A 72,089-nucleotide genomic window follows, 5' to 3' on the forward strand; every position below is an offset into this window, starting at 1 on the left:
CGGAGAACAGGGGGTTACCATGGAAGACAATGAAGAAGATGATTTTTTTTTCGAAACGAGGCTCCACCCCAATTCCATTTCAAGCAACGGAATTACAAAGTTCAGTACCAAGAGACCAGGATCACGGGGGAAGATCGGGGGAGGGGGGGCCTAAGCTTCCTAACCTGACTTTCAAGCTTGAAAGTTCAGCTGACAGGACTCGAATCCTTGGCTTCCTAGGAAAAGGAACGTCCAACATAAGGATAGAGCGTTATTACAGACCGGTACTTGTTAAAAGAAGCCACAAAGAGAGACCACCCTAGCATCCCAAAAGAAACAGCAGTTCCTAGAGATCAGTTTCACGCCTCGTCCTCATCTTCTGTTGCGGGAGTCGGTGGCGCCGGTAGCATTCTCGGCGTTGTGGCAGCCTGCTGCGCCAGGGCACGGTGAGCATAGGCGAGCAAGCTCTTGGCTCATTCCAAAATCCCCACTTGGAAGTCCTCCTTTGTCAGATCTGCCCAATATGTCATAAACGCACAAGCATGTGTCAGTATTTCGGCTGGATGCCGGATGATCTTCACATCAAAGATGGCCTTGTTCCTGCCTTTCCAAATTGCCCAGCACACGGCTGCAAAGCCGAAGTGGTGAATTGGTTTCCCATTGGGCAACCAGCGTTCAATCCAAAGTTTGAACTGTGTACAAGAGTTAGGAACATTGTTAGCTCCCAGACAAGATCCAACCATGCCCCAAATGCATCTTGCAACAGGGCATTGGAAGAATAAATGTTTGCTAGTTTCTAATTGGCCACAGAAGATACTAGAGGGGTTACCCAGCCAGTTCCTCCTAATCAGGTTGTCTTTGGTTAGAACAACATCTTTCTCCAGAAGCCAAGTGAAAATTTTGATTTTGTAAGGGATTTTAGCTTTCCAAATGTGATTAAAATGACCTCTGGGCTGGCCGACTGTGAGATGATCATAGGTGCTTTTAGTGGTGAAAATCTTGTTTCACCCCCACTTCCAGCTGACTTTGTCATTAGCATCTTCAAAATTAAAGGAGAAGGTTGCATCAAGGATGCCAAACCATTCCTCAAAGAAAGATGGTGGAAGCCACCTATCAAAAGGCAAACGTCCATTTGCACACAGAACATTGTAAACAGAGATGTTTTTATTTAGGCACCAATCGAACAGCACAGGATGGAGCATGCAAAGAGGTTTATCTTTTAACCAAATATCCTCCCAGAAACGAGTATTCTTGCCATTTTTGACTTGTAGCACTCTCCCCCCAGATAGACCTGTCTGACTTTCAGCAGGTCTGTCCAAATGGGTGAGTCATCGATTTTGTGAGTGACCACACTCAGTGGGCTATCTTTTACATATTTCTTCTGTACAAGATCTTGCCAGAGACCGTCCTCCGTTTCTAATTTCCACCACCATTTACATAAAAGGCTAATGTTCATTTTTGAAATGTCTTTAACTCCAAGGCCACCTTTGTTTTTGCTCTTGCAGATAGTCTCCCATCTTACAAGATGATATTTCTTTTTAGTCCCACCCCCTTGCCAGAAATAGGTCCTCCTTTGCCTATCCAAGGTGTCAACCATAGTTTTTGGAAGCAAATAAAGGGACATATGATACATGAACGCATTTGAAAGGCTGGAGTTGATTAGGGTGGTTCTTCCAGCAATAGAAAGGGAGTTTCCCTTCCAGATTTTCAGTTTCTTTTCATTTTTTTCCATCACAGGCATCCAATCCTTGACATGGAGCCTCCCAGGGCTCACCGGGACACCCAGGTATTTGATGGGGAAGCAGCCGATCTGACAATTGAATAATTCAGCAAACTGAGGACACTTATCCGCGTCACCATTAATAACAATGACTTCACTTTTGGCAAAGTTAATTTTGAGTCCTGACATCAATTCGTAGAGGTACAATAAGAGCTTCATGTTCCTTGCAACCTCAAAGTCATCTTTAAGGCAAATGATGGTGTCATCAGCATATTGAAGGATAGCCACCCCTCTGGGAATCAGGTTATCAGCAAGCCCAGTGATTAGATTACTGTGTTGGGCTTTCCTCACCATCCTGGAGAGATAGTCAGCCACAAAGTTGAAAAGTATGGGGGAAAGATGGTCCCCCTGTCTTACTCCTTTGTGACTAACAAAATAGGGCCCCATAACATTGTTAATTTTGACACAGACAGTACCACCCATCACCACTTGTTTTATCCAACCACACCATTTTGGGCTGAAATTCCTCATATCCAAAGAATTAAAAAGGAAGTCCCAGCAGACCTTGTCATAAGCTTTCTCAAAGTCTAATTTCAGTACCACCCCAGTCATTTTCCTTCTTTTAGTCTCATGAAGAATCTCATGAAGAGCCATCACACCAGACATGATATTTCTTTTTTTCATGAAAGCTGATTGTGAGGACAGGATAAGCTTTTCAGCAACAGGCTCCAACCTAATGGTCAGAACTTTTGTGATCCATTTATAGATGCAATTTAGGAGGCAAATCGGCCTATATTGCTGAATTTTTTCAGCATCAGTCACATTTGGCAAGAGAGTGATAATTCCATAGTTTAACCTACTCACGTTTAGTTCCCCTTCCCAGAACTCTTGAAATAACTCCAGGATATCCTTTCTTACAATTTCCCAGCACCCTTGAAAAAATTCAATTGGAATGCTGTCAGGCCCAGCAGCCTTATTTTTCTCCATTTGGAAGAGTGCATATTTGATTTCTTCCTCAGAGAAAGATTTGGTGAGGAGAATATTATCATCCTCATATACCAGTTCATTTCCCCCCCACAAATCAGAATCAAGCTGAAACTGGTTGCAAATTGCTGGCCCAATTAGTTCTTTGTAATACTCTGTAGCATGAGAGATAAGGTTTGGAGTTCCTTCAATAATTTCAACATCTTTTCTGAAGGAAATGATATTGTTTTTCCTTTTCCTTCCATTTGCAACTCTATGAAAATACTCTGTGTTATTGTCACCCTCATGAAGCCAAGTCTCATGAGATCTTTTAAGCCAGTACAACTCCTCATCTTCCAGAAGCTTAAGGATTTTGCTTTGGATTTCCACCTTCCTGTTTAGCATACTGAGAGGTAAAAGGGACTCTTCCTCCATTTGTTCAATGCACAGAAGTTCCTCCTGCAGCTCAGCCCTCATTCTTCTATTCTCACCTTGGATATTAAACCCCCAACCTTTAAAATATTGCTTGAACCTTTTCAGTTTACTTTGAATTCTAACCATTGCAGATTCTGCATGACAGTGGCAGAATCCTTCTATGCAGATGCAAAACTTTATTTTGAGCATGTTGATAAGGTGTCAACACCAAAGACGATGTCAATGCTAGAACCAGATTCCCCAAGCAAAGAGCGTGGGGAGTCTTCATCGAAAAAGAAAGTATATCAATATACTACAAGAAATTATTTAATCTATGACGAAACAAATTCATCACAAATTGCTGAAAAAATGTCACAAAACAGCATCTATGACTGATTTTGTGATGATTTCGAATAACGTCTTGGATTGAGCGTCACAAATTAAATCGAGTGACGTTTTTTCCGTAATCGTCACAGATTGGCACAATCTATGTTGTTTCTAAACCGTCACAAAATGACCCGAAGTCTACTTTGCCCAGCCCAAGTCCAATATCTATGACAAAAATAAACGTCACAGATATTGTCACGGATAATGCCACATGTTCACCTATCAATGACTATGGACATTGATGTGGCATCCTACATGGCGGCTGACGTGGCATCCGATGTGGCGACTGACATGGCAGCTGATTTGGCATTTGACATGGATAATTTAGGTTTGATATATTTTATTTATTCGATACGTGTAAAGAATTCAAATCGATTTATTTAAAATGCAGATGGACCGGCAATGGATGTACAATGCTGATCGACGTTCGAAAGAATTCATTGATGGCCTGCATTATTTTTTGTCTGTGGTTGAGGCAGACAAGCAGAATGGTTTTATGTGCTGCCCGTGTGTTCATTGCAACAATAACAAGGATTACTCATCTTCAAGAATCCTACACAGCCACATTTTCGCAAATGGTTTCATGAAGAAGTATGTTTGTTGGACGAAGCACGGAGAACAGGGGGTTACCATGGAAGACAATGAAGAAGATGATTTTTTTTTCGAAACGAGGCTCCACCCCAATTCCATTTCAAGCAACGGAATTACAAAGTTCAGTACCAAGAGACCAGGATCACGGGGGAAGATCGGGGGAGGGGGGGCCTAAGCTTCCTAACCTGACTTTCAAGCTTGAAAGTTCAGCTGACAGGACTCGAATCCTAGGCTTCCTAGGAAAAGGAACGTCCAACATAAGGATAGAGAGTTATTACAGACCGGTACTTGTTAAAAGAAGCCACAAAGAGAGACCACCCTAGCATCCCAAAAGAAACAGCAGTTCCTAGAGATCAGTTTCACGCCTCGTCCTCATCTTCTGTTGCGGGAGTCGGTGGCGCCGGTAGCATTCTCGGCGTTGTGGCAGCCTGCTGCGCCAGGGCACGGTGAGCATAGGTGAGCAAGCTCTTGGCTCCTTCCAAAATCCCCACTTGGAAGTCCTCCTTTGTCAGATCTGCCCAATATGTCATAAACGCACAAGCATGTGTCAGTATTTCGGCTGGATGCCGGATGATCTTCACATCAAAGATGGCCTTGTTCCTGCCTTTCCAAATTGCCCAGCACACGGCTGCAAAGCCGAAGTGGTGAATTGGTTTCCCATTGGGCAACCAGCGTTCAATCCAAAGTTTGAACTGTGTACAAGAGTTAGGAACATTGTTAGCTCCCAGACAAGATCCAACCATGCCCCAAATGCATCTTGCAACAGGGCATTGGAAGAATAAATGTTTGCTAGTTTCTAATTGGCCACAGAAGATACTAGAGGGGTTACCCAGCCAGTTCCTCCTAATCAGGTTGTCTTTGGTTAGAACAACATCTTTCTCCAGAAGCCAAGTGAAAATTTTGATTTTGTAAGGGATTTTAGCTTTCCAAATGTGATTAAAATGACCTCTGGGCATGGCCGACTGTGAGATGATCATAGGTGCTTTTAGTGGTGAAAATCTTGTTTCACCCCCACTTCCAGCTGACTTTGTCATTAGCATCTTCAAAATTAAAGGAGAAGGTTGCATCAAGGATGCCAAACCATTCCTCAAAGAAAGATGGTGGAAGCCACCTATCAAAAGGCAAACGTCCATTTGCACACAGAACATTGTAAACAGAGATGTTTTTATTTAGGCACCAATCGAACAGCACAGGATGGAGCATGCAAAGAGGTTTATCTTTTAACCAAATATCATCCCAGAAACGAGTATTCTTGCCATTTTTGACTTGTAGCACTCTCCCCCCAGATAGACCTGTCTGACTTTCAGCAGGTCTGTCCAAATGGGTGAGTCATCGATTTTGTGAGTGACCACACTCAGTGGGCTATCTTTTACATATTTCTTCTGTACAAGATCTTGCCAGAGACCGTCCTCCGTTTCTAATTTCCACCACCATTTACATAAAAGGCTAATGTTCATTTTTGAAATGTCTTTAACTCGAAGGCCACCTTTGTTTTTGCTCTTGCAGATAGTCTCCCATCTTACAAGATGATATTTCTTTTTAGTCCCACCCCCTTGCCAGAAATAGGTCCTCCTTTGCCTATCCAAGGTGTCAACCATAGTTTTTGGAAGCAAATAAAGGGACATATGATACATGAACACATTTGAAAGGCTGGAGTTGATTAGGGTGGTTCTTCCAGCAATAGAAAGGGAGTTTCCCTTCCAGATTTTCAGTTTCTTTTCATTTTTTTCCATCAGAGGCATCCAATCCTTGACATGGAGCCTCCCAGGGCTCACCGGGACACCCAGGTATTTGATGGGGAAGCAGCCGATCTGACAATTGAATAATTCAGCAAACTGAGGACACTTATCCGCGTCACCATTAATAACAATGACTTCACTTTTGGCAAAGTTAATTTTGAGTCCTGACATCAATTCGTAGAGGTACAATAAGAGCTTCATGTTCCTTGCAACCTCAAAGTCATCTTTAAGGCAAATGATGGTGTCATCAGCATATTGAAGGATAGCCACCCCTCTGGGAATCAGGTTATCAGCAAGCCCAGTGATTAGATTACTGTGTTGGGCTTTCCTCACCATCCTGGAGAGATAGTCAGCCACAAAGTTGAAAAGTATGGGGGAAAGATGGTCCCCCTGTCTTACTCCTTTGTGACTAACAAAATAGGGCCCCATAACATTGTTAATTTTGACACAGACAGTACCACCCATCACCACTTGTTTTATCCAACCACACCATTTTGGGCTGAAATTCCTCATATCCAAAGAATTAAAAAGGAAGTCCCAGCAGACCTTGTCATAAGCTTTCTCAAAGTCTAATTTCAGTACCACCCCAGTCATTTTCCTTCTTTTAGTCTCATGAAGAATCTCATGAAGAGCCATCACACCAGACATGATATTTCTTTTTTTCATGAAAGCTGATTGTGAGGACAGGATAAGCTTTTCAGCAACAGGCTCCAACCTAATGGTCAGAACTTTTGTGATCCATTTATAGATGCAATTTAGGAGGCAAATCGGCCTATATTGCTGAATTTTTTCAGCATCAGTCACATTTGGCAAGAGAGTGATAATTCCTATAGTTTAACCTACTCACGTTTAGTTCCCCTTCCCAGAACTCTTGAAATAACTCCAGGATATCCTTTCTTACAATTTCCCAGCACCCTTGAAAAAATTCAATTGGAATGCTGTCAGGCCCAGCAGCCTTATTTTTCTCCATTTGGAAGAGTGCATATTTGATTTCTTCCTCAGAGAAAGATTTGGTGAGGAGAATATTATCATCCTCATATACCAGTTCATTTCCCCCCCACAAATCAGAATCAAGCTGAAACTGGTTGCCAATTGCTGGCCCAATTAGTTCTTTGTAATACTCTGTAGCATGAGAGATAAGGTTTGGAGTTCCTTCAATAATTTCAACATCTTTTCTGAAGGAAATGATATTGTTTTTCCTTTTCCTTCCATTTGCAACTCTATGAAAATACTCTGTGTTATTGTCACCCTCATGAAGCCAAGTCTCATGAGATCTTTTAAGCCAGTACAACTCCTCATCTTCCAGAAGCTTAAGGATTTTGCTTTGGATTTCCACCTTCATGTTTAGCATACTGAGAGGTAAAAGGGACTCTTCCTCCATTTGTTCAATGCACAGAAGTTCCTCCTGCAGCTCAGCCGTCATTCTTCTATTCTCACCTTGGATATTAAACCCCCAACCTTTAAAATATTGCTTGAACCTTTTCAGTTTACTTTGAATTCTAACCATTGCAGATTCTGCATGACAGGGTAACTCCCATAGGTTTTTAACCTTTTCCATGAAATTAGGCTGTTTCAGCCAAGATGTTTCAAATCTGAAAGGTATTTTCCTCTGAGGGGGGTTTGAAACAGGAGATACGATTAAAGGGTTATGGTCAGAAATTTCCCTTGGTAATTTTTGGATGAAGATTGTAGGGAAGAGTGATTCCCAGTCTTTATTCACAAGACACCTATCAAGCCTTTCCAATGTGGGAGGATTCTGGTTGTTAGACCAGGTGTATTTTCCCTCCCACCATTTGCATATCCACCAGCTCATGGCAGTCAATCACAGAATTGAAGAGAGAGGCATGTCTTTTAATTACCCCTTTATTTTTTTCAGAGGAGAATCTAGTAAGATTAAAATCCCCCCCCCCCCCCAAAATCACTAGGTCTGAGTTATTGCTGCAGAAATTGGCCAATTCTGCCAGGAAGCCCCTCTTATGTTCATCCTGAGCAGGCCCATAGACATTAACAAAGTTCCATTTCCTCTTCATTACTTTATCCCAGAGGTTTAGTTGTATAAGGAACTGCCCCTACTGGAAGGAGCCAACATCAAAATATTCTAGGTTAATGCCACTCAAGATTCCCCCAGATCTCCCTCTAGAGGGGATCCATTTCCACAAAAAAGATTGAGAGGGATCTATTTGTCTTAGAAGATCATCTTTGATTTCTTTTTGCATTGTTTCCTGAATGCCAATAAAGTGGAATCTATGTGCAAGAATGAGGTTCCTGAGGAAGGAGGCGACACCATTTTTTTTAATGCCCCTACAATTCCAAATAAGCCCCTTCATGATTTTTTCTTGGCATTATTCTTTCTTTTGAGGGGTTCATTGGGAGCCTCAGAGTTTCCCTGAGTTTTCCCACCCCTCATCTTACAGAGAGTTTCTCTGTTTTGCTTATCTTTTTTCTTTTTGTTGGAGCTGGACAACATGATTTTTCCTGGAAGGTTTTCTGTTCCTCTTGGGGGAAACCAGAACATATTCATCAAGATCTGAGGTAATATCTTGGCAATCAGTACAGTTAGAGGCATTGTCAATGTTGAGAGGGTCAGAAGAAGCAACTTCTTGATTAAATACAGAATTTTGAGAAACATTTTTTTGATGTAACAAGAGTCTAGCATTTTCCATTTCAGCAAGCAAGTCTATAGTGGAGAAATCGTTTTCAGTTACTTTAACACCCATCAGATTAGATAAATTCATGATAATATCATTATCTAGCATAGAAAAGGAATTATGATTTGTAATGTTACCTTCAGCATTTCTTTTGCATCCAACTGTAGGAGCTGCCACATTGGCTTCAGCTTTGTTCATTAGCCTTTCACTCCACCTTCTTTCATCCCTTTATTTCCTAAGGCTCTCACAAGGATTCTTCACCTCAAAGACACTCTTGATGATCAAATCTGGCTTATCAACGTTGATGTCTTTTGTAGCATTGTCATCTTCATCAGTTATATCAGTGATCAGCACAGTAGATTTGAGATTTTTTTTGATGAATCCCACATTGGGTTGTCCTAGACTTACTACATCAGCCATTTCACACCTATTTAACATCACATTGTCAGCTTTCTTTGAGGATTCAGCACCATCATCCCACACTTTGTTCACAAGAGTGGGGAAATCATCACTGCTATCACTTGGTTCATAAGTAGCAGCTGGTATGACTTCATCAGAAAATTCAGGTTCAGAATTTGCTGCTGTTTTCTTAACCTCAGTATTGATCCTTTTCCTGGAGTATGAAATTTTGGGTGGGGCAGAGTTGAGGATTCTTTTTTCTGTATCTCCACCTATCACCATTTTCTGAAGATGATCAGTCCCATGACCTGGATTAGTGTTTTCAGGGGCAGAGGAGGTAGTTTTGGAAGCCCCCTGTCCAACATTGCCATGTTCCATTCTTGGTTTCTTGGAATTTGGCTGGTGATCCAAGTCATTGATTTTTACTCTACTAGATTGTCCTGGCTCAGAGTAAGATGTGTCACCCTCAAGCTCGAACTGGAAATCATACAGATATATGCCATGAGTACTTTTTGCAGTTTTTGGGACTGCCAACACATCTCTACAGGCAATTCTCACTCTCACATGATCAGGGTTGTATCTTGCTTTTTCATCAATTGTCATGACCTTTCCTACCAAACCACCAACCCTGACAATAGTCCTGATATTCCTTTGATCAATAGGGATCCCTCTGATTTTGAACCAGGCAAGTTGGAGTTGTCCTTTGGCACCCAAGGAGGAGGACCAGGGTTCTATTTTCATCTGTGCATTACCATCAAGCACCCCAAGAATGAACTGGCTATAATCTAGCACCATCTTAGCATTAGGGAATCTCATTGTGAATTTAGATTCAGTCACTTGCTTGGCACTCCATTTCCACACATCAGCACCTACAATTCGCCTAAACTCACCTTCAATCTGCTTAGCTGACATGACACCATTAATCACCGTAACAATCGCAGTGCTTGCCTTCTCACGCTTCAGCTTCTGATCAACATGTTCATCAATGTAGAAAAAACTTTGGTTGGGAACTTGAGCAGCGCACAATTCTGGCCCCGGATTCCACAATGGTTCACGGTGGCAGTCATAGGATTCATGATTGTTGAAACCACACAGTTCACAGGCATTCCTCCTTTTGCATTCTTCAGAGGTGTGATTTCTCAGCCCACAGAACTTGCACTCAGGTTTCAGCTGAGGTTGATCAGGAACCCCACTCTTCTTCTGCAACTTGGAACGCAAGTCTGACTCCTCTTCCGGCTCTTTGCCCTTCTCCTTTCTAGCAAGATCATCCGCCTCCTTCTGGCTTGGATCACGATTGTCATTCGCCTTGCGATCCCAGTTGGAGGAGGAATCCTCTCTCCCCCAGGACTCGTTACCCCTAAACTGGGTATCATATCTCCTTTCTTCGCCGACAAATGGTTCTCCCCCATGATCAGATTCTCAACCACCATGAGAGGGATCAAACTCACCGTCGCTTCGCTGATCCAGGCCGCGCCTGCCGGTGCGCTGCCACACGTTTTGCCTTCCCCTGCGGCCAGCTCCACGGCCAGCATGCCCCGCCCCGAAGCCCTCGCGCCTGAAATTCCCGCGATTTGCCGCAGGGATCACTATCTTCACGACTTGTGCAAAAGATCTGGGCGTCAGATTGGGGCGGAAGTATCCAACGAATTGGTCGATGCAGCTCTGGAAAGAAGATGGCGGCGAGGTATGGGGATGGATTCGCTGTGTCGAATCCTCCAACCCTAAAATGGGGAGGCACGGTTGATTCCCTTCACCGCCCCCCGCAGTCACCTCTTCTTCTTCCACCTCAGGATCGTTCACACGTGTCTTCTCATTCGGGTGAACGCCCAGGATCCCATCGGCGAGACCACACCGAGGTGGTGACCGCACCGGCGGTGGGTTGGACGGAATCCGCCCATATCCCAATCTATGTGGGTCGATACGAGGCCTACCTCCATCGGCCGCCATTGGAGGCCCAGTGCGAGGAGACACCGGCTTCGCACGGACTGGGAGCCCATTACCTGCTGCGACCGAGCCATCATCTAGATGGGCCAGTTCCTGCTCCCCCGCCGAACGCCATCGAAAGCGGATCGGAATCTCCTTGATATCAACCGAGGCCTTGTTGATTCTCGCGAATGGAAATCGCGGCTCGGACCATGCTCTCCGGAAGGCCCTCGATGATGTATCAATGGGGAGGCTCACGGAATCGCCTAGAGCGCGACCCGGAGGAAGGGGATGATGTGACGTCATCCTTCTCCTTCGTTGTCATGAAGAAGAAGAAGATTTTGACGACCACTTTCCCGGGAATGCTGGAATCGGTGCATTCGATGATGATATTCCCATGGAAGAGCCCAAAGTAGATGTAGCAGAAAATGATCCCAAGCGACGATCTGGGGCAGGCATTCCACAATGTGCAGGCAGACTGTGAGAGTGAAACGGAGAGGTTGAAGTTCCAGAAGTTGTTAGAGGACCACCATAAGTTGTTGTACCCAGATTGTCAAAATGGATTTAAGAAACTTGGCACCACCTTAGAGTTGCTGCAATGGAAGGCGACAAATGGTGTATCCGACAAGGGATTTGGTGAATTACTCAAACTTGTTAAAAAATGCTTCCTAAGGACAATGAATTGCCTGCCACAACGTATGAAGCTAAACAACTTGTTTGCCCTTTGGGACTAGAAGTGCAAAAGATACATGCATGCCCCAACGACTGCATCCTCTACCGAGGCGAGTACGAGAATTTGGATGCATGTCCCGTATGCAGTGCATTGCATTACAAGATTAGGAAAGATGATCCTGGAGATGTCGAGGGGGAGCCTCCCCGGAAGAGAGTTCCTGCGAAGGTCATGTGGTATTCTCCTATAATACCACGTTTGAAGCGTCTGTTTAGAAATAAAGATAATGCTAAGTTGATGCGATGGCACAAAGAGGAACGCAAGAAAGACTTGATGTTGAGACACCCCGCTGATGGGTCGCAGTGGAGAAAAATAGATAGAACGTACCCTGAATTTGATTTGGATGCGAGAAACATAAGGTTCGGTTTGAGTACGGATGGCATGAATCCTTTAGGTGAGATGAGCAGTGGTTATAGCACTTGTCCTGTGACTCTTTGTCTGTACAATCTTCCACCATGGCTCTACATGAAACGAAAGTTCATCATGATGCCAGTGCTTATCCCGGGTCCAAAGCAGCCCGGAAATAACATTGATGTGTACCTAAGACCATTGGTCGAAGAACTCTTATTGCTCTGGGGCGATGAAGGTGTACGGATGTGGGATGAATACAAACAGGAAAACTTCAACCTACGAGCATTGCTGTTCATAACGATCAATGACTGGCCTGCTCTTAATAACTTGTCAGGACATTCGAACAAGAGATACAAAGCATGCACACATTGTTTAGATGATACCGATAATATATGGTTGACTCACTGTAAGAAGTTTGTATACATGGGTCATCGTTGGTTTCTTCCCATCAGGCATGCGGTACGAAAGAAGGGCAAGCATTTCAAAGGCCAAGCGGACCACCGAACAAAACCGATGCACCGTAGTGGTAAAGACAGTCTTCAACATGGTAAAAGATCTAGAAGTTATTTTTGGAAAGGGATCTGGTAGCCAACCTGTTCCGAACAAAAACGGAATGGCGCCCATGTGGAAGAAGAAATCTGTATTTTGGGAGTTACCATATTGGGAAGTCTTAGATGTTCGTCATGCAATTGATGTGATGCACCTCACGAAGAATTTTTGCGTCAACCTGATAGCATTCTTGGGAGTGTACGAAAAGACAAAAGATACAGTAGAAGCACGTCAAGAATTGCAACGTATGGAAGAACGAGATGCCTTACATCCCCCGAAGTAGTGTCTGTGCTTCCAACGCAAATGTATAAGCTGCACCAGCACTACATGCGTGCGATGGCCGATTGCATCTTCATGCAGGGCGCAAAGATTAAAGATGACGATTTCTTACTGGGGGGAGGCCATTATATGGATAAACTGGGAAGGAATTTACCAACTATTCCATCAGGAGGCCCTCGACATCTCTATGGTCGGCTTGTGGGTTCTGTAAGTATTTTAGTCTCCTTACGTATTGTTTTGCATGATCTCAACATACTGATCTCTTGATTTATTCGGTATCATGTAGAATGGAGATACATACTTGCAGAAGAAAGGGATACTCTCACCTCGGCTTCATCGACCCAATTACTTGTAATTGGAGGCTTCTACGCGACAATACCGATGAGATATTCCAAAACTTGTTCAAGTACATAAGCGTTCATCACAACAAGCAAATGATATTGTTTCCTTACAACTTTGCGTGAATGATTCCTTCCGTCTAACTCTTTCTATTCTATAATCGAATTGTTTAAACGTTAACTACCAAGAACTGCCTCCGTATAATCTTGCAGTGAACACTGGGTCCTAATTGTCATAATTCCCGAGAAGAGCCTACTCGTGGTTATGGACTCATTGAGGAGACCTCCAGAACAATACGAAAATCTTCTTAGCATGATGAAAAAGTAATTCTACCACTACTCCGTCGGTGATCGATAATTTGAATCACTTTGTTACTTGACTATAATTGTTCTAATCATGCACAGGGTTTGGAAAGATTTCGCTAAAAATCATCCAGGCAAATTTGACAAGGAATTGAAGATCAAGACAGATTTTCCGGTACGCACTTGGATGATTCGTTGCATGATTCATTAGTTTTATTATATATTCATGTAAATACCTGATAATTTCTTCTCTCTTAAAGTGTATGAGGCAGAAACCAGGCACTGTATTGTGCGCATATTATGTATGCGAGAACATCCATGGTCTGGTTGGTCCTCCAAAGGGCTGGACAGATTGGGAGGAGGAAGTAAGTAAAAAACTTGTTAATATTTGAACTCGTATTTTAATTAGTCAAAATTAATTATCCCCTTTTTCCATAGGTCGGGGAAGATGTGCGATAAACTCATACCGGAGGAAAAGATTATGGCGATTCAAGAACAATTCTCCGGATTTATTGTTGAGCAAGTTCTCGATCCAAAAGGCGAATTCTATTATGATGGAATATCTAATATTGACAATCAAAGCAAATATGACAATATACGCGTATATATGTAATTAAGAACGAATATAACTATGTAAATATATATGTGTGTCTATGTATTAAATTTCTATTTATGAGTATTTATGTATGTATTAAATTTCCAAAAGGAGAATTCTACTATGTAATTAAGAACGAATATACCTATGCAAATATGATGGAGTATGTATGTATTATACATATAAGCACTCCAATAATATATATGTGTATATATATATATTTATATAATATTGGTCCTAGACATTTTCATATGTAAAGGAATTCACATGTATAGATATGTGTATACATATATATATAAGTGAATTAATTTATATATGAAAACTATCTAGGACAAATATTATATAAGTAACTATATATATATATGTATATATTAGTGGAGATCATACACACTGAATTCCAATACATAAGTTTAATTGAAATGCAAAAGTATAATTGAACTAGAAAAAGAATTGAGAAAAGAAAAACATGAAAAAAAAGACCTTTTGTCCCGGTTGGTAACACCAACCGGGACAAAAGGGTGCGCCAGCCACGTGGGCGCTGGCTGCATCTTTTGTCCCGGTTGGTGTTACCAACCGGCCCTTTTGTCCCGGACTGGCGTTCCCGGTTGGGAAACCGGGACAACAACGGTTTCCCAACCGAGACAAATCAACGTTTTTGTAGTAGTGCCATAGTAAAGGTACTAAATTTCCAACACCTCTACCTCCTCTGGTGCAATACAAAATAGAACTAGCAAAAATTGAGCAGCTCAATAAAAATAAGACAGCTGCACAAGTTACATTGCTAAATAGAGATGATGAGACCTTGCCTATTTCCTTATATGATTACAAAGTTCTTTATATGATGCAACACATGGGCTATGATACTTCTACTTACCCTTCTTTATGCGGGGGCCGGGGGCAGCTTGCACCATTTGAAAAGGTGATGTCCCAAGCTCAACTCGATGCCCTACATGAAGACCAAACATTAAAAGAAGAAAAATATGGGCTAGGGAATGAAGTTCATATGACTTCTGCTGAGCCTATCAATGTTGTAGCAGCGTCTCCCCAAATGGAAGACGAAAATCAACCAACTACTGATGAATTGGAGGAAATCAATATCGGGACATCCGATGACCCTCGTCCGATCTTCATCAGCAAAAATTTATATAAGGAAAGTAAGAATATCATAAGTTTCTTTCTGAAAACAAAGATGTATTTGCTTGGTTTTATGAGGAAATGCCAGGTTTAGATCCGATGGTCGTAGTGCATAAGCTGGCCGTGCAAAAGGAGGTGCGCCCAGTAAAGCAGGGACAAAGAAGGTATCGACCAGAAGTCCTTCCACAAATTGAAGCTGAGGTTGATAATTAAGCTCATAGCTGCAGGGTTTATTAGGGAAGTGGAAATACCCCAAATGGGTGTCTAGCATTGTACCTGTTGAGAAGAAAAATGGGCAAATTCGTATATGTGTAGATTTCAGAGACTTGAATAAAGCAGGTCCAAAAGATGATTTTCCCATTCCAATCTTTGAGATTCTTATAGATGCTACTATGGGATATGAAATATTTTCTTTCATGGATGGTTTTTCCGGTTACAATCAAATAAAGATGGCTCCAGAAGATCAAGAACTAACCGCTTTCCGAACACCTAAAGGCATATACTGCTATAAGGTAATGCCTTTTGGATTAAAAAATGCAGGTGCTACGTACCAACAGTGCAATAACCGTTGTCCTCGACAGATTATTATATGAAATCGTTGAGTGCTATATAGACGATATTGTCGTTAAATCCAAGCGTGAAAAGGATCATCTAAAACACTTGGCTATGGTGTTCGAACGCCTTAGAAAACATAAATTGAAAACATAAATGAAGTGCGCTTTTGGAGTTTCCTCAGGAAAATTTCTTGGTTTCATAGTTACAAAAAAGGGCATTGAAATTGACCCAACCAAAATAAAGGCCATTACCAAAATGGAACAACCGATGAACCTTCATGAGCTAAAGAGCCTCCAAGGCCACTTAGCATATATTAGAAGGTTTATTTCGAACCTGTCCGGGAGATGTAAACCTTTTTCCCGGCTAATGAAGAAAGGAGTCCCATTTCAGTGGGACCAAGCATGCTAAAACGCGTTTGAAGATATTAAAAAGTGTCTTACAAATCCCCCCATCTTGTGTGCGCCGGTTAAAGGGCGACCACTGATCCTTTATACGGCCGCTATGCCTACCTCTCTAGGTGCACTCTTGGCACAAAATAATGATGCTAGACAAGAGGCGTCTTTATATTACCTAAGTCGTACCCTGCTGGGGCCGGAGTGCAATTATTTAAAATAGAAAAAATATGCCTGGCGCTTGTATTTGCAGCTCAAAAGCTCCGCCATTATATGTTAGAACACACAGTACATCTCATATCAAGGGTTGATCCGCTCCGATATATTCTAGGTAAAATGACGCTGTCAGCAGGTTAGCAAAATGGGCAATGTTCCTCTCACAATTTGATATTGTGTTTGTACCCCAAAAGGCAGTAAAGGGTCAAGCGCTAGCTAATTTTTTAGCAGCACATCCATTCCTGATGACTTTCCCATTGACGATCACCGCTACAGTGGTCCAATCTAAATGGCAAATGTATTTTGACGGTGCTCACCGAAAATCAGGAGCTGGAGCTGGAGTCATCTTTGTCACACTTGATGAAGCAATCATCCCATATTCTTTCACACTTACGTCGGCAATTTCAAATAATGCCGCCGAATATGAGGCACTAATCATCGGGCTTGAAATAGCCCACAATATGGAGTTAAATACGCTCACCATATATGGAGATTCCCAGTTAATAATTAACCAATTATTGGGAATATATGCAGTAAAGAAAGAAGGACTCGTGCCGTATTTTCAAAGAGAAAAAGAACTTATGGCTATGTTTGATGATCTAAAAGTTCAGCATGTTGTACGAAATCAAAATGAAAAGGCAGATGCATTGGCGAGTTTAGCTGCCAGCATGGCATTGGATCCATGCCAAACAATGGATGTTCACATAGAGGAAAGGAGGGTTCTCCCAATACTCGCTGAAGAAGAAGATACCTTGGTCGCCTCATCAATGACCATAGATACGTGTGAAATTGAAGATACCTTGGTCGCCTCATCAATGTTCCCATGGAGAACATCTTTCCTTGATTATCTACTCCATGGATACTTGCACTTGGATTCCGCAGAAAGGTCAAGAATCCGAAAAAGGTCAATTAACTATACATGCATAAACGACCTGCTTTACAGGCGCTCATGCGATGGTATTCTGCTCCGTTGCCTTGCAGGGAGCGAAACTATAGAAGCTTTAAATGAAGTCCATGCTGGAGTATGTGGGGCCCACCAGTCTGGGCCTAAATTATATTACCAGCTAAAACATTTAGGCTATTACTGGCCTACAATGTTTGATGATTCTATGAAATTCGCAAAAAGATGCCATCAGTGTCAAATAAACGGCAACTTCATACATCAGCCGCATAAGCCATTACACCCAACAAGTATGTCTTGGCCTTTTGAAATGTGGGGTATGGATGTAGTAGGGCCAATTAACCCCCGTCATTTATTCTTGCCGCGACTGACTACTTTTCTAAGTGGGCAGAAGCCATACCACTAAAAGAAGTTAAGGTGGAAAATGTAGAGAATTTTATAAGGACTAACCTCATATACCGCTTTGGTGTCCCGGCTCGGATGATATCTGATAACGGACCCTCTTTCAGAAACAAACAAATAGAAAAGATGTGTGCCAAATTCAAGGTTAGACGCCACTTCTCAACGGGCTACAACCCAGCGGCCAACGGTCAAGCAGAGGCATTTAATAAAGTGCTCTGTAAATTGCTTAAAAAGGTGGTCTCACAAAACAAACGACATTGGCATGAAAAACTACTTGAGTCACTGTGGGCATACAGGACCACGACTCGTACACCAACTGGAATGACTCCTTATTCTCTGGTATATGGAGGTGAGGCGGTTCTGCCATTAGAGGTGCAAATTGCCTCATTAAGAGTCGCTATTCAAGAAAAACTTACTGAAGATGAAGCGGCAAAACTGCATTTAAGGGAACTAGATAATCTCGAAGAGAAGCGGCTTCACGCGCTGCAAAACTTAGAGGCATATCAAACCAGAATGTCTCGGGCTTTTGACAAGCGCTTGAAAAGAAGATCGTTCAAACAGGGGGGATTTAGTTCTTGCAGTCATTCGTCCTATGAATATTGCACATCGTATGCAAAGAAAATTTGAGCCTAAATGGGAAGGCCCATACGTTGTAAAAGATGTTTATCCTAGTGGTGCATATAGGATTATCTCCCCTGACAGTGAATATTGTCCGCCGCCAGTAAATGGAAAGTTTCTGAAACGCTACTATGCCTAAGTAAAAAAAAAAACCCCAAGCTCCATCGCTTCATGAGTTTAAACTGCAAGCGAAATATTAAATAAAGAAAATAAATATGCTCCATCGCTTCATGAGCCTAAACTGTAAGCACTATAAAAAAAATGAGCTCCACTGCTACATGAGCATAAACTGCAAGAGAAATATTAAATGAACAAATAGAAAGGAAATTAAATATGCTCTATCGCTTCACCAGCCTAAACTATAGGCAATATAAAAGAAAAGACGTGCTCCATCGCTTCACGAGCCTAAACTGTAAGCAATATAAAAAGAAAAGCTCCATCGCTTCACGAGCCTAAACTGTAAGCAATATAAAAGAAAAGACGTGCTCCATCATTTCACGAGCCTAAATTGTAAGCAATATAAAAAGAAAAGCTCCATCGCTTCACGAGCTTAAACTGCAAGCGAAATATGAAATGAATAATCAATAAAAGAAATAAACATACTCCATCGCTTCACTGAGCTTAAACCGTAAATGAAATAATCAATAAATAAACAAACTCCATCGCATCATGGGTATAAAATGTAAGCAATGAGAAAGAGATGATACAGTAAAAAAATTCATGACTGTTCCATGGCTGCGTTAATCTAAATAATGGCCAAGGTAAAAAAAATCATGGTTTCACGCCTTAATAAATGGAGCGTACACGGTACAATTGTATGCCCATTATGCACACATAATTATATGCTCCAATAAACTTCCTTGGAATAATATATGGAAATAAACGAAATTAGCGTTTCAGCTAATGATAACCTATACGGAATGCAACAGTGTCAAGACAAATCAAAATTACAAAGTATTGACTATCCTACATCATACTAAAAAAAAGAAAAAAATGTACGTTCCAAATCTTGGCACACAGAGTATAAGTTATGTTTTACCAAATGAAATCACTACCAGGCTATATGAGTATAGAGTACTAGCCTTACGTAAAAAAACAAAAAAAATATTCGGAATATGGAAGCGTAAACTGCCTCATGAAATAAATATGCCAATTGAAATACTCCAGGCTATAAGAGTATAAACTGACAGCACATCACAAAAGAAATAAACACAAAAAATACTCCGAGCTATAAGAGTATAAACTGATAGCGCATCACAAAAGAAATTATCACAAAAAATACTCCGAGCTATAAGAGTATAAACTGATAGCACATCTCAAAAGAAATTATCAAAATTAAATTACTCCAAGCTATAAGAGTCTAAACTAATAGCGCATCACAAATTAAGCTTTAAGAATATAAACTAGTAACCTCCTACGAAAGATGTATTGAAATTAAATACGACGGTCGACAAGATCAAAGGAACTAAAATTTACCATGTTCATATAAAAAAATGATAATAATAAATCATGGTTACAATGGTCAGTCCAAAATCAAAAGAAAAGACATATTTTCGAGATCCGGATCCGTTAACATGTAATTTCCGCATCCGGACCTCGAGGGGGAATCTGTTGACACGGATTTTGACCTTCCTCTAAATACGTGAAATGGTATACAGGGAAGATGGCTAGCGGACAGCATACGGCCCATCGACAAACCATTTTATCCATGCCAATATATGCATGTGGACCAAAGAATTCTATAGCTAGTTATCAAATTATTGGCTAATTAAGGAATTTAGCATATACACACTATGCTTGTTGATCAAGTGAGAATAAAAGTAAAAACATAAATATAAATATAAATAAATGAGAGAAAGTGACATAAACTCAGACCTGTGTACGCATGTGGTGACACGTCATTTAGATAATTAGATAAATAAACATAAGAATTCCAAAGATGTGCGTGAGGTGTCCTTTGTTAAATTGAGGAATTCTTCCCGCCGTAGTAATGAATATGCACATAAATGATGCTTATTCATTCTTCCCGCCGTAGTGATGAATGCTTGCCGGATGATGCCTTAATGACATGATGCCCATCCATACATGGAGCATGACCAGTGAATATATGTTTAGATGTATTAGCGATGATAGTTTTATGCTAACACACCAGTGAATATTTATGTGCACGTAGTATATTTTGGGGAAAGACACTTCATTTACATATCCATATTTGTTTTTGATCATGGCATGCATAAATTTGCTAGCAGGATTATTACTCCAATCATGCATGGAGCCTATTGCATCCGATCCATAGCATTTCATATATTTATTGGTTTATACATGACCACAATTGAACATGTCTATTGAACGATAATATAGCATGCTCCCAGATAGTGCTCCTTCTCTAATATTTAATTTTAGAGCCAACACTAAGCAACATGTGTGCTCGGCGTGATTTTTATTTGAAATATATATCTGTTGTGGTGCTGCAAACCACAGCCGGGTGGCGGAAGGCACCCGCCTAAGCCCAGAGGGTGTGTACTCGGGTGTTAGCTAGTCCTAGTTCGATCTCGCTCAAGAACACGATGAACACAGCGGGATTAGAGTGGTTCGGGCCGCCGCAGCGTAATACCCTATGTCCACTGTGTGTTGTATTGCCTTGCCTCGAGAGAGTCCGCGAGAGTTTGTGTGTGTGTGGAGAGCCTCCCCCGTGTGTACAGCGAGCGCCTCCCTTTTATATCTCAAGGGAGGCGCGTACATGGCTGCTGGGTTCCCGACAGGTGGGCCCAATGATGTAATATAAAATAACATACTGTTCATACATTATGGCGTCGCAGGCAAAGGAGATCTCTCTCCTGGATTCCCTTGCCTGCTCCTGGAGTCCCCCGTTCAGTATGTCCAGGCGCTGTCTTGTCGGAACGGTGCCAGTTGTAGCTAGCGGCGTCGCCTGCCACGTAGCTGAATGGGCTGTGTAGCTTGCGGCGTAGGCGGCATGATGGAAAAGTGTCGTGCCGTCGCATCCCATTAATGCGGCAGACGGGCTCTGCGCGGGTGCGGCTGCACTGTGTATCTCGGTAATATACGATACGCAGTGGGGCCTGACAAAGGCTGCCCCGCGTACTGTGGTGGCAGAGCACGCCTCAACCACCAGCATTAAATGCGATGTGAGGGCGAATCTTCCAGCGTAAGGCTCGCGCTTGAACCCGCGCCCGTGCCTCTAGGACGCGGGGCGGCTCCGGACCCCCACGCAGTAAGGGAGGTCCGGATGGGCGTAGGAGGTCCCGGACCCCTATGGGGGTCCGAGGCCTCGGCTGTCAGCTCGGAGCTTTTCTTCCTTAGGGATACGTGGCGTCTCCGGACCCATCCCGCTCGGGGAATGGGTCCGGGGCCATTGGCCTGGTGAGGAAAGAGCCTGACCCGTGGGGCCTGGCTACTCCGTCCTCTGCGCGCAGTTACGAATAACTACGCGGGTCCTGCCTTGCCGCAGTAAGAGTGAGTATCCCTATTACAGGGTACCGACAATATCCGTGTTTTTATCAGCTACATGCACGGATGCCATTTAATAGCATTTCCTTTACCTTTGATGAAGGATTATTACCGGCGACCGGAGAGCAATAGTTTATGGAATTCACAATGCTTAGGACTAGCAGAACTCATGAAGAGCCTAAGATGGAATTTATTTGTATTTTTATTTGATCCGATTCATGAGTAAGAAAACCAAGTATGAATATGGCCGGTTTATGATTTATGCAATGCCCGCTATACACGACCTCAATTTGTATCCATCGTAGGGACCGAGCCAACATGCATGGCTTGTATCCACTAACTAGACCGAATTGAGGGGCATAACGATATTAATAAGACAAATGCAATGAGAAATAATTTAATTTATCTAGGCTTATATTCAATATGGAGGATCGAACCTAAATAGTAAAATCATCATGCATAGCCTCAGTTTGTATCCATCGTAGGGACCAAGCCAACATTAATGGCTTGTATCCACTAACTAGACCAAACTTCAGAGCTTATGCAAAATGTGATGATAATAAATTTAATTCATCTAGACTTCTATCCAACATAGAGGATCGAATCTAGATAGTAAAATTAATGTGCACAGTCTCAGTTTGTATCCATCGTAGGGACCAAGCCAACATTAATGGCATGTATCCACTAACTAGACCAAACTGAGAGGTCATGTCGTGGAGAAACGGGCGTCGGTCTCGCGACTGACGGAGGTGACGGGCGTCGGGCGGCGTCTAGGGCCGTCAAAAGGCCGAGGCGGGAACGGCGTCTAGGGCCACGGCGTGGAGGCGGAATCTTCCCGTGCGTGAGGTTTTGGCGGTTTTCTTAAAACCGGCCACCTACCCGGGTTTCGCGGACCTTCCAAAACAGCGGACAAGATCTTCATCAAGATGGCGGCATCGTGGAGAAGACTTCGCTTCGAAGAAAGATGCTCAGCCGTCAGATGAGATCGTGTACAGGGGGTGCTGCAGGCCAACCGGTCTGACTGGTCCCTGGAACCGGTCTGACCGGTCTGACCAACCGGTCTGACCGGTCCAGTGTACCGGTCTAACCGGTCCCGCGGGTATAAATACCCCTTCACTTGTATTAGGTTAGTTGCGGCTGGGTATTCTGTTCGTGGGTCATTTTGTTCCTCCCAGGCCGCCGTCTCTGTGTCTCCCTCCCTGTTCCTCTCTTTAGAGTAGGATTTGATTATGGATTTGTGAGACTTTGTATTGGATTTGATTGGGAAAGGAGGCCCTATCCTCCTTGTGCCCTCTAGGCTTTTGAATCAATCTAATTCCGTCCCTCTTGTGCTCTTTTGTGATGGATTTTTTTCGTTTTTGATGCACATGATCGAGATGGTTCTTTGAGCTCTTTGTAGTGATTCCCATGCTTCTAGCCTCGTGCCCAACCTTCTGGAATTGCTAGCTTTTCAGAATTGAAGTTCTTGAGTTTTTGAGAAAACCCCAATCCTTCTTGATCTCTCCTCGAATTCTCAAGATTCTTTGATCTTTAGGATGAGATCTCTTGGGGATATGTTCACGGGGTAGGGCCGAAGCTATCCTCCAAGTTTCATCGATTTTCGTGGTCGTTTGGTCGAGATTCACCGTTTGAATCAAAGTTTTTGGGGTTTTCTGGGTGCCACCAGTCAGACCGGTAGGCAAGACCAGTCAGACCGGTCTGCTAGCTTTTGCACAGCCGCGACCAGTCAGACCGGTCCTGGCAGATCAGTTCTGTAGTTTTTCGATTCGCTTCCGATTTGCTTCTGAGTCTTTGCTCGCTCGTTCTGGACCTTTTGTGTTGGTTTAGCTTTTCAATAGCTATTCCAAACCTTGGTCAGAACGCTTGAGGGTTTGGGTGATTTTGGGATATAGGCCGACGGGTTGAATTTCGAAAGAAATTTTGATCGGCTCCCATTCACCCCCCTCTAGTCGCCGGTTTCGGTCCCTCAATTGGTATCAGAGCTTGGTTGAGGTTTTCAGTACCTTAATCGGTTCGAAAACCACTTGGCGACCATGGCGAGTCTTGGGAAGATCCCCGTGTTTCCGACGAGGACTATGCCTACTAGAAGGTTCGCATGAGAGCCTTCTTACAGAGCATGGGAGCCGAGGTCTGGGATATTACCAAGAACCAGGCTTACATGGTGCTTGCCGCTCGGGTCACTCCTCTTCAAGTAACTGAGCACGAGGCTAACGCCAGGGTTGTCAATGCCCTGTTCGCTGGCGTTTCTCGTGCGGAGTTCTCACGCGTCCAGGGTTTTAATGAAGCCCACAAGATTTGGACGTGCCTTGAGAACTACCACGAGGGCACACCTCAGGTGAAGGCCAGACTGTTCGAGACTCACCGGCGTGAATACGAGAACTTCACACAGGAGCCGGGTGAGAGCATTGACTTGATGTTTAGTCAGTTTTCAGTCGATTGTGAACAAAGTCAATGCAAACAGATCTGCTGGTGCCCTTGAGTACACAGAGCACGAGAAGGCCCTCAAGTTGCTCTACGCACTTGACCGATCTGTGTGGGATCTCAAGGTGAACACGATCATTGAGTCTGTTGGCTATGAGACTCTGATCGTGAACGAGCTTTTCAGCAAGCTCAAGGCCACAGAGGTGGATAACCAGACACGAGCCAATCTCAATGGTGCCCCTCCTTCCAAGAGCGTCGCTCTTGTGACTGGCCCCGGTGGATCGAGCTCTAACGCTAACTCTGCTCTTGGCTTTTCTCTTGCCTCTTTGCCTTCTGTTACAGATGAGCAGCTGGAGACGCTGGGCGACGACGACTTGTGCCTCCTCATCAGCAAGTTCCAGCGCGTCTACCACAACAGGCAGAGGAAGAAGAACCCCGGGTGCTACAACTGCGGCGATCTGAACCACTTCATCGCCGATTGCCCTAATAAGTCCGGCGGTGGCCAGAACAACCACTTCGACTACTACCGCCACCGCGACCGCGACGAGGGAGGCTCCAACAAGGAGCGTTGGCGCCACAAGCACCGCAGTCGTGACCGGGGAGGACGCTTCGACAAGGAGTCGCTCAAGAAGCGCTTCCAGTACAAGGCCAAGAAGTGGGAGAAGGCCTTCCTGGCGCAGCTCAGCGATCTCGACAAGAGCTCTGACACCGACCGCTCTTCTTCACCGACCTCCGACGATGACGACAAGAAGAAGAAGAAGCGGGATAAGGAAGCCACCGGCTTCATCGGCCTTTGCTTGGCGGCCGGTCGGCGTAAGGGTTTCTGCACCATGGCGGGTGAAGCCGATGGTGCTCGTGCGTCTTCGGGAGGACATGCTACACCAACGCACGCCGATTCTTCTCCTGGATCCGAGAGTGATTCAGAGGTAAACTCCACGATTGACCTGCTAGATACAGAGGTTAGGGAGTTGTACGCCGCTCTCGACAACCAGAAAAGGCTGCTTAAGGAAGCAGCTAGAGAGCATAGAAAGCTTAGGGCTGAGCTGACTTGTGCTAGGGAGAAATCTAGTGAGGATGAGTGCGCTGGCAGCATATCTCACATGAACGATCTTGTTGCTCTCCGTGCCAAGCATGATGAGAACGTCGCGAACTTAGATGTTGCTAAGACTTCGCTTGCTGACGTGTCTCATGAGCTCGCTAAGGCCAAGCATGAACTAAAACTGGTTAAGGACACTCCTATTGTTAGCAATGTGCTTGAATGTGATGAGTGTCCTATCTTTAAGTCCGATCTAGCTTCGTTGCAGTCCAAGTTTGCTACTGTTGTGTGCGAGCTAGAGGAGATGAAGTCTAGGCCAGTTTTGCTTGGTGCTTGTAACCTTTGTCCCACGCTTAGGTCGGAGCTAGATGAGAAGAACGCCTTGATCAAGTCTTTTGGAAAGACTAAGGTCGTAGAGTGTAGCCCACCTAGTGACTGCTCTGTTTGTTCTAGTTTGATTGCCGATCTGGATAGTCTTGCGGTAGAGAAAGCCAACTTGGAGAATGAGAATACCTATCTTAGGGCGATTCTGAGTTGGGTTTCTAGCAGTGAGCCGCAGTTGGGCATGATGATTAAGCAGTTCAAGCGTGGTGAGGGGTTTGGGGTCGGTTACACATACACGAAGTCAGATTTTGACAGGTTGTATGGTAAGATTGGCAAGGCTGCTGGGAACACTGCTAGCACGAGCACGCAGCCTTCGCTTGTTAACCCCGTGGATGGTGTGCTGAAAGAACCACAAAAAGCACCTACACAAAAGCAGGTTTGGGTTCCAAAGCCCAATGAGCTGAGGAATCCCCTCGACACGCTCCCTGCTGCCGCAGCCCAGGTTGCCCAGAAGAAGGGGGCTGCTCCTCCCCGTCCGCAGGCTAGACCTCCACGTCCCAAGCGTGAGGTGAGATACCACTGCGAGTTCTATGACAGGGAAGGTCACCTGGAGGAGTTTTGCTTCAGGAGGAAGCGGGCTGTGAGGCGAGAGCAGGAGAGATAGAACGCGGACATGTACTCTGTTCGGGTGCACGTGATGAAGGATGGAGGCAACATTTAGGTTTGCTGTGATCAAGAAAAGCCTTTTGGCAATTCTCAATGTGAGCATGCAGCTATTTCCTCGACAGCACACCGTGTGAGCAGCCGAGCTTGTGACTTTTAAACTTGTAAAACACCATGCGTGAGCCCTGTACTTTGGGAAAAACCTTTGCTCGAATTGCGTGATTTCTTGGTTGTTTTTCCTTGCTGATGAATCTTTGTAACATCCATTTAGTTTGTTCAGAGTTCTCATACAAGGCCTGCGTATGTTTTAGGCTTCACTGTTGCACAACATTTTCTGTTCTAGGTGGCATAAGGAGTTATGATGGATGGATCTCAATAAACTAACTGGCTTTTGCTTCATATCTTATCATTGATGAAATTTTGCTTCCACTGGGTCATTATTCTGTTTCTGTTTCTGTTTTTCTTTTTCTTTTTTTTTTAAAAAAAAACACTGTTATTGTGTTTCGTTGACTACTAAGGAAACCTGTAAATATTGTGCATCCTGTACTAGGTGATGACGAGTTGTGAGAGGAGCGGTGAGGTGTGGTGTGGCGCACAAACTGGTGTGCGGATAAGGTAGAGCTGGCTTAACGCAATAGAGATGGTAGAAGTCGTCGGGAGTCGGAGAAGGTGAGTGGCGCGTGAACAAGCTTCTTGTAGGCCAAATCCCTTATGCAACGACTTGGATAGCATTTGCTAATTCCTGCTACTGCTAGGCTAGTAACATTGCATCTCTACAAAGTGAGAAACATACTTCTACTCTTACGCCGGCGAGACCTGGGCTTCGACCCCCCTGGCCTCTGCTGGCCTGATGGCCTCGGATGGAAGTGGGGAGACTGGAGATCTCTGCTTGGTGCTGTAAATTACTTCCTCTATCCTAAACTATTAGTCATTTTAGATTTTCTAGGTGCATAGTTTTTATTATGTATCTAGATATATATTATATCTAGTTGCATATCAAAATCTATATATATATATATAGAAAAGCTAAAACGACCAATATTTGGGACTGAGAGAGTAGGTCCTAGTATTTCTTTCTAGGCTTGTGTGTCCAGGCGGTGGAGCCTATGTCACTCCGGATTAAGTCCATCTGGCCCTTCCTCCGCATCTTCGACGTTGGCGATGGGTCAGTGAGAGAGGAGTTGCTGGATTTGCTGTTTCGGCAAAAGCATTTAATCTTGGCGTTTCCTGTGCTGCAGTAATGCTTCGACCAAGCATGGTGATGGTGCGGGCGGAGTCGTACAGAGTGGAGGAGCTTGTTGGTACTGTGGATACATGGACGCTGAAGGGTGTATAGTTAGAGATAACAGGTTTTTACTCCATTAGGGTATGAATTTGGATCAGACCTCTAGGTTTATTAATAGGCAAAAAGCTCTACCCATTGGGTTTATAAGCACGGGGGATTGTTCCTATAGTACCCAAACCTATAAATTCATGAATTTTTTAAACCTGATCCAACCTAGTGCATACTACCATTTTATTGTGAACTTGTAGTAAACTTGATGTTAATACCATTGCCACCTGAAGTACTAAAGTTTTTTACTACATGTGAACTTGATGTTAATAACTTTCGATTGGTAGGTGTAAAGATCACCGTGATGTCCGACCCTAGAGGGGGAGGGGGTGAATAGGGTCGCTAATCGCTTTTTAACCTAGAGCTCAAACTACTTGCATAAGATAAACCTAACATGTCCTATACATGCTAGTTATGACTAAGGTTTATCTTTGCTATTCTCTACTTACCCCAAAATACTTGCAACCTATAGCCAATCCTAAACAAACTAACTAGGAAAGTAAAGCCACGCAAGATAAAGTAAATGCGGAAACTCTCTCGGTGAGCCATATTACGCAAGATAACGTAATATGGTAAGTAAAGAGATAAGTGCAAGAGGGATGCAAACTCCCGAGTAGACACGGTCATGTAACGTGGTTCGGCACAAACGCCTACGTCCATGGGACACCGAGGCTCTTCCGATCACCGTCTTGCACTACGCCACCAAGGCGATGCCGGCAAGCAAAGGCAAGTGCCCACAAGACACCGAGTCTCGTGCACCGCCACCGTCTCTCTTGGTCACCCAGCCGAAATCCACTACGGAGCTTCTCCACCAAGGAGGGGGTCTCCTCTTCCCCCGCACAAAGTGTCGTTTCCACTCCACACCAAGTTGGAGGGTCACACGACGGATCACAAGGATTGCTTGCCGCAGCAAGACTTCTCTCAAGGGAGCTCACGCAAGAACTAATCCCTATTACAAGCACTAAGCACTCTCACAAGTGTGCTTAAGCCTATATGATGTACAATGAAGCTCTATGGTGGTTGGAGGTGTTCTTCAAGTGTAGTATGCTTCTTAGTCTCCAGTAACCTCAAATGAACCGTGGGGTGGCATATATATAGCCCACACACCCAAACTAGCCATTGGAAAAAGGCTGACAAAATGCGCTATCACCGGTTAAACCGATGCTCCCGTTTTTGTCATCACCGGTTTAACCAGTGAGTGCATTTTCCAACTAGCCGATATACTTCAACGGCTACCTCAATCGACCGACGTAATCAACCGATGCAGCGTCAGTTTAACCGGTGAGTGTAGTTGCTGAAAAACAAACTCTCTGGACAACTGCACCGATGTTCACCAATATCTAGCATCGGTTCATCCGGTGTATAGATTTTGCCTCAGCTGCTGAGTTCATTGCACCGACGTATTCAACTTTCCTGGCGTCGGTTCAACTGGTGTTACCAAAATTCCCATACGTGCTCCAAGTCAATGCACCGACGTATGTAATTTTCTTAGCGTCGGTTCAACCAGTGATACTAAAATATCTCTGTCTTGATTGTTTTGACTTGGTTTCTTCACGGTCTCTTCAATCTTCGAATCCTTCGGAACCCCCATAGGGGCGGCCCTTCGGGCCTTGCTACGCCTATCTTCTCTTTGTCATCACTTAAACCTAAAAGCCTGAGAATGGTCATCTTAACAATCATATTAGTCCAAGTGTTGTGTTGTCTATATCAATCACCAAAATATTATATTGAAATATGGCATGAGAGGCCATTTTCGCTACAATCTCCCTCTTTTTGGTGATTGATGACAACACAACCAAAGCAAGCAAGATGAACTGCAATAATATGAAATTGATAACAATTTGAAAAGTTAGAAACTACTTAGCTTGCTTGGATGACATTTCAATGCTCATTTTAAAAGCCATCGGTATTTGAAATTGATACCAATTGTAGAACAATGGCTTGTGTGTGGTTTGAACCATATGAGCAATGAAAATTTTTGTACCTTAGTCCATGGGATCATCAAATTGCACTTCTCCCCCATATTGACTAAGTACCTCCACCTATCACCATACATCCTTTTGCATTACATTTTCCATTCCTCCCCCTTGCTAATGGCATCATTTGCTTGCTTTTAGGGTACATTTCTCCCCCTTTGTCATCAAACACCTAAAAGCTTCAAAACCACTAGCAACAAGGAGCATTAGTAGCAAAATGAATTAACTTGGTAAGAGGTGTTTTACCTAGACATGCCTCCCTATATTATTTATCTCTTTAACCTTTGGGAGTTATGGCTTGGTCTTCTTCCCTTGTCCAATCTTTCTTGATCAATTGATACCAAATGTAAGGGTAATTGCAATGTGCATCATCTTGATATCGAAGGATTGAGTGTATTACCATATGGACTAAGGGAGTGTGACTACAACAAATATCACTTTGAAAGCATGTTAGTCACAAAAACACAAGCTATAGAGTTAGCTCCCCCTAAATGTGTGCAATAGTGTTTGAATCACCTAACCAAATGTATGCACTTGTATTTCACATAGTGTGGATCAAACTCTGCAACTTGAAAAACATGGCACCAATTGAAACAAAATACCTTTGTTGAATTTGAAATACCACTTGTAAGATCTTATTTGTGGAAGGTGGTACCATTTTGATGTGCATGTGCCATGCAAAAGTGGTGCATTTTACACCAAGATTAAGCTCATGTAGAATGCTTCAAGAATAATTATTAGTACAAGCAAACTACCATATGAAATTTCTAGGAAAGCATATCAAATAAAGGATACCAATTGTAAATACCAATTGTAAAGATAAGATCATGCATTCCTAGAGAGGCATTGAGCTACAATGATGCATGAAGGATATCAAATGAAATTGAGATCATCCTTTGACCTTGCTCATTACCTCATATGTAGGAGAGGGGAATTTGGGTCACTAATCTTTAATCCACGACTTGGCTTTAATCCAACTTTGCACGATGCATCCCTACTCATGCATCCCAAACCTTGCCAAGCCTCCAAATTCCCCGATACCTTGTTTGGCGCCTAAGTCTTAGGGATCCAAACCTTTTGAGAGCCATCCATGGTATGAATAATATCCTTGGGCACCCAAATAGGCCGGTACCATCCATATGTTCTCCACCCCATGACATGAGCCACCACCTTACCATTCTTCTTCTTTTCAAGTATGTAATGGTTGCTCTTTTGCTTGTTCCTGTGGGTGGGCTTGGTGTATATGTATGAAGCCTTCAAGTATGGAGATGTGTTTTTCTTGATCTACTTAGCCTTCTTATGTCCCTTCTTGCTCTTGTTCAAGTTCTTGGGCTTGCCATTTTCTTTGCCCTTTGCTTGGCCCTCTTTTTCCTTGCATTGTAGCAAGTCACGGTTTCTCCCTTCTCAAGCTTCTTCACGCCCGCGGAGGTGTTATCTTGAGAAGGTTGGACTTGCTCTTGAGTGTACTTTCCTTTGAGCCACCTCAAGTCCGCCATTAGCCTTTCTACCTCTTGTTTGAGCTCATCATTTTCCTTAGCAATGAGATCATCACATGTTTCTATAATCACATCCTCATTGCAATGGGTTAGATCACAAGAGTTAGACGCATCTACCTTGACAATGGGAATAGCACAAGGAATATTGCAAGGAAAAGATTATCCGATGATGATTCACTTTTAGATTCAAGACTCTCATATTTCATTTTAAGTTCTTTATGCTCATTGTCTAACAAATTGAATTTGTTTAGCAAGTTCTCATATCTTGAGACAAATGAAGCATGAAGTTTTTCTTTAGCCTTGAGAGTTTTGATTTCTTCATTTTGTTTAGTGAGATATTCTTGTTGATTATGGAGGAGTGTCATCATCTCACTAATTTCATCGGTTTCAACATCGGATTCATCATTTGAGGAGGAGTCATCACTTACATCGTTATTACCTAGTGCCATAAGACACATGGGTGGTGGTGATAATCTCCGAGGGCGATGGGTGGTGGAGCTCTTGGAATTTTTCTTGTGACTTGAGCTTTCACCACTTTTCTTGGGCTTGTAGATGGCGGAGAGAGCTTGGGGTCTTGACTTGTTCTTTTTCTTCGCCATCTTCTCCATCCCAACCGCACTCCCTCTAATGAGTGTTTTGTACCCAAGCTCATAGAGTTCATGTACATGCTCGGCAATCTTGCGGTGATGGTATAGCACGGCCCTTGGATATTCTTCATCACTTGAACTTGATTCATCATCACTATCTTCCTCATCCTCTTCTTCTTCTTCACTTGAGCTTGATGAGTCTTGTCGCTTTGGTTGGTGCTTACATGAGTGCTTGGCGGCGAGACTCTTTTTGCTTGAAGAAGAGGTGGACTCTTGCTCTTTCTTCTTTGTCATTCCCATACTATACTCATGGGCAATGATTTGATTGATGACTTGGTTGGGTGTAAGCTTGACCAAGTCTTCTTTTTGCAAGAGTGTGTTGATGATGTCGTAGTCGGGCTTGCGAAGGCTTCGGAGAATCTTGCGGTTGATTTCTTTATCTTTAACTTGATTGAGACCTAAGGCATTAATTTCATTGACAAGAGTGTTTAATCGTGAGTACATGTCATGAGCATTTTCATTGGGAAGTTGCTTAAAGCTACTAAGCTCCTCGTCGAGAATATGATATTTTTGATTCGCAACATCCTTTGTGCCCTCATGATTCTCTACAATTTGCTTCCATAGCTTATGAGCATTTTCATTAGCAAAAACACGATTAAACACACTATCACATAATGAGGACAATAGAATTGATTTAGCAATGGCATCATATTGTCTCTCGGCCTTATTCTCATTTTTCATGCCTAATTCGGTGACACGCCAAACATCAAGCCCACAGGGCTTGGAGATGTGCTTGCATAAGCACTTTCCAACGTGGGAAACCCGTGCCATCGAAAAACAGAGCCCTATCGGTACTCATCCCTTCCCCGGACATGATACTCACTCGACGGTGAAGTCGACGGGTCTCCTACGAGCTTTCTCACAAATTTACCAATAGAATTGGCTAATCCTCGTAAGAGGTGTGAGACCAAACTCTGATACCAATTGTAAAGATCACCGTGATGTCCGACCCTAGAGGGGGAGGGGGTCAATAGGGTCGCTAATCACGGTGATCTTTACAATTATATTAGTCCAAGTGCTGTGTTGTCTATATCAATCACCAAAACATTATATTAAAATATGACATGAGAGGCCATTTTCGTTACAGTAGGTAAATCAAGCTCATAGGGACATAGTTGACATCTCAAGTTGGCTCGCTCTTGTTATAGAAAATCAGCAGTATAGAACTTTGAAGTTAGAGAGCACACTTTATCAATGTTGAATGAACTGAATGAATCACTAGGATCTAAAGATGTACACAAAATGAGAAGCTCAATTGCTTGTTCACTGAATATGATGTTCAACTCTTGTGCTTGTTGATCTATTGCAATAATGAAGATATCATATCTATACTCAGCTGTAGTCTCAATGGGTGCCCAATATATAATGAAATCTGCATATAAGCCTTTCACATCTGGACAAACAATCTCTTGTTTCAAACAAAAAGATGTCACACCACTAATAAGCTTCCTCCAATCTTGCATTGGTCTCTTAACTCCTGAATCAGTGACACCCAGCCTACAGATCTACCATCTCGGGGTATCCCTCAGTGGGCTCAGTGAGGTGATACACCGCACCAACACATAGAGCTAGAGAAAGCCCGAAGTCACAACTGAACCTAGGTCGTAGCATAGATTGGCTAGCCTACACGCATACAATATATAACTCATGGAAAGTCATGACACAATACAATATACTATCAAGGTAGCATAAAGATCATACTAGTTATGACTTAGCCAAGAATAATTGTTTGATGAGACGCGCAAATATATAATTATTGCAACAATATGAGGGTAAGTAAAAATTGAAGAAACTGATGTGGCTTTGAATCTCATCCTATTTGGGTTGAGGCTGTCGCGCCGAGATGTATAAACCATACTAGGCATCAAGGAGCATGAAGTAAAGATGCATCAAGCTGTAGCAACAGCATGTACAAGCTGTCTTGTTGCTCATGACCCATGATAGACATGCAAACCAATGCATTAAATTCTTGCGTCCGCCAGCAACCACTTTTTGGGTGCATTAAATTCTTACAACTAGTAGCAACCACTATGAGTGCATTAAATACTTATGCATGCCAACAACCCAACAACAATTGTATATCATCCTCCTCATGATCCATGATCGACATGCAGACCATTACAGGTGCATTAAATACTTGTGTCTACCAGCCACCACTCTATAGGCGCATTAAATTCTTATAACTGGAAGCCACCAATAAATGGATGTACTTAATACTTGTAGCTACCAACAAATCCAACAACTATTCTGTAATGTCTTGCTGATCATAAGCCATGATGGTACATACCAGCACAAATGCATTAAATACTTGTGTCTGCCAACTAACATTGCTTTATGGGTGCATTAAATTCTTACAGCTGGCAACAACCACTATATAAATGTACTAATACTTGCAGCTGCCAACAACCCAACAACCACGTTACATAATCTAATATATTAAAAGATTCACTATTATATATTATTAAACCACACGTGTTGATGCTTTCTAACACGTGGCGTATAGCCAACGAGCAACCTACAATGTGGAACATAGCAAAGATGATGTGTCCATCTCCACAACAAGATTTAATTAGTCCAACTGGAAATTAGAGCTTGCTAACTATTCAGGATAGAAAGCTAAAGAGCTGTCAGCGTCCTGTATAAATAACGGTGCCCAAATGCCGGGTGAGAACACAGGGCAACATAGCAGCAAGTCTTAACTAGTTGTGGAACAAATGGGTGTTCTTCTATGCTTCGTGTCACTTCTGGTATGTCATGTGCTACATCAAACATCTACACTCTCAAGTAGTTGTCTTCGTTCTTAGCCATATTGTTGGGGAATCATCCATAGAATTGATAATAGATCTAGTATTTTTAACCTTTCTCCCATTTTGATGTTGCGGCAATGACGGTCTTGCAGGTTGTTGTGGCCAGTGGAGGCAAGTGTGCAGCTTTGGTGATAGGAGCCAAAGGGACTACTATGTTGTACTATGCCTCTATGTCAGAAATGAACACATACTGGCAGTCAGTGTTTCCTAATAGGCCATACCGTCAGCCATACTCTCTCATTTTAGTGCACGTTCTGGTACCTCTCTACCTCACACACAATATATGCATACTATATAAGCCTTAGATCATTGGGGAAGAAATTGTGTAGCTGCACTTTGGTTCTCAAGTGCATGTACTATTGTACCTTCTACTTAGGGTGTGCAATATACAGATGGGGATTTACTTTGACTAACATTATAATAAACATCTTACTGGAACCGAGAGTAAAGATCAGGAAAAGGAACACTGCTGGTCCATATATTCTGATCAGCTTACCAAAAGGGATGCAAAGATCTTCCATAACTGGGCACATAGGGTGACTTCAGAGAAGTTGTTGTACCCAGAGAGCACCTTCACTATGGGGTCCAAGATCAACCTCTACATCGACCGGGCAGCCGCCTTGCACAGTGCTTTCCCTCATCGTGATGTCGCCAATTCAATCTCGATGTCCACAGAGAACTTTACTAACATCGCCACCATGTCCTCGCCAGTGTCTGTCTCGATGGCCCGTGATATGTGGTCCACGCTAAGCTCGTGTGAGCACCCCCGCGAGGTGGTGGGTGAGCAAAAGGCATGCGCTACATCCTTGGAGTCCATGCACAAGTTCGTAGCGTCGGCACTAGGAACAAGCAGCATCCATGCCTTCTCCACATCCCTCGATGTGCCAGAGGAGGGCATTGCCTCACCGTCGGACATTTACAAGGTGGCGGCAGTGCGTGCTCTAACCGCCCATGGAGCTACCAAGGAACCATCCAACACCGTGACGTGCCACAGCTTGAGCTTCCCATTCATGTTGTTCTATTGTCATGCCGTCAACCTGACAAGGATCTATGAGGTCACGTTGAAGAAGGTTAAGAATGGTGTTGTCCCTGCTGTGAAGAGAAGGTCGCCGGTGGTCCGGGCACTAGCAGTATGCCATGTGAACACTTCGGGGTTTGACCCCACATTGAATTACTGGGTGAAGCTTGGTCTCAAGCCAGGGCAAGCCTCGGTGTGTCACTTCCTTACAAGGGGTGATGTCCTCTGGACGCCTACGTTAGTTGCTTGAGTAGTGGTATGCTCCGTATGAGCCTTTTTGTATGTAGAAAATAAGGAAGACAAGGTTGAAAGCACCTTCATGTATGTCGAGTTGTACTACCTAATATATGTGATCCCTGGCTCGAGTACTATGCATGCTCCATCTACCCATGTGTGCTCATCTACAAATGTGTTACCTGTATTTATTCTATCCTGTTTTTTATTCTATATACACTCGATCACATTTCCATCTTTCTATCCATAGTGGGCCCAATTGCATGATTCCGAGGATTCTTGTGATCTCCTCTCTCAATCTCCCAAAGAGAACCATAGTTTAAAGTACCCACATGAACATATAAAAGATGTTTTTTAATTACTTGAAGTCTACACGGGGCAAGGGAACCTTGCTCATAGCCTCGAAGCAGCCTGGAAGGTGCTCTGGAAGACATATTAAAGAGAGAGAATTGCCTATTTGACACTAGAAATAATGAGATTTGCCTATTTGACACTATCGGTACCCTGTAATAGGGATACCCACATTCTACTGCAGCAAGGCAGGGCTCGCGTAGTCATCCGTAAATGCGCGGTAAAGGGCGGAGCAGCCGGGCCCCATAGGTCAGGCCCTTACTGGCCCGGACCCGCTCCCCGCTCAGGGACGGGTCCGGAGACGCCATGTGTCCCTGAGGAGGGGAAGCTCCGAGCCGATAGCCGAGGCCTTGGACCCCCCATAGGGGTCCGGGACCTCCCGCGTCCATCCGGGCCTCCCACGTGCGTAGAACCAACATACCGCATGGGGGTGGGGGTCCGGAGCCGCCATGCGTCCCGCAGGCGCGGGCGCGGGCACGAGTCTTCCACTGCAAGACTCGCCCACCCACCGCATTCAATGCGGGTGATTGAGGCGTGCTCTGCTGCCGCGGCACGCTGGGCAGACTTTGTCAGTCCTCACTGTAGACTGCAGTATTACCGAGGTACACAGTGCGGCCGCCTGCGCCGCACCCGCGCAGAGCCCGTCTACGCCGCGAGCTACACGACCCGTTCAGCTACGTGGCAGGCGACGCCGCAAGCTACGCCAGGCGCCGTTTCGACAAGACAGCGCCTGGACAGGATGAACGGGGGATTCCAGGAGCAGGCAAGGAAATCCAGAAGTGAGATCTCCCCCGCCTGCAAAGCCATAATGTATGAGCAGTACATTATCTTGTACTACATTATTGGGCCCACCTGTCGGGGACCCAACGGCCATGTACGCGCCTCCCTTGAGATATAAAAGGGAGGCGCTCGCTGTACAGGACAGGCTCTATAGAGCACACTCAGACTCACACTAGACTCAGCTCCAAGCTCTTCCAGACTCAAGCAATACAACACACAGTGGACGTAGGGTATTACGCTCCGGCGGTCCCGAACCACTCTAAACCTGCTGCGTTCATCGTGTTCCTCAAAGAGATCGAACTAGTCCTAGCTAACCCCCGAGTACACACCCACTGGGCTGAGGCGGGTGCATTCCACCACCCGGCTATGGTTTGCCACACCACGACAGACACCCAAACTTGAATTCTTGCCTATATGTCCTCAAGTCGAGTTTTTGTTGTCTATTTGACACTACCGTGAGTTTAGATAGCTAACACTGTTATAAGTCCTAGGCGATAAGACTATTTTATCCCTAGAGTGGTTTGGACTACTTGACAGGGAAGATTTGTTTAGATAGCTATTATGTTTGTATCTTGAAAATAACACATTTTATTCCTCCAGGATAATTAAGTGAGCGGTAGATATGTTGTCCAAATATGTGTACTACAGGCTGCGAGGCCAAGTCCAGTGATGGGCCCATGAACACACTCGCCACCGACGTCTCATCTCGGGATTGTAACTTCACGGTGCAGAACATGGGCGACCAGGTGAGCATCTGGACGGAGGCCTCCGGTGCTGCCGTGGCGCGGGTTAGGGACACGGTCTAGGACATAGATCCCGTTGCCATCTATGCCATGGACGCAGTGTCAGAGCCTGTGGAGCTGTTGTTGGCACCAGGCTAGCGACACACACGCCCACCGGGCCGCGACTCACATGTGCCCGCACATACCCCAGGCTGTTGGGTCACCACACACGCACCCGAACGCATAGCAGCAGGTCTTATGTCTGTTGGGCCGGCACTCCCCCCCAAAAAGCTAGCTGGATAGGGGGTTGCACCCTCAACATATAAACCGTGCTTGCCCACCCACAACTCTCAATGTGGGACTATTCCCAATAATCTCCCCCTCACACATTGAGAGACACCGGGCCAACCTGAGCTCTGATACCAATTGTCGGTCCAAAACCAGGAGAGTTGGCCCAACCGGGCGTATACCCGGAGAAAGTCCTGCTACATCCCAAAAGCTAGCCCAAGAGGTGAGTGACTCCCCCACTTTTAAGTTGATTCAACTCTCCCCCCACAACCAATGTGGGACTAATCCCAACAGCTGTTCGACCCCATCGAGGCCCCCGCGGCTTAAAGGCCCTTGTTTGGTTTTGGTAATTGAGTGACAACTTAGGTGGACTAATAAGTGTTTATGTTGAGATACACAGGAGATTAGTCCACACAAAGACACTAGTATGAGCAACATATGCCATGGAGGAGAAATGACTAAGGGTTGATGCTATGCTCATATAGTGTGATCGAGGAGCTCATTGCATATGAGACATGACATGGAGTTATGTGACCAAAGTGGAGAAGATCAAGACAAGGCTTGGCTTGATGGATCGGTTGTAATGGAGAAGGGCAAGTCAAGGCTTTGAAGCGAGGGACCGCGAGGCGGTGAAGCTTGGGCAAGATTTGGTGCCAATGCACCGAGGCAACGGTGAAGAGCGAGCAAGGTCAAGATCGATGGACCAAAGAGGTCATGTGATGATATGGAGTGGATCATATCTTTTAAGAAAGATCAAGCCAAGTGTTGACTCATGATGATGATCAAAAGGCTTGATGGAGTTTGGTGCTTGTGTGGCATCAACATTTGGGAAGATGAAATGGAATGCACAAGGCAAATGTATGACTTGTAGGGCATTTCATTTCGCCGGTCAAAGGTTGTGTAGAGAAGTGCATGACCGGATTTAGGATAGATGGTCGTATTATCAAGAGGGGCAAACTTGTTTGCATATCGGTCATCTAGTGCCACTTGAGCGATCTAACATTGCGATGTTGCTAAGATCGAGTGGCGTGGTGAGATCAAGTGAAAATCCTTTGAAAATGTTTGTGAAATGCTAACACACATGCACATGGTTTTGTTCACGTGGTGTTTGCAAAGGAGAAAGAGTTGGAGTTGATATTTATCAACTTGGGGAAACAAGAAAGGCTTTTCGGTGTTCTTCGGAGAATAGGTTGGCTCTTGGAGTAAAATACTGTTTTGATCCATTATGTTTTGGATCAAATATTCAGGTTGGGATGTGTAGCCCTCATGAATAAGCTTTCCATAGAGTCCAAGATCACCAAATTTGGACATTGGAGCTAAGAGTTATGGCCGTTTTACAGAGATACATTTCTGCTGGAAATAGACCTGCGGACGGTCCGCTCCTTGGGGGAGGACGGTCCGCTGTTATCTCGGATGAGCTCGAATAGAACTATTTTTGGCTCTGTTGGTGGTCCAAAATGAACTGCGGACCGTCCGGTCCATGGGGGCGGACCGTCCGCCTTTAAAAGCTGAAACGGGCGCAGAAACTTGGTAGTTCTGTCTTGGGTGTCCAAATTGTATTGCGGACGGTCCGGCCCTTGGGGGCGGACGGTCCGCCTCCTACTGAAAATTCTGGGACAGAAACACTGCGGTTTCTGTGTGTGCTGTCCTTTTGAACGGCGGACGGTCCGCCCCTGGGGAGCGGACAGTCCGCCGGTCACTTCCAGATTTAGTCAGAGACATTTGCAAATCGGTTGGTTCGAAGTTTTGAACCGCGGACGGTCCGCCGCAGGGGTGCGGACGGTCCGCCCCAGGGGTGCGGACAGTCCGCCCGGGGCTCTAACGGTCGACTCAGACACATAATCATTGCAGTTCTAGCCGTTGATTTTGAATGGCGGACAGTCCGGTTTTTGTGAGGCGGACAGACCGCGAAAACTTTGTTTTCACGGGATTTGAGTGTAACGGCTAGTTTGGGGCCTCCCTCTATAAATAGAGGGTGTGGCCGGCCATTTGAAGGTGCTGAGCACCTTAGGGACTTGGTGTCCATGTGTGAGAGTGCTTGAGAGTCCTCTACTCACTCTAACTTGATAGTAATCATCCGATCGAGTGAGAGATCGATTCTAATGCGATTGCTTTGAGAGATTGCATCGAGTGGCACTAGGTGATCGTGTTGCAAGCCGGTGTGCTTGTTACTCTTGGAGGTTGCCACCTCCTAGACGGCTTGGTGGCAAGAGGCTCCGTTCAAGCCCGCAAGAAGATTGTGCGGTGCTCCGGAGAAGAGATTGTGAGGGGTATTGTGCTCACCCCGCGGGAGCCGCGAAGAGCAACTCTAGTTGAGCGAGACATGAAGAGCAACAAGTGGTCCGGCCGGATCATGTGCTAGAGCTCGGTGTGAGCACTCCACGTGGGAGAGTGTGACTTGAGAGTCACCACTAGCAAGAGGATCGGCGGCAACCTTGGAGCTTGTCTCAACGGGGATTAGCTTGGTGGCAACCAAGTGAACCTCGGGATAAAAATCACCGTGTCAATCTTGCCTACTCTTCTCGGTGGTTTGCATTCTCCAAATCACAAACCTTGTATTTACATTCATCTATATCTTGTGCCTGTGTAGTTGCTCTCTAGTGATTAGTTAGCTTGTGTAGCTTGCTAATCATCTTCTTGCTTGTGTAGCTAGATGTAGAGATCATAGTGTAACTAGTTAGCTTGTGTAGCTTAATTAGTTGCTCTTGCTTAGATTGTGTAGCTAAGCAAGTTGAGCTCTTGGATTTGGATTGTGTATCCTTAACCTTGAGCATCTAGTGAGCTTAGGTTTGGCTTTGTGCTTTTGCTCATTAGAATTGTGTAGGAGCCCCCCCGGTTTGTGAAGTACTTGTGCTTAGGCTTGTATGACTTGGCATTAGAATTGTTAAGAGAGCTCTTACTAGCTTGGCACTCCATTTGGTTTGTGTAGGATCTTTTTGGAGGTGCCTTAGAGTCATAGTTAGAGGGGTGAAGTCTTGGCTAAGCGAATAGTTTCAATTCCGTCATCTCGACCCTACAAGTGGTATCAGAGCCGAGGTCTCTCATTTGTGGTCCTTAACGACCCGAGAGGATGGCGACTTATGGGCTAGATGTTGAGTGTCCACATATTTTTGATGGCACACACTTTGCACGGTGGAAAAATTGGATGATATGCAATTTTAAATTTATTTACCCTCGAATGTGGTGGATGGTGAATGTAGGTTTTTCTCATGTGTTAGATGAAGAAAATCTAACTCCAACACAAGAGAAATGCTTAGATCTAGACATCCAAGCTACTAACATTTTGTTTAGATCTTTGCATAATTGCATTCTTGGTGAGATCATGGACAAGGAAACCGCCCATGAGATTTGGAGTTATCTAAATGAGAAATATGGGGCGGCCTCCGATGATCATGATGATTATAAGACCAAGGAGGAAGTGCATGAGGATGATGAGCACATCCATGACATGGTGGTTGTGGAAGTTTGCTCCACCTCATGGTAAAGTGATGACGATGATAATCAATCTACAACAAGTTCACTTGACATGATTGATGATGATGATTCAAGTGTTGCAAATTATGATTCTACTCCAAGCATACTTGATGATCAAGTTGGCTCATGTACGGATGATATTGCTACGTCAAGCTCATCTCCATCTCCACATTGCTTCATGTCACAAGGTGACACAAAGGTATCAAATTGCAATGTGATTGATCTTAATTCATATGATGAGCTCTTGAGTAGATATGCTAGCTTGACCAAATTATTTGAGGAAGTGTTAGCCAAAACAATCAAATTTGAAAAAGAAAACTCTTTTCTCAAAGACACATGTGAACAACAAAAGCATCTACTTTATGTCATAAGTTGTTCACATGAGGAGCTAAAATTGACTCATGAGGAGCTTAGTGTTGCTCATGAGAATTTGGTACTAGACCATGCTTTACTCACTAACAAGCTTTCTAATAAAGTAATTAAAACTAGTGAGAGCTCATCACATGGGTCAAAGGATCAATTGCAAAATGTTGCTAACCCTTGTGACGTAGGCAAGAAACATGTATCCACCTCATGTGATGATTTATTGTCTATGCCATGTACTTCAAATATAGATGCTTGTTCTTCTTCTACTATGCAATATGAGACTAACCTTGTAGAAGAAAACAAAGAGCTCCAAAGTCAAGTGAAGTATTTGAGCAACAAAATAGAGAGATGGACAAAATCAAAAGTCACCCTTGAAAGCATAATCAAAAATCAAAGAAGCTTCGGTGACATGAGTGACATTGGTTCCAACAAGAGCAAAGCCAAAGGCAAGAAATGGGGCAAGAATAAATATAATAGGAAGATGAAGAAGCAAGAAAAAATGAAGCTATCTCATTTCATGTGCTTTCAATGCCATGAGATGGGACATCTTGCAAATGGTTGCCCCAACAAAGAAAAGCTCAAGTTGAAGAAGGAAGAAGAGAAGCTTAAACATATCAAATGCTTCAAGTGCCGCACTTGGGGTCACCTCACCTCAATGTGCCCAACCAAGCAATTGGTGAAGCAACAAGAACCTCAATCGAAGCCACAAGTTGAGCAAGAGAAGGCACCCCAACCTCAAGTCAAGAGCAACCATGATGATCAAGTTGACGACTTGAAGATGATGAAAAAGAGAACAAGAAGGGGTGGTAAAGTAAGAGCAAGGCATCCAACTCATATTCAAGATGCCAAGATGTTGAGCAAGAACAAGATTCAAGAGAAGAATCCACATGCTCACATCAAGTGCTATAGTTGCGCAATATTGGGTCACCTAGCTTCGGGTTGCCCAAACAAGCTTGAGAAGAAGTCTCAAGCAAACAATGAGAAGCAAGGCAATGAGAAGCATCAAATGAGTAAGGAAGAAAAGGCTCAACAAAAGAGAAGATGCTACTTATGCCGGGAAAGGGGACACATGGCTTATTCATGTCCCTTAGGTAACAATTATAAGCCTATTTCAATTGATGCAAATATTATGCTTAGAAAGGATGGTAATGGTACCTCATTTGTTACTATTGCAAAACATCCCGCTATTCATACTAAGGCATTGTCAAAGTATGTTGCTCCTAACTTGAGAGGACCCAACCTAGTTTGGGTACCATCAAAACATGGATGAATGTGTGTAGGTACCAAAGGCATTGGAAGCTTGATTCAAATTAAATTCTTATTTTTGATCTTATGATTGAATCAAGGAATTGAAGTTTTCTTGGCATATATACAACCCAATGCCAAGTCAAAACAATGAAGTCCAAGTGCTATAACATACAAGTATCTTATTCTAGTTGTGAGAATTTCATTGAAAATATTTGATGGCTTGCAAACTTATTTGTGTTAAATCTTGCTTTTGGATGAAAAATCTTTTTGCAAATTGAAAAATGAGCTAAATGTCATTTACTTCTCAAATGTGGCTTGAAAACTAGTACATATGACATTTGGTTCTTATGTGCACTCTTTGCTTCAATTTTTTGATTTTTCAAAGCTTTTATGGGCTATTTATGAGTTTCCTTTATTTTACTTATTTTAATTTTGATTTCTCGTTCTTACTCACTCATCTGAGTCTTTGGATGGTGTTCATGCTAGTTTTGAGATTTTTGGAATGTTATTTGAGCAATAATCTCAATTCAAAGTTAAAATTGTGAAAGTTGGAAAATTCTGGGCTATCTGAAATTTGGTAGCGCGGACGGTCCGCGTGTAAGAGGCGGACGGTCCGCCATTCATGAAGTTTTTCACCAGAGGCTCTGATCAGCAGAAAATTAAAGAGCGGACAGTCCGCCCATGGACCGCGGACGGTCCGCCAGATGCACCAGTAAGCTTCGGTTACACCGATGATGTGTCCACTATGCAAGCGCGGACGGTCCGCCAAGTATACCGCGGACGGTCCGCCTGAGATAAGTTGAATCTGCCCAGAAAAATGACAAATATTGGATTGATCTTGAGTCACTTAAATTAAAAGGTCCTCAAGTTGAAATCATCTTTACAAGTGGTTGAGGAACCTAGGTTTGGTTTTGAAATGATCTAGAAGAATGACGAGTATTGGGTACAAGGCCATTTGATTTATTTTTTGGCACACTTTTGGTACTCAAGTTGAGAATCAAGACCAACCTCAAGTAGAAAGAAAATAACTTAGAGCAGACTCCAAAATTACTCATAATGACAAGTCTATTGTTTGATCAATCAACTAAATTCATTTCAAGTGAGTGTCAAGAATGGTTCTTGGAGAGATCACTTCTCTCTAGTGAGAGGCGAACCACCCAAGAGTGGGATTGACAAGCAAGGTGCTTGGAAGGCCAACATAGAAGTGGTTATCTAGAGTCATTGGAGATGCTTAGTTGAAGATATCAAATGGGTTGATCAAGAAAATCAAGCAACACCCAAAGTAGAGAGATTCATGAAAATTCAAGTGATATTCAAATGGTATTCTCTCATGCAAGAAAAAAATCAAAGAGATGAAGCAAGCCAACCACAACAAGATAGTGCATTTGATGATAAGTGGTATTCATTTCATATGGGTGAAGAATGGTTTTCATATTGGTATTCATTGTCTTTACCAAGTTATTATAATTGGACTTCATGATGCTAGTTGGAGAGCTAAATTGGAATCTAATGACTATCCTCTACTCCAACATAGCAAGGTGAAATTACTAGACATATGCATTCATACTATACTAAGGACATGATTAGTGCATATAGTCATATATAGTGATCATTCATGAAAAATAAAATAATTTTAAATGTTTTATGATGCCACTATTGCTTCTATGCTTGATATGATCTAGTGGTAACATATGACTTGTTCATGAGCTAGTAAACCCAAGTAGTTGATCTAGAAAATGAGCTTTCAAGTGTTTAACTCAACATTATCAAGATAACCCTTAGAATGAGGTGTGAAGAAGCTTGTCATTGGTTCAAACCGAGTTGAATTATTTGGGCAAGTAGTCTACATCAAATCAAAGAGAAAGAAGCTCATGGAAACAATCTAGTTCAAGAATTGATTATCAATGTCAAATTCAACAAAGTGATCCATCATGATTTTACAAGTGATACTAGATTCAACAAAAGGTATATCATTGTATCTCTACAAGTGATATACATGGTCATACAAGTGGTATTCATTCAAGTAGATCTAGTGCAACAATGGTGGTTCCACAAGTGATCCTCAACTTTAAGTGATCAATTCAAATTAAGAAAGCTACCCTCATAAAAAAGAGCTCAAGATTCAAGTAAATTGACAAACACTTTGACATAGGGGGAGGAGCCCCACTACAAAGTATCAAGATCAAGAATCCTACTAGTGTCCTACATGTGGCATTTCAAGGTGGTCTTCATGCTTCCACATGTTGGTATTCAAGTGGTGTCAATTCCAATCAACTTGAAAGTGTCCATCAAAAATGAAGATTCAAGACTCAACCATCTACCCAAGTCCAACTCTTTGTATCAAACCACAAGCGCTTCATATGATTGCCTACAAGGGGTATTCAAGTGGTAACCCTACAAGTACAAGAGGTACAACTTCAAGTGGTAGCCATTGATCTTCACATGGCAACTTTCATGTGGTTTCGGCCCTTTTATGGTCATTGATGACAAAAGGGGAGAGAAATGAACAAAGATATGAATTATCCTTGGATGACAAAGGGGGAGATGAGATGAGAGTGCGATCATGGACATGGATCAAGAGGAGCAATATTGAGGAGGATCAATATTCTTGGACAAGAGGAGCACACAAGTAGGGGGAGCAAGCTCATGAACTTGGTTGTTTGCATTTGATATGTGCATATTCATGTGCTTGCTTGCGTTTGCATAAGTTTTAAAATTTTTATATGCATTGCTTGTGTGTGATGTATGCTAGTCATAGAACTTGATTGATGATTTGATAACTAGCATGCATAGATTGTAGCTAGACATTTTTTTAAGTGAATCAAGAGCCTTGCTAATTTTGTTGATCTCATGAGGTATCTTGAGTTTTTGATGAATGTCTAGTTACTCATTGATGCTAAGGAATGAACTTCAAGGATATAACTCAAATTGGTATCACGCTTCAAAGGTTTATCCTATATACCTTAGCATCACTAAGTAGTGATAACAATCCCACAAATTTCATATTTATGCATGTGTGTGAGTTTAAAACCAAATCTCTTGAGCACACATGTAGGGGGAGTTATCACTACCAAGTTGGATTTTTATGGTGCTTATCCAATCTTTTACAAGTGGTCTTAATGGTGGATAAGAAACATAAAATCCAAACCAAGTTAGCTATTTACACGTGTATGTGAAGTGCTAGCTTGGAATATGCTTAATTTCCATATCTTTGTAGAGTTGTTATCAATTACCAAAAAAGGGGAGATTGAAAGGCCCTTGTTTGGTTTTGGTAATTGAGTGACAACTTAGGTGGACTAATAAGTGTTTATGTTGAGATACACAGGAGATTAGTCCACACAAAGACACTAGTATGAGCAACATGTGCCATGGAGGAGAAATGGCTAAGGGTTGATGCTATGCTCATATAGTGTGATCGAGGAGCTCATTGCATACGAGACATGACATGGAGTTATGTGACCAAAGTGGAGAAGATCAAGACAAGGCTTGGCTTGATGGATCAGTTGCAATGGAGAAGGGCAAGTCAAGGCTTTGAAGCGAGGGACCGCGAGGCGGTGAAGCTTGGGCAAGATTTGGCGCCGATGGACCGAGGCAACGGTGAAGAGCGAGCAAGGTCAAGATCGATGGACCAAAGAGGTCATGTGATGATATGGAGTGGATCATATCTTTTAAGAAAGATCAAGCCAAGTGTTGACTCATGATGATGATCAAAAGGCTTGATGGAGTTTGGTGCTTGTGTGGCATCAACATTTGGGAAGATGAAATGGAATGCGCAAGGCAAAGGTATGACTTGTAGGGCATTTCATTTCCCGGTCAAAGGTTGTGTAGAGAAGTGCATGACTGGATTTAGGATAGATGGCCGTACTATCAAGAGGGGCAAACTTGTTTGCATATCGGTCATCTAGTGCCACTTGAGCGATCTAACATTGCGATGTTGCTAGGATCGAGTGGCGTGGTGAGATCAAGTGAAAATCCTTTGAAAATGTTTGTGAAATGCTAACACACATGCACATGGTTTTGTTCACGTGGTGTTTGCAAAAGAGAAAGAGTTGGAGTTGATATTTATCAACTTGGGGAAATAAGAAAGGCTTTTCGGTGTTCTTCGGAGAATAGGTTTGCTCTTGGAGTGAAATACTGTTTTGATCCATTGTGTTTTGGATCAAATATTCAATTGGGATGTGTAGCCCTCTGAATAAGCTTTCCATAGAGTCCAAGATCACCAAATTTGGACATTGGAGCTAAGAGCTATGGCCGTTTTACCGAGATACATTTCTGTTGGAAATAGACCTGCGGACGGTCCGCTCCTTGGGGAGGACGGTCCGCCGTTATCTCGGATGAGCTCGAACAGAACCGTTTTTGGCTCTGTTGGTGGTCCAAAATGAACTGCGGACCGTCCGGTCCATGGGGGCGGACGGTCCGCCTTTAAAAGCTGAAACGGGCGCAGAAACTTGGTAGTTCTGTCTTGGGTGTCCAAATTGTACTGCAGACGGTCCGGCCCTTGGGGGCGGACGATCCGCCTCCTACTGAAAATTCTGGGACAGAAACACTGCGGTTTCTGTGTGTGCTGACCTTTTGAACGGCGGACGGTCCGCCCCTGGGAGCGGACAGTCCGCCGATCACTTCCAGATTTAGTCAGAGACATTTGCAAATCGGTTGGTTTGAAGTTTTGAACCGCGGACGGTCCGCCCCAGGGGTGCGGACAGTCCGCCCGGGGCTCTAACGGTCGACTCTGACACATAATCATTGCAGTTCTAGCCGTTGGTTTTGAATGGCGGACAGTCCGGTTTTTGTGAGGCGGACAGTCCGCGAAAACTCTGTTTTCACGGGATTTGAGTGTAACGGCTAGTTTGGGGCCTCCCTCTATAAATAGAGGGTGTGGCTGGCCATTTGAAGGTGCTGAGCACCTTGGGGACTTGGTGTCCATGTGTGAGAGTGCTTGAGAGCCCTCTACTCACTCTAACTTGATAGTAATCATCCGATCGAGCGAGAGAGCGATTCTTGTGCGATTGCTTTGAGAGATTGCATCGAGTGGCACTAGGTGATCGTGTTGCAATCCAGTGTGCTTGTTACTCTTGGAGGTTGCCACCTCCTAGATGGCTTGGTGGCAAGAGGCTCCGTTGAAGCCCGCAAGAAGATTGTGCGGTGCTCCGGAGAAGAAATTGTGAGGGGTATTGTGCTCACCCCGCAGGAGCCGCGAAGAGCAACTCTAGTTGAGCGAGACGTGAAGACCAACAAGTGGTCCGGCCGGATCATGTGCTAGAGCTCGGTGTGAGCACTCCACGTGGGAGAGTGTGACTTGAGAGTCACCACTAGCAAGAGGATCGGCAGCAACCTTGGAGCTTGTCTCAACGGGGATTAGCTTGGTGGCAACCAAGTGAACCTCGGGATAAAAATCACCGTGTCAATCTTGTCTACTCTTCTTGGTGGTTTGCATTCTCTAAATCACAAGCCTTGTATTTACATTCATCTATATCTTGTGCTTGTGTAGTTGCTCTCTAGTGATTAGTTAGCTTGTGTAGCTTGCTAATCATCTTCTTGCTTGTGTAGCTAGAAGTAGAGATCATAGTGTAACTAGTTAGCTTGTGTAGCTTAATTAGTTGCTCTTACTTAGATTGTGTAGCTAAGCAAGTTGAGCTCTTGGATTTGGATTCTGTATCCTTATCCTTGAGCATCTAGTGAGCTTAGGTTTGGCTTTGTGTTTTTGCTCATTAGAATTGTGTATGAGCTCCCCCGGTTTGTGAAGTACTAGTGCTTAGGCTTGTATGACATGGCATTAGAATTGTTAAGAGAGCTCTTACTAGCATGGCACTCCATTTGCTTTGTGTAGGATCTTTTTGGAGGTGCCTTAGAGTCATAGTTAGAGGGGTGAAGTCTTGGCTAAGCGAATAGTTTCAATTCCGTATAAGTTTCGGTTAGCCGGCGCAATTAGTTTTAGAAAGGACTATTCACCCCCCTCTAGTCCGCCATCTCGACCCTACAGCGGCCGACGCGCCAAGGACATTCGGAAGGATGGCGCGCCGCGGGCGCTCGCGGCACGTGGCAGACGCGCCCGGTCCGGCCAACGATGACGACACAGCGCCTGCCGACCAGAGGAAGAACGCCAGGTCATCCATCCTCGGCTGCGCTCAAGCTCGCCCCATAGCAACGGATTTGCGACAACAGGACCCCGGCAGGCGCGGGGCCGGTAGGGGCGCAGTGGCTTAGCGTTCGTGCTGCCACCGCGGCCGCCATTCTAGCCCTCTCTCCATCGCGCGTGCACGTCGAACATCCATCGGCGGTGCAGCGCCGGATTTGCGATGTGTTGCCTCCCACAACGGCTCCTCGGCAACAAAGTTTGTGACGACTCCTTGGCGGCGGGTGCAGCGGCTTGGCGGACGCGGGAAGGGGTCAACGAGGACGAGGTCGAGGCGTCCGACGAATTGAAGAGAGATGATAGTGGCAGCTGCGGCCGCGATGCCGTGAGCCATAGGATTGATGCTTTTCTTTGGATGGAAACACCATTTTTCCCCACTTCAAAGGGTATTTAGGTCTTTTCCCCTTGGCTCATCTATTCCTCTAACAGTGACCCCTAATAGAACTGACAGTAGTGTCAAATAGGCAACAAAAACTCGACTAGACGTCATATAGGCAAGAATTCAAGTTTGGGTGTCAAATAGACAAAGCTCATTATTTCTACTGTCAAATAGGCAATTCTCTCTATTAAAGATGCAATTCTGAAGAACTCGAATACGACTCTAGAAGTACTTGGAAGCTTGGACTACTCAGATACGAAGAGCTCCGGGGCTTGTCAGATCTAGAGCCACGAGACTACTTACATGGTACAGATCTTGCTACAATAAGAATAGGGCATGTCCTATACCTTAACGGGTTGTAATGTGGTCGGATACAAGTAGGACTAGTCGGTACAGAAGGAAACTACTGGACAGAGTATGGGTAGAACTCCTAAGCTTGTAGCAAGCTAGGATACCTGGATCCCTATTCCCCCAAGTATATAATGGTGGACAGGGACCCCCTCCACAGCAATCTACAACCTCAGGCAACATAAACCACCAAACAGGATGTGTGGTATTACGCAACTTGCTTCCCGGACCAGTTTAAAACTTGTGTGGCTTGCACCATCGAGTTCATGACCTTAGTGACACCCAGCCTACAGATCTACCATCTTGGGGTATCCCTCGGTGGGCTCGGTGAGGTAATACACCGCACCAACACGTAGAGCTAGAGAAAGCCCGAAGTCACAACGAGCCGAGGTCGTAGCATAGATTGGCTAGCCTACCCGCATACAATATATATCTCATGAAAAGTCAGGACACAATACAATATACTATCAAGATAGCATAAAGATCATACTAGGGATGACTTAGCTGAGAAGAAGAATTGTTTGATGAGTCGCGCAAATATATAATGATAGGAACAATATAGTATGAGAGTAAGTAAAAATTAAAGAAGCCGACGTGGCTTTGCATCTCATCCTATTTGGGTTGAGGCTATTGCATCAAGATGCATAAACCATACTAGGCATCAAGAAGAATGAAGTGAAGATGCATCAAGCTGTAGCAACAGCATGTACATGCTGTTTTGTTGTTCCTGAGCCATGATAAACATGCAGCCCAATGCATAAAATACTTGTTTTCGCCAACAACCACTTTATGGGTGCACTAAATTCTTACAACTAGGAGCAACCACTATGAGTGCATTAAATACTTGTGCATACCAACAACCCAACAACAATTGTATATCATCCTTCTCATGAGCCATGATCGACATGCAGACCATTATACATGCATTAAATACTTGTGTCTACCAACCACCACTTTATGAGCACATTAAATTCTTCCAACTGGAAGCCACCAGTATAAGGATGTACTTAATACTTGTAGCTACCAACAAAACCAGCAATTGTTCTATAACGTCATCATAGGCCATGATGGTATTCATACCAGCATATATGCATTAAATACTTGTGTCTGCCGACTAACATCGCTTTATGGGTGCGTTAAATTCTTACAGCCGGCAACAACCACTATATAAATGTACTAAATACTTGTAGCTGCCAACAACCCAACAACCATGTTACATAATCCAAAATGTTAAAAGACTTACTATTATATATTATTAAACCGCACGTGTTGATGCTTTCTAGCACGTGGCGTATAGCCAACAAGCAATCTACAATGTGGAACATAGCAAAGATGAAGCGTCCATCTCCACAACAAGATTTAACAGCTTCTAGCATCTGCCAGCTTCTAGCTTACATAGATATGTTCGTGGAATTAGCATGAGACGACTTAGAGAGTTGCAGGGTTTAGGGGGAGACCATCCTCAAAGCCATAGACTATGATCAGGAAGATCACAGACAGGTCCCAAAGACCTGATCCAGCATCAACTGTTGTAATCATTTTTTCTTGATGAGTTTTTTTTCCCACTGGGTTTTCTTATGCAAGGTTTTAATGAGGCAACAGGTGTGACGTAAGCTGATGCATGCGATGTACTCTTTTCTCATACCCTTTTTTTCCCACTGGGTTTTTAGGGTGAGTTTTTAAGGAGGCATAAAATTGGCCAAAGGGGAGTGTTGTAAATTAAAGTCAAAAGAATAGTATATCAAAGATGAACTTTGAAGGTGGCCAATTTATGAAGGCGAAGGAGAAAGTCTTTGGATTCACATTGCTGTAATTTGATCTTATCTTACCTTCTCTCCTGTAAATAGGATGTCACTCTAATCACAAGTGAAAAGCAGAAGGAGAAATACAGATAGTGACTCTTCCTCTCTGTGCTCTGTGTGCTCTTGTGTGTCCATTCTGTATTCTTGTGAGTACTACAAGCTGATTTCTAACACCAACTACCTATCTTTGAGCTCCTAACTTCAGGCACAATGGAAGCCATTTTTAAAGGATCGGAGGACCGCCTTCTTGTCGCTAGCAAGGTGCCCCCCTTTTCCTCCAGGGTTGTCTCTATTGCTTGCCTCTATTCAACGGCCACCAGCAATAAGGCGAGGTACCCGAACATCGCGTAATAATTTCATTTTTTCAAGGAGCAGCTTTTTCAATTCAAGGAACAAGGGACACTTCATCCGAGACTTTGCCATGGTTATCCACAGGGCAAAGCAGAGTTATTTTTCAAGAATTGTGCAATGGCTAGATTCCCATATTTAGCTTTGGGTGTAATTTCCTTTTCCCTTTCTTTTTGTAAACTTGTTGTACTCTCTTCTTTTTAATATATACAGTACGGGATTACACCCCTCCTGTTACATAAAAAAATAATAATAATAAGGCGAGGTACCCTGCAGTTTTGGGCCCGGCCGTTGGGCATGTAATTGGCCAGATCAATTTGAGAAACAAGATTATTATTATTATTCAAGAAAGTGTGGCAACAATAGAGGAATTATATAGGCCGGCTACACGACGGTTGGGAGAAAGGTACCCGTTGCCTGCCTTCAGTTTATTAGCGATTTCGCGTGAAGCATGTGCACAACGTGATTGCGACACAAATTAATAAAGATGCTGCAGCTAGACGGACAGCGGCGACAAGGAGTGAACGGTACAGTCATATTTGATTGCAACACTTAGGTGAGGCTGTGTTTAGTTCACGAAAAAAAATTGAGTTTTGGTATTATAGCACATTTCGTTGTTATTTTATAATTAATGTCCAATCATGGACTAATTAGACTTAAATGATTCATCTCGTATAAAACAGTTATACTGTGTAATTAGTTATTTTTTCAACTGCATTTAGGCCCTATTTGTTTTCGATTATAATCGGCTTATCGGTGGAAATAAGCGATAATTCCACCAAACATCTCGCTTGTTTTCACTTCTGTGGTACTCCGAGATCTAAACTACAAGAAGCGAGAAAAAATCTTCGCTTCTCTCGGCCACGCTTCGATTATAAGCTAAGCGAAAACAAACAGAGCCTTAATGCTCCATGCATGTGTCCAAAAATTTGATGTGATGGGTAGGAAATTTTTTGGGAACTAAACATGGCTTGAACATCCACCTTTTTCAGGGCATACATATGTTTTTCATGCCACTATATGCCAGGCCAGCGTAGTTCATCGTTCACATTAGGTCTTTGCAACTGCAGCATAATTGCGTTAGCACGTTCATGTATATCAGACTGCACGCAAAGCACGCACGTTAAATTGTGGATATAGAAACTAAATCAAGCGAAGCACCACAAAGATAGCAAACGTGTGGCTCGCCCTGCAAAAGCCGATAACAGGAGGGTGGGTCATCAAGTCTACACTCTACAGTATGTGGCAGGAGTGCAGGCAAAAATGGGGAAAGAACGGAGGAATTCAGAGTTTCAGACCGCCAGGCACTGGTTGCTCATCTCCTTCCACTTCTTCCTCGGCTTCTATAAACACACCAATGTCAGCGTCCCATGCATGCGTCACATTTTAATTTATCTATCCACAAACACTCCCCATGCATGTCTGTGTCCCAGCTTTAATTAATTTTGTGCAGCTGGCCGGTTGGTTACACACTGCAGTACTGAACACACACTGCATGTGCTGCAGTCGTGCAAACTGTATGTAGCAATAGGTCTCAATCTTTCAGACAATCAAGGTGTTGGTGTAGATGCATATAGTTGCACGCCAACAGGAAGTTCTGATATAGTCGGGTTTCAGAAAACAGAAGCTCCATCAGCAGTTTCAAGAACAAGGGGACGAGGGAGAAGACATCTGCCGAGGATGACAGGAACGGCACCGGCGGCGTGGTTCATCTTCTTCTTGCTGGTTTTCGTCGGCGGCGTCTCCGCCGCGGCGTTCTCGTTCCGCCTCCTCGTCTACCTCGCGCTCTGCCTGAGCCGGCCAAAGGACCTGCGCCGCCGGTACGGCGCGTGGGCCTTGGTCACCGGCCCGACGTCCGGCATCGGCCGGTCCGTGGCGCTGGAGCTCGCGCGCCGCGGCCTCAACCTCGTCCTCCTCGACCTCGACGCCGCCAACCTCCAGGAGACCTCCGACGTAATCACGTCTCGCCACGGCGTGAAGACGAGGACCGTGGTGTTCGACCTCTCGCTCGTCGGCACCCCTCAAGGTGTCGACAGACACATCATCTTCTACCTAGCTATATTTGTGCATGTGTGCTTCGAGCCACTGGCACCGGCATCGGCGATCGACTCCCACTAATCCTCTGATCGACTTGCTTGGATGGCAGGCGACGAGTCGATGCGGCGGCTCCGGGCGGCGATCGAGGGCCTGGACGTCGGCGTGCTGGTGAACAACGCCGGTGTGGGGAGGCCGGCGGTGGCGTACCTGCACGAGGCCGACGTGGAGGCGTGGGTGAGGATGGTACGGGTGAACCTGTGGGCGCTGACGGAGGTCACGGCCGCCGTCCTGCCGGGGATGGTGGAGCGCGGCCGGGGCGCCGTACTGAACATGGGCTCGGCGTCGTCGGAGGCCATCCCCTCCTTCCCACTCAACACCATCTACGCCGCCACTAAACGGTATGCATTCCCCGCCACGATTGGATCATGCCTGCTAGATTGCACAATTCAGGTCGTACGTGGCTTGCAATCTACTAGAAGACATCCAAATTTAAGTGGCCTGGCCCACAGTACTGCATGTATCTTTGTGATTGCGATTCATAGGGCAGTGCAGTGACTGGAGTTTAAATTTATTCTCTCATGTACGCACGGTCTGTTCATCGTAAGCAGGTACGTTTCTAAGTTCTCGAGGAGCCTTTACGTCGAGTATAGAAGCAAAGGGATTGATGTGCAGTGCCAGGTAATCCGTGCACACCCCTGACAATTTTTGGCATTTAGATTTCAACAAGAACAGTACACTTTCTGATTTACGCAGTCACCTGCCAACAAACTTCAACTTCACTGCTAGACCAGAGCAACTTCACATGGGATACTTGCTCTTGCTTTCCATAATTTCAATGATCATCTGCAGTGTACTGCAGGCCCCGTTCTTCGTGGCGACCAGGCTGGTGCCCAGCGCCGTGCTGGACAACTGGCTCTCGCCGTTCGTCCCCACGCCGGACGCCTACGCCCGCGCGGCGGTGCGCTGGATCGGGCACGCCCCGCTCTGCACCCCCGCCGTCGGCCACCAGCTCCTGTGGTGCCTCGCCGGCGTCCTGCCGGACGCCGCGCACGACTGGCTCCGCCTGCGCGAGCACCTGCGGTTCAGAGCGCTGTTCCAGAGAGAGAGGGCGGCGATGGCGTCGGCAGCTGATTGGGGAGAGAATACGACGCACGCCAAAAAATGAGTTTTTTTTTTTAGTTTGGCTAATAATGTGCTTGCTTGGCCTGCCGGAACTGATGTGGTTCCTACGGTTCACCCCAAACTGTGTGCATCATGAAGCTGTACGTGGTTCATTTGCCTCTCCTTGCTTGAGCCTGAGATTACAAGCGGGAGAACAAAAAATGAGTTTTGTGAGTTTTGCTACGGTGTTTGCTAGGCCTGCCGGAACAGATGTGGTTGGTTGGTTGCTGCTTGACCCCGAACAATGCAAGAGGGAGAACAAATATCTATCCTGCTGGTATTGCTTATCATGTTCACCCAATAATCCACACGCGTCCTGAACTCCTGATCATTACGCTTAGCCATTCTCCGTTTTCAGATACCGCGACCCCTGACGCATGAACCATAAGGTTGGGTATACAGCCATCAGCTTGTAAGCATACCGGAATTGCCAAATAAAACATCTATCTAGGCTACTTTTAGTGTTCATGCTAATTTTCATGTAGGAAAACAGATAAATCGTAGAAATTTTCCCGAAAAAATAGATATATACATAATGTCATTAATAAAGTAGACTCTAATTATCAAAAGTAATAATAACCGTAGAAGTGCACCGCACTTTCCATTCGATGTGTCTCTACTTTTTTTTTCTTATAACTAACATTCTACCAAAATAATTTCCACGTGATTGATGCAGCTACATCATATAACGCTCTCATTGGTCGCCAATGGTTACATGAAAATGGGGTTGTGCCATCTACCCTACATCAATGTATTAAATACAAAGATGCTTCGGGGGATATAATAAGGATCTTCGCTAATAAAAAGCCATTCACAGTGGCAGAATCCTTCTATGCAGATGCAAAACTTTATTTTGAGCCTGTTGATAAGGTCTCAACACCAAAGATGATGTCAATGCTAGAACCAGATTTCCCAAGCAAAGAGCGTGGGGAGTCTTCATCGAAAAAGAAAGTATATTGAAACGAACATGGCACCATTTATGCCATTTCAAGTGTTTTTTGGTGATCGAATGACAACACAACACTTGGACTAATATGATTGTTAAGATGACCATTCTCAGGCTTTTAGGTTCAAGTGATGACAAAGAGAAAGAGAAGATAGGCGTAGCAAGGCCCGAAGGGCCGCCCCCACTATGGATAGCATTGGTTGTACAAGAATTGAAGAGACCGTGAAGAAATCCAAGTCAAAGAAATCAAGACAGAGATACTTCAGTAGCACCGGAAGAACCAATGCTATAGGCATCGGTGCATCCGATGGTTGCCGGATGATCGATGGCCTGGCTTTTGATGCAAGTCTGTGAGGCACCGGTTGAACCGACGGATCCACGAAAGGCATCGGTGCATTGGGCATACCTTGTTCCAGAGACGATGTCAAGCGCCCAGGAGAAGATCCTTCAGCACCAGTTGAACCGGTGATGCATCGGTGCATACCATCGGTGTAATGACGCCAGCAGAAGAGTTGAGTGCTGTGAGTGACCGGTTTAACCGACGACTAAGCATCGGATGAACCGGTGGTCACTGTGTCAGCTGACAGAAGCTCAACGGCTACTTCGGGTCTGAGAGTGACTGGATGAACCGACGCTACCCCAGGCAGAGGCATCGGTTCATTCGATGATACGCAGATTTTCTGCTAACCGTTGGAGCAATGGCTACAAGACATGGTGGCCTATATATACGCCTCACCCCGGCCATTTGAAGATAGCTGGAGTTGCTGGACATCCCACACACACCCAAGAACATCTCCAAGCCATACAAAAGCATCAAGATCATATCCTCAGCCCTTAGCACACTTTGAAGGTGTTGTGTAAAGGTTAGCTCTTAGTGAGTGTGATCGCAAAGCCTTGAGCCTTTGTGCTGTGGTTCTCTAGTGAACCAAAACAAGAGCTTGGTGCGCCGGCACCTTGGAGCTTTGAAGCTCGCCGGCAACGTCATCGACCCTCCGACTTGGTGTGGAGCGGCGACGACACTTTGTGCGGGGGACGTGGAGACCCCCATCTTTTGTGGAGAAGCTCCTTAGTGGAACCCGGGGCCAAGGTGCCGTGATTGTGTTCACGGAAGAGACTTGGTGGCCGAGTAGCAATACTCTTAGTGAGTGCTACAACAACGTGGATGTAGGTGTGCCTTTGAGGCTAACCGAACCACGGGATAAACACCCGGGTCAAGAGTTTGCTATCTCCTATCCCGCTCTTTAAGCTTCCGCATTTCTTACTAGCAATTTGTGTGCCTTTACTTTCATAGAATAGTTTCTTGATAGGAAAGGCTATAGGTTGCTAAACTCTTTTGGGATAGGGGTTTCACACTAGAACAACCTAGTTGCACATCTAGAAAAGCATGTTTTACTTTAAGTTTTGTGCAAACTAGTTGGAGCCATAGGTCTAAGTTTTATTAGTGCCTAATTCACCCCCTCCCCCTCTTAGGCTAGAGCACCCGATCACTTTCATATATCAATACATACCAAGCGATCAAAGGAAGAAGGGTGACCCAATATTTCGGGTCATAAATAAAGCACCCCATAGTAAAGGTACTAAATTTCCAACATCTATACCTCCTCTGGTGCAATACAAAATAGAACTAGCAAAAATTGAGCAGCTCAATAAAAATAAGACAGCTGCACAAGTTACATTGCTAAATAGAGATGATGAGACCTTGCCTATTTCCTTATATGATAACAAAGTTCTTTATATGATGCAACAGATGGGCTATGATACTTCTACTGGCCCTTCTTTATGCGGGGGCCGGGGGCAGCTTGCACCATTTGAAAAGGTGATGTCCCAAGCTCAACTCGATGCCCTACATGAAGACCAAACATTAAAAGAAGAAAAATATGGGCTAGGGAATGAAGTTCATATGACTTCTGCTGAGCCTATCAATGTTGTAGCAGCGTCTCCCCAAATGGAAGACGGAAATCAACCAACTACTGATGAATTGGAGGAAATCAATATCGGGACATCCGATGACCCTCGTCCGATCTTCATCAGCAAAAATTTATCTAAGGAAAGTAAGGAAGAATATCATAAGTTTCTTTCTGAAAACAAAGATGTATTTGCTTGGTCTTATGAGGAAATGCCAGGTTTAGATCCGATGGTCGCAGTGCATAAGCTGGCCGTGCAAAAGGAGGTGCGCCCAGTAAAGCAGGGACAAAGAAGGTATCGACCAGAAGTCCTTCCACAAATTGAAGCTGAGGTTGATAATTAAGCTCATAGCTGCAGGGTTTATTAGGGAAGTAAAATACCACAAATGGGTGTCTAGCATTGTACCTGTTGAGAAGAAAATGGGCAAATTCGTATATGTGTAGATTTCAGAGACTTGAATAAAGCATGTCCAAAAGATGATTTTCCCATTCCAATATCTGAGATTCTTATAGATGCTACTATGGGATATGAAATATTTTCTTTCGTGGATGGTTTTTTCGGTTACAATCAAATAAAGATGGCTCCAGAAGATCAAGAACTAACCGCTTTCCGAACACCAAAAGGCATATACTGCTATAAGGTAATGCCTTTTGGATTAAAAAATGCAGGTGCTACGTACCAACGTGCAATAACCGTTGTCCTCGACGGATTATTATATGAAATCGTTGAGTGCTATATAGACGATATTGTCGTTAAATCCAAGCGTGAAAAGGATCATCTAAAACACTTGTCTATGGTGTTCGAACGCCTTAGAAAACATAAATTGAAAACATAAATGAAGTGCGCTTTTGGAGTTTCCTCAGGAAAATTTCTTGGTTTCATAGTTACAAAAAAAGGCATTGAAATTGACCCAACCAAAATAAAGGCGATTACCCAAATGGAACAACCGACGAACCTTCATGAGCTAAAGAGCCTCCAAGGCCACTTAGCATATATTAGAAGGTTTATTTCGAACCTGTCCGGTAGATGTAAACCTTTTCCCCGGCTAATGAAGAAAGGAGTCCCATTTCAGTGGGACCAAGCATGCTAAAATGCGTTTGAAGATATTAAAAAGTGTCTTACAAATCCCCCCATCTTGTGTGCGCCGGTTAAAGGGCGACCACTGATCCTTTATACGGCCGCTATGCCTACCTCTCTAGGTGCACTCTTGGCATAAAATAATGATGCTGGAAAAGAGGCGTCTTTATATTACCTAAGTCGTACCCTGCTGGGGCCGGAGTGCAATTATTCAAAATAGAAAAAATATGCCTGGCACTTGTATTTGCAGCTCAAAAGCTCCGCCATTATATGTTAGAACACACAGTACATCTCATATCAAGGGCTGATCCGCTCCGATATATTCTAGGTAAAATGACGCTATCAGCAGGTTAGCAAAATGGGCAATGTTCCTCTCACAATTTGATATTGTGTTTGTACCCCAAAAGGTAGTAAAAGGTCAAGCGCTAGCTAATTTTTTAGCAGCACATCCATTCCTGATGACTTTCCCATTGACGATGACTTACCAGATGAAGAGGTTTTCACCGCTACAGTGGTCCAATCGACATGGCAAATGTATTTTGACGGTGCTCGCCGAAAATCAGGAGCTGGAGCTAGAGTCATCTTTGTCACACTTGATGAAGCAATCATCCCATATTCTTTCACACTTACGTCGGCAATTTCAAATAATGCCGCCGAATATGAGGCACTAATCATCGGGCTTGAAATAGCCCACAATATGGAGTTAAATACGCTCACCATATATGGAGATTCCCAGTTAATAATTAACCAATTATTGGGAATATATGCAGTAAAGAAAGAAGGACTCGTGCTGTATTTTCAAAGAGAAAAAGAACTTATGGCTATGTTTGATGATCTAAAAGTTCAGCATGTTGTACGAAATCAAAATGAAAAGGCAGATGCATTGGCGAGTTTAGCTGCCATCATGGCATTGGATCCATGCCAAACAATGGATGTTCACATAGAGGAAAGGAGGGTTCTCCCAATACTCGCTGAAGAAGAAGATACCTTGGTCGCCTCATCAATGACCATAGATACGTGTGAAATTGAAGTAGGGGATTGGAGAACACCTTTCCTTGATTATCTACTCCATGGATACTTGCCCTTGGATTCCGCAGAAAGGTCAAGAGTCCGAAAAAAGGTCAATTAACTATACATGCATAAATGACCTGCTTTACCGGCGCTCATGCGATGGTATTCTGCTCCGTTGCCTTGCAGGGAGCGAAACTATAGAAGCTTTAAATGAAGTCCATGCTGGAGTATGTGGGGCCCACCAGTCTGGCCTAAATTATATTACCAGCTCAAACATTTAGGCTATTACTGGCCTACAATGTTTGATGATTCTATGAAATTCGCAAAAAAATGCCATCAGTGTCAAATACACGGCAACTTCATACATCAGCCGCATGAGCCATTACACCCAACAAGTATGTCTTGGCCTTTTGAAATGTGGGGTATGGATGTAGTAGGGCCAATTAACCCCCGTCATCGAAGGGGCATAGATTTATTCTTGCCGCGACTGACTACTTTTCTAAGTGGGCAGAAGCCATACCACTAAAAGAAGTTAAGGCGGAAAATGTAGAGAATTTTATAAGGACTAACCTCATATACCGCTTTGGTGTCCCGGCTCGGATGATATCTGATAACGGACCCTCTTTCAGAAACAAACAAATAGAAAAGATGTGTGCCAAATTCAAGGTTAGACACCACTTCTCAACGGGCTACAACGAGGGACCGAAGCCGGCGACCAGAGGGGGGGTGAATGGGAGTCGATCAAAATTTCTTCGAAATTCGAATCGTCGGCCTATGTCCCAAAATCACCTAAGCCCTCAAGCGTTTTGACCAGAGTTTGGAATAGCTATGGAAAAGCTAAACCAACACAAAAAGGCCTCGAACGAGCGAGCGAACCCACGAAGCAAATCGGAAGCGAATTGGGAAAACTGCAGAACTGATCTGCCTGGACTGGTCTGACCGGTGCGCTGGACCGGTCTGACCGGTCTCGGCTGTTCAAAAACTAGCAGACCGGTCTGACCGGTCTTGCCTACTGGTCTGACCGGTGGCACCCAGAAAACCCCCGAAAACTTGGATTCAAACGATGAATCTCAACCAAACGACCACGAAAACCGATGAAACTTGGGGGATAGCTTCGCCCCTACCCCATGAACATATCCATAAGAGATCTCGTCCTAAAGATCAACGAATCTTGAGAATTATGGGGGAGATCAAAAAGGATTGGGGTTTTCTCAAAAACTCAAGAACTTCAAATCTGAAGAGCTCGTGATTCCAGAGGGTTTGGCACGAAGCTAGAAGCACAAGAATCACTCCAAAGAGCTCTACGAACTGTAGCACAATTCACTATCACAGGCAGGATAGAGTACTCTCGTTCCTCATACAACCCAGCGGCCAACGGTCAAGCAGAGGCATTTAATAAAGTGCTCTGTAAATTGCTTAAAAAGGTGGTCTCACAAAACAAACGACATTGGCATGAAAAACTACTTGAGTCACTGTGGGCATACAAGACCACGACTCGTACACCAACTGGAATGACTCCTTATTCTCTGGTATATGGAGGTGAGGCGGTCCTGCCATTAGAGGTGCAAATTGCCTCATTAAGAGTCGCTATTCAAGAAAAACTTACTGAAGATGAAGCGGCAAAACTGCATTTATGGGAACTAGATAATCTCGAAGAGAAGCGGCTTCACGTGCTGCAAAACTTAGAGGCATATCAAACCAGAATGACTCGGGCTTTTGACAAGCGCTTGAAAAGAAGATCGTTCAAACATGGGGGATTTAGTTCTTGCAGTCATTCGTCCTATGAATATTGCACATCGTATGCAAAGAAAATTTGAGCCTAAATGGGAAGGCCCATACGTTGTAAAAGATGTTTATCCTAGTGGTGCATATAGGATTATCTCCCCCGACAGTGAATATTGTCCGCCGCCAGTAAACGGAAAGTTCCTGAAATGCTACTATGCCTAAGTAAAAAAAACCCAAGCTCCATCGCTTGATGAGCTTAAACTGCAAGCGAAATATTAAATAAAGAAAATAAATATGCTCCATCGCTTCATGAGCCTAAACTGTAGCACTATAAAAAAAATGAGCTCCACTGCTACATGAGCATAAACTGCAAGAGAAATATTAAATGAACAAATAGCAAGGAAATTAAATATGCTCCATCGCTTCATGAGCCTAAACTGTAAGCAATATAAAAGAAAAGACGTGCTCCATCGCTTCACGAGCCTAAACTGTAAGCAATATAAAAGAAAAGACGTGCTCCATCGTTTCACGAGCCTAAACTGTAAGCAATATAAAAAGAAAAGCTCCATCGCTTCACGAGCTTAAACTGCAAGCGAAATATGAAATGAATAATCAATAAAAGAAATAAACATACTCCATCGCTTCACGAGCTTAAACCGTAAATGAAATAATCAATAAATAAACAAACTCCATCGCATCATGGGTATAAAATGTAAGCAATGAGAAAGAGATGATACAGTAAAAAAATTCATGACTGTTCCATGGCTGCGTTAATCTAAATAATGGCCAAGGTAAAAAAAAATCATGGTTTCGCGCCTTAATAAATGGAGCGTACACGGTACAATTGTATGCCCATTATGCACACATAATTATATGCTCCAATAAACTTCCTTGAAATAATATATGGAAATAAACGAAATTAGCGTTTCAGCTAATGATAACCTATACGGAATGCAACAGTTTCAAGACAAATCAAAATTACAAAGTATTGATTATCCTACATCATACTAAAAAAAAGAAAAAAATGTACGTTCCAAATCTTGGCACACAGAGTATAAGTTATGTTTTACCAAATGAAATCACTACCAGGCTATATGAGTATAGAGTACTAGCCTTACGTAAAAAAAACAAAAAAAAAATATTCGGAATATGGAAGCGTAAACTGCCTCATGAAATAAATATGCCAATTAAAATACTCCAGGCTATAAGAGTATAAACTGACAGCACATCACAAAAGAAATTAACACAAAAAAAATACTCCGAGCTATAAGAGTATAAACTGATAGCACATCACAAAAGAAATTATCACAAAAAATACTCCAAGCTATAAGAGTATAAACTGATAGCACATGTCAAAAGAAATTATCAAAATTAAATTACTCCAAGCTATAAGAGTATAAACTAATAGCGCATCACAAATTAAGCTTTAAGAATATAAACTAGTAACCTCCTACGAAAGATGTATTGAAATTAAATACGACGGTCGACAAGATCAAAGGAACTAAAATTTACCATGTTCATATAAAAAAATGATAATAATAAATCATGGTTACAATGGTCAGTCCAAAATCAAAAGAAAAGACATATTTTCGAGATCCGGATCCGTTAACATGTAATTTCCGCATCCGGACCTCGAGGGGGAATCTGTTGACACGGATTTTGACCTTCCTCTAAATACGTGAAATGGTATACAGGGAAGATGGCTAGCGGACAGCATACGGCCCATCGACAAACCATTTTATCCATGCCAATATATGCATGTGGACCAAAGAATTCTATAGCTAGTTATCAAATTATTGGCTAATTAAGGAATTTAGCATATACACACTATGCTTGTTGATCAAGTGAGAATAAAAGTAAAAACATAAATATAAATATAAATAAATGAGAGAAAGTGACATAAACTCAGACCTGTGTACGCATGTGGTGACACGTCATTTAGATAATTAGATAAATAAACATAAGAATTCCAAAGATGTGCGTGAGGTGTCCTTTGTTAAATTGAGGAATTCTTCCCGCCGTAGTAATGAATATGCACATAAATGATGCTTATTCATTCTTCCCGCCGTAGTGATGAATGCTTGCCGGATGATGCCTTAATGACATGATGCCCATCCATACATGGAGCATGACCAGTGAATATATGTTTAGATGTATTAGCGATGATAGTTTTATGCTAACACACCAGTGAATATTTATGTGCACGTAGTATATTTTGGGGAAAGACACTTCATTTACATATCCATATTTGTTTTTGATCATGGCATGCATAAATTTGCTAGCAGGATTATTACTCCAATCATGCATGGAGCCTATTGCATCCGATCCATAGCATTTCATATATTTATTGGTTTATACATGACCACAATTGAACATGTCTATTGAACGATAATATAGCATGCTCCCAGATAGTGCTCCTTCTCTAATATTTAATTTTAGAGCCAACACTAAGCAACATGTGTGCTCGGCGTGATTTTTATTCGAAATATATATCCGTGTTTCTATCAGCTACATGCACGGATGCCATTTAATAGCATTTCCTTTACCTTTGATGAAGGATTATTACCGGCGACCGGAGAGCAATAGTTTATGGAATTCACAATGCTTAGGACTAGCAGAACTCATGAAGAGCCTAAGATGGAATTTATTTGTATTTTTATTTGATCCGATTCATGAGTAAGAAAACCAAGTATGAATATGGCCGGTTTATGATTTATGCAATGCCCGCTATACACGACCTCAATTTGTATCCATCGTAGGGACCGAGCCAACATGCATGGCTTGTATCCACTAACTAGACCGAATTGAGGGACATAACGATATTAATAAGACAAATGCAATGAGAAATAATTTAATTTATCTAGGCTTATATCCAATATGGAGGATCGAACCTAAATAGTAAAATCATCATGCATAGCCTCAGTTTGTATCCATCGTAGGGACCAAGCCAACATTAATGGCTTGTATCCACTAACTAGGCCAAACTTCAGAGCTTATGCAAAATGTGATGATAATAAATTTAATTCATCTAGACTTCTATCCAACATAGAGGATCGAATCTAGATAGTAAAATTATTGTGCACAGTCTCAGTTTGTATCCATCGTAGGGACCAAGCCAACATTAATGGCTTGTATCCACTAACTAGACCAAACTGAGGGGTCAAGTTGACAAATACCTTGACCTCATATATTGTGATGAGTGATTGTCGTGATGACTTGGAAGTTTTGGCGTGTTAGCTTGATTTTGGCTTGTGTTTGTGTCAGGCTAACCGCTGTGCGCGTTTGTTTATGTTCTTGTGTTTCCTTTTTCAGTGCCCGTGTGGAGCGTTAGGTGTTGACGGGTGGTCAACACGTGGAGTGGACTAACCGTGGTGTAGTCGCGACTCTGTGGAGATTGCGCCGTGTGCTTGGTCTTTGGTTGCAGGTATACGGGCGTCAAGTGTCGACGGAGAGCTGCCGTGGAGGTGCTGTGGCCGATGGACCGTGCGGTGGACGACGGTGAAGGGCAGCCGGGACCGGAGCTCGGGCCGGGCGGCAGCTGTGGCGTCCACTCCTGAATCGAGGGCGCAAGTAGCGACGGAAGACGGGTTTCCTGGTTTGCGCCACAAAACCAAGCAGGTGGACGGCGGTTGAAGACGCCAAGTCGTGGAGGCACGGGCGTCGGTCTCGGGATTTACGGAGGTGACGGGCGTCGACGGCGTCTAGGGCCTCGCTGCGGGCGAGGAGGTGACGGGCGTTGGGCGGCGTCTAGGGCCGTCAGAATGCCGAGGCGGGAACGGCATCTAGGCCCACGGCGTGGAGACGGGAATTTTCCCGTGCGTGAGGTTTTGGCGGTTTTCTCAAAACCGGCCACCTACCCGGGTTTCGCGGACCTTCCAAAACGGCGGACCAGATCTTCATCAAGATGGCGGCATCGTGGAGAAGACTTCGCTTCGAAGAAAGATCCTCAGCCGTCAGATGAGATCATGTACAGGGGGTGTTGCAGGCCAACCGGTCTGACCGGTCCCTGGAACCGGTCTGACCGGTCTAACCAACCGGTCTGACCGGTCCAGTGTACCGGTCTAACCGGTCCCGCGGGTATAAATACCCCTTCACTTGTATTAGGTTAGTTGCGGCTGGGTATTCTGTTCGTGGGTCATTTTGTTCCTCCCAGGCCGCCGTCTCTGTGTCTCCCTCCCCGTTCCTCTCTTTAGAGTAGGATTTGATTATGGATTTGTGAGACTTTGTATTGGATTTGATTGGGAAAGGAGGCCCTATCCTCCTTGTGCCCTCTGGGCTTTTGAATCAATCCAATTATGTCCCTCTTGTGCTTTTTTGTGATGGATTTTCATTTCGTTTTTGATGCACATGATCGAGACGGTTCTTTGAGCTCTTTGTAGTGATTCCCGTGCTTCTAGCCTCGTGCCCAACCTTCTGGAATTGCTAGCTTTTCAGAATTGAAGTTCTTGAGTTTTTGAGAAAACCCCAATCCTTCTTGATCTCTCCTCGAATTCTCAAGATTCTTTGATCTTTAGGACGAGATCTCTTGGGGATATGTTCACGGGGTAGGGCGAAGCTATCCCCCAAGTTTCATTGATTTTCGTGGTCGTTTGGTCGAGATTCACCGTTTGAATCAAAGTTTTCGGGGTTTTCTGGGTGCCACCGGTCAGACCGGTAGGCAAGACCGGTCAAACCGGTCTGCTAGCTTTTGCACAGCCGCGACCAGTCAGACCGGTCCAGTGCACCGGTCAGACCGATCCTGGCAGATCAGTTCTGCAGTTTTTCGATTCGCTTCCGATTTGCTTCTGAGTCTTTGCTCGCTCGTTCTGGGCCTTTTGTGTTGGTTTAGCTTTTCAATAGCTATTCCAAACCTTGGTCAGAACGCTTGAGGGTTTGGGTGATTTTCGAAAATAGGCCGACGGGTTGAATTTCGAAAAAAATTTTGATCGGCTCCCATTCACCCCCCCTCTAGTCGCCGGTTTCGGTCCCTCAATTGGTATCAGAGTTTGGTTGAGGTTTTCAGTACCTTAACCAGTTCGAAAACCACTTGGCGACCATGGCGAGTCTTGGGAAGATCCCCGTGTTTTCCGGCGAGGACTATGCCTACTGGAAGGTTCGCATGAGAGCATTCTTGCAGAGCATGGAAGCCGAGGTCTGGGATATTACCAAGAACCAGGCTTACGTGGTGCTTGCCACTCGGGTCACTCCTCTTCAAGTGACTGAGCACGAGGCTAACACCAGGGCTGTCAATGCCCTGTTCGCTGGCGTTTCTCGTGCGGAGTTCTCACGCGTCCAGGGTTTTCATGAAGCCCACAAGATTTGGACGTTCCTTGAGAACTACCACGAGGGCACACCTCAGGTGAAGGCCAGACTGTTCGAGACTCACCGGCATGAATACGAGAACTTCACACATGAGCCAGGTGAGAGCATTGACTTGATGTTCAGTCGTTTTCAATCGATTGTGAACAAAGTCAATGCGAACAGATCTGCTGATGCCCTTGAGTACACAGAGCACGAGAAGGCCCTCAAGTTGCTATATGCACTTGACTGCTCTGTGTGGGATCTCAAGGTGAACACGATCATTGAGTCTGCTGGCTATGAGACTCTGACCGTGAATGAGCTTTTCAGCAAGCTCAAGGCCACAGAGGTGGATAACCAGACACGAGCCAAGCTCAATGGTGCCCCTCCTTCCAAGAGCGTCGCTCTTGTGACTGGCCCCGATGGATCGAGCTCTAACGCTAATTTTGCTCTTGGCTTTTCTCTTGCCTCTTTGCCTTCTGTTACAGATGAGCAGCTGGAGACGCTGGGCGACGACGACTTGTGCCTCCTCATTAGCAAGTTCCAGCACGTCTACCACAACAGGCAGAGGAAGAAGAACCCCGGGTGCTACAACTTCGGCGATATGAACCACTTCATCGCCGATTGCCCCAAGAAGTCCGGCGGTGGCCAGAACAACCACTTCAACTACTACCGCCACCGCGACCGTGACGAGGGAGGCTCCAACAAGGAGCGTCGGCGCCACAAGCACCGCAGTCGTGACCGGGGAGGATGCTTCGACAAGGAGTCGCTCAAGAAGCACTTCCAGTACAAGGCCAAGAAGCGGGAGAAGGCCTTCCTGGCGCAGCTCAGCAACCTCGACAAGAGCTCCGACATCGACCGCTCTTCTTCACCGACCTCCGACGATGACGACAAGAAGAAGAAGAAGCGGGACAAGGAAGCCACCGGCTTCATCGGCCTTTGCTTGGCGGCCGGTCGGCGCAAGGGTTTCTGCACCATGGCGGGTGAAGCCGATGGTGCTCGTGCGTCTTCGGGAGAACATGCTACACCGACGCACACCGATTCTTCTCCTGGATCCGAGAGTGATTCAGAGGTAAACTCCACGATTGACCTACTAGATACAGAAGTTAGGGAGTTGTACGCCGCTCTCGACAACCAGAAAAGGCTGCTTAAGGAAGCAGCTAGAGAGCGTAGAAAGCTTAGGGCTGAGCTGACTTGTGCTAGGGAGAAATCTAGTGAGGATGAGTGCGCTGGCTGCATATCTCACATGAATGATGTTGTTGCTCTCCGTGCCAAGCATGATGAGAATATCGTGAACTTAGATGTTGCTAAGACTTCGCTTGCTGACGTGTCTCATGAGCTCGCTAAGCCAAGCATGAACTAGAACTGGTTAAGGACACTCCTATTGTTAGCAATGTGCTTGAATGTGATGAGTGTCCTATCTTTAAGTCCGATCTAGCTTCGTTGCAGTCCAAGTTTGCTACTGTTGTGTGCGAGATAGAGCAGATGAAGTCTAGGCCAATTTTGCTTGGTGCTTGTAAGCTTTGTCCCACGCTTAGGTCGGAGCTAGATGAGAAGAACGCCTTGATCAAGTCTTTTGGAAAGACTAAGGTCGTAGAGTCTAGCCCACCTAGTGACTGCTCTATTTGTCCTGGTTTGATTGCCGATCTGGATAGTCTTGCGGTAGAGAAAGCCAACTTGGAGAATGAGAATACCTATCTTAGGGCAATTCTGAGTTGGGTTTCTAGCAGTGAGCCGCAGTTGGGCATGATGATTAAGCAGTTCAAGCGTGGTGATGGGTTTGGGGTCGGTTACACATACACGAAGTCAGATTTTGACAGGTTGTATGGTAAGATTGGCAAGGCTGTTGGGAACACTGCTAGCACGAGCACGCAGCCTTCGCTTGTTAATCCCGTGGATGGTGTGCTGAAAGAACCACAAAAAGCACCTTCACAGAAGCAAGTTTGGGTTCCAAAGTCCAATGAGCTGAGGAATCCCCTCAACACGCGCCCTACTGCCGCAGCCCAGGTTGCCCAGAAGAAGGGGGCTGCTCCTCCCCGTCCGCAGGCTAGGCCTCCACCTCCCAAGCGTGAGGTGAGGTACCACTGCGAGTTCTGTGACAGGGAAGGTCACCTGGAGGAGTTTTGCTTCAGGAGGAAGCGGGCTATGAGGCGAGAGGAGGAGAGACGGAATGCGGACATGTACTCTGCTCGGGTGCATGGTCCTTCTCGGCATGGTGGTAGGCAAGATGCTAGGGCGCGCCGTGTAGATGGAGGTCAGGGAGACGGTGGTGGTTACCGTGCTCCAGCGGGTGGTTACTTTGCCGGTCGTGCTCCTGGTCGCTTTAAGTACGGCTATGGACCACGGGACCGAGGCTTTGGAGGAGGTTTTGAGGCACCACGCTTTCCTCGCGGTGGTGTTCGTCAGCCTCGCGGTAGACGGGACAGGGGATACGCTTTGCCTGACTTTGCTTACCCTTCTATAGAGCAAATGGCTCGTCACTGGTTTGCTTCTCACTTTGCTAACCCCAGTGTCGAGACGTTTGCTCCCCCTATGCCTCATTGGTGATGCAGGTTGGTGGCTTGGAGAACAAGTGCTCCATGGATCTTGGTCTTATGCAGGTTTGATCAAGACTTGATGGTTCTCCAAGGCTGATGGATAGCCCATGGTGGTTTTTGTATGCTATGTACATTTGAGTTTGTCCTTTGAGTTCTTTGTACATTCTCTGGTTGTGTAGCTTTTGCTCCTTAGTTCTGGTGGCTAGCTCAAGTATCTCCTTCATATCGTCTTGCTACAGTGGTTCATTCTGTTTGAGTGACTTAGGATTGTTCTAGGGGTATCTTTTGTCTTGGTATCTACCTAGATTTTCTATTGGTATCTCTATGCTTGTGTAGCCTGACTAACGCCTAACCATATGATTGAGCTTGTGTTCTCTTGGTACTTGGCTTCCTCTTGTTGGTGTATAGCTTTGTCTTGTGCTAGGTCCCAGTGTGTTGAGGGGGAGCTCTACCACAAGTTGATGATCCGGAGTTACTGCGCCGGCTGCAGGTTCCGACCCCTTCTGCTTCGACTACCTCAGCTCAGGAGGATGATCCAGTACCACTACTTCCACTTCGATCGTTCACCTCTACAAGAACATGTTCGAGCAGAAGGTGGACCCGCTGAGGACGCAGGGGAGGTGACCTCGAGCTTGCTATGCTCTAGGCCCAGCGGGATCTTCATCGAGGTATGTAAGTGTTTGACTTGTACGATTTCTTCCCAGGATAGACTTGTGGTTTCTGATTGTTACCTTTTTATGATACTCAGTTGGATCCATTTTGGTCTAGTCCTGTGTGTCTTTGAGCCTATGTATTTGCTGAGTGCTTCATTTGCTTAACATTTGGCTTGTCTTTGTCTTTCTCTTAGTTTTAGCTTGTTTAGTTGCATTGTGCATACGCATTGTACATGTTTGCATTTTGCATTGCTTCACTGCACTAGCATTCTTATATACTTTGCTATGATCTTCTAGTGCTTGCTAGTGTAGTTTCTTAGACTTGATCATGTATAGCATGCTCCACAGTATATGTCATATCATCTGAGTTAAGCTTTTTGATTTGAAAATCTGAAAACATGGTCACCCTGTCTTGGCTACTAGCATGATAGGTTGTATTGATGTGCTCTGCTATCTCATTCATGCTAGTGTGGCTTGTATTCTTTGACATGAACTAAAATTGTTAAATTTGTTCAAAATATGTCTGAAATGGAATGAAAAGATCCAGGTGGGATTGCTTGTCGCACTGATCGATCTTTCGGGATGGCTCACATAGCACTAGTGAGAATCCGGGCAAGGCTGTGCATGACTGAAGCGAGTGCCTTAAGCTTCTGACTGCCTTTAGCATAGGCTTGGCCTCGTTGCTAAGTAAAGCATGAGAAGCTTTCAACCCCTGGCAAAATCACTTGCTTGATAAGATTTGATATGCAGAATTAATTCGTGATAAAATATAATGGCCGCCTTGGATCACCTTGTATGAGTTTGACTAGCATTGCTTTCTTTCTCCTACTTGCTGTTGCTAGATCATGGGTGATGCTTTTATATTTTGCTGAACTAAACTTGCTAGCTCTAGACTTGGTTGATATATCTTGTTGAGCTAGATTCAGTTCCTGTTTATGAAGCACACATGCCTGTCACTCGATGATCATATCTTTGTATGCCTGAATGTTTCACGTACACCCTCTGAACTGCATTCATTGCATAGCATGCTTTGAGGGGGAGTAGGCATTCAGGTTGAGCATTTATCCAGGGGGAGTTGACAGTTTGAGTGCTGTACTCAAGGGGAGTTGTGCATATTGTGAGAGGTTAAGCATTTTGGGGGAGTTTGAGCCTTTGCCTCTTTCTGGAGGAACTGGTGCTTTGCCATTGCATGACTGTGTTGAGCCATGCCTCTTTCTTGAGGGGTCATGCTTTGTTGATCGGTTGCGTAGAGCCGTTGCCCATGTCTTTGGGGACCGATTTTTGGCTTTGGTTTGTCTCATTCCGTGTGATCCTTCTTGACTTTTCTTTGGCTTTTGATCATTTGGATGAGATTTTTGGGTTTTTGCACTTCAAACCATTTCTTTGTGCTTGATTCGTGTCAAGTCACTCATCAAGGGGGAGAAATGTTCCAAACCATGTCAATAAATACCTTGGTTTGCTTGGTGATGAGTGATTGACAACGCTTGTCGAAATTGGTTTGAGTGTTTTGCTTCTTGGATCTTTCGAAGATGTCCTTTGACTCCTTGGCGGCGTTGAGCTGTGATCCTTTTCTTTGGGAGCCAAGCAGTTTTTCTGTGGAGTCTTCTAGATCCTTGCTCATGTCGAGTGGCCTTGTTCTGCCTTGTTTCTGGTTTTATCTGGCTTTTGGGCACTCGCTCGGGTTGTTCTTGCTTTCATGTCATCTTTTCGACAATGCACTCATCAAGGGGGAGATTGAGAGGTCAAGTTGACAAATACCTTGACCTCATATATTGTGATGAGTGATTGTCGTGATGACTTGGAGGTTTTGACGTGTTAGCTTGATTTTGGCTTGTGTTTGTGTCAGGCTAACCGCTGTGTGTGCGTTTTGTTTATGTTCTTGTGTTTCCTTTTTCAGTGCCCGTGTGAAGCGTTAGGTGTTGACGGGTGGTCAACACGTGGAGTGGACTAACCGTGGTGTAGTCGCGACTCT

At 44.4% G+C, this 72,089-nt stretch overlaps 2 protein-coding genes across 2 annotated transcripts; both read left to right on the forward strand.

Annotated features, from left to right (window-relative positions):
• The first annotated feature begins 34,875 nt into the window (after window positions 1-34,875).
• Window positions 34,876-37,486, forward strand: LOC120701972 (BURP domain-containing protein 10-like). The gene is made up of 3 exons (XM_039985761.1): window positions 34,876-35,508; window positions 35,603-35,636; window positions 37,329-37,486. Exons 1-3 carry the CDS (start codon window positions 34,876-34,878, stop codon window positions 37,484-37,486), a joined length of 825 nt encoding a protein of 274 aa, XP_039841695.1.
• A 15,761-nt stretch (window positions 37,487-53,247) lies between these two features.
• Window positions 53,248-55,181, forward strand: LOC120703330 (very-long-chain 3-oxoacyl-CoA reductase 1-like). Its single transcript, XM_039987366.1, has 4 exons — window positions 53,248-53,814; window positions 53,935-54,223; window positions 54,434-54,503; window positions 54,685-55,181. Exons 1-4 carry the CDS (start codon window positions 53,469-53,471, stop codon window positions 54,988-54,990), a joined length of 1,011 nt encoding a protein of 336 aa, XP_039843300.1. The 5' UTR covers window positions 53,248-53,468; the 3' UTR covers window positions 54,991-55,181.
• Window positions 55,182-72,089: the final 16,908 nt, after the last annotated feature.

This window comes from Panicum virgatum, chromosome 4K (genome assembly GCF_016808335.1).
Source record: "Panicum virgatum strain AP13 chromosome 4K, P.virgatum_v5, whole genome shotgun sequence".
NCBI lineage: Eukaryota > Viridiplantae > Streptophyta > Magnoliopsida > Poales > Poaceae > Panicum > Panicum virgatum.

Bases quoted from the DNA above. Each gene is read 5' to 3' on its own strand.
- LOC120703330 (XM_039987366.1), top strand. From the start codon at position 53,469: ATGACAGGAACGGCACCGGCGGCGTGGTTCATCTTCTTCTTGCTGGTT. The intron at 53,815-53,934 runs GTGTCGACAGAC...CTTGGATGGCAG, and splicing joins GCTCGTCGGCACCCCTCAAG to GCGACGAGTCGATGCGGCGG. The intron at 54,504-54,684 runs GTAATCCGTGCA...AGTGTACTGCAG, and splicing joins GGATTGATGTGCAGTGCCAG to GCCCCGTTCTTCGTGGCGAC.
- LOC120701972 (XM_039985761.1), top strand. From the start codon at position 34,876: ATGGGGTCCAAGATCAACCTCTACATCGACCGGGCAGCCGCCTTGCAC. The intron at 35,509-35,602 runs GTGTGTCACTTC...TTTTGTATGTAG, and splicing joins TCAAGCCAGGGCAAGCCTCG to AAAATAAGGAAGACAAGGTT. The intron at 35,637-37,328 runs GTATGTCGAGTT...TGTGTACTACAG, and splicing joins AAGGTTGAAAGCACCTTCAT to GCTGCGAGGCCAAGTCCAGT.